This window comes from Microchirus variegatus (genome assembly GCF_963457635.1).
Source record: "Microchirus variegatus genome assembly, chromosome: 2".
NCBI classification, from domain to species: domain Eukaryota; kingdom Metazoa; phylum Chordata; class Actinopteri; order Pleuronectiformes; family Soleidae; genus Microchirus; species Microchirus variegatus.
This window is the reverse complement of record NC_139803.1, coordinates 15,055,910-15,127,998: the sequence shown is the minus strand read 5'-3', so window position 1 is coordinate 15,127,998 and position 72,089 is coordinate 15,055,910. Positions and strand designations below refer to the sequence as shown.

Here is a 72,089-nt window from a genome sequence, read left to right as displayed (position 1 = left end):
GCAGTATGTATCCGCCACCACGACGGAGAAGTATGAAGGCTCGAGGGGTCTCCGTGGTTACGCAGTCAGATAACCCATTATGCAGTCGGAGAAGTATAATGTGGCCTTGACATTCTGATACTCCAAGGGAAGGGCACCAAAAAATGGAACGGTTGGGGCCGGTTATGTTAGTAATATTCCTAATGGGAAACGTGGAAAGTACGTACCGCACTGTACTGAACCGAACTGTTTCACTCGTTGGAAACACAGCAACAGAAGGGGTACACAGAGTTAATTAACACAACCATGCAAAACTGGTCAGTGACAGCACTTCAGCTAAGAAAATACTTTCTAACTTGTAGTTACAATATGATTAAGAATAACCTAATGAAGATGTGTTTTCTGATAAAATAAAAAGGCTTGGTTCCGCAGAAAATCCGTTAAATTGTGGACATGATGATGAGATTAATCATATAAATGTGTTTCACCCTGTGCTGTCATTCAGGGAAATTAATCAATGCTACATTAAAGTTAGGGAGATTAAACATTCACTTAAATAAAGTGAGAAAAAGAAGCAGCAAGCTTGCAACTGGAAACAGTGTCATTTCTTTGCCAATGGCACTTGTATAATGAGATTTATACTCGAGTAGCGAGACTCAGGCAAAGAGCAAGTCTAAGCAATGTCTATGTCTGTAAACTGACCAATCCATTTAATTGGAAAGGGGATTATACATTGTTAACTAAGGTCAGGATTATATTTTTTTGAGTGAAAAAAACTAGAAAGAAGAGTTTAATAGAGCTGTAGTAAATGTGTCATGGAATCTGTAAATAGTTTTCGCAGTAATTTCCCTCAACAGTAGATACAATCAACCTCTTGCTGTTTACATCTGTTCGAGGGTCCTGGCAGCTGTTTCATGTTCTCGTATGCAAGTGTAGCTTATTAGCATTTAAACCTTAACCTGAGACCTGGATTAGTTGAAGAGCATAAAGCATCAGGGGAGGGTTAATGAGCATGTGAGTGAAGTTTGTGACCGGCTGTTGGTGGCCACGAGCAATTTACCGCTCAGATCTCCAGCTAAGAACAACAGAGAACATTCCCAGGGCTGGAAATGGAGAGACAAGTTCGTCTGGCCATGTGTTAATTACCCCGCTGCTAGTTAGCTAGCTAGAATACAAGTGCACAGTCAGCAGGCACTAATTAGGGTTTCTTTTATTCAAACTACTGCTTTCATTGAACAAGGTTTAAGCAGCAGGGGGCAGCGGCTCATGCTGCTATAAACGGCAATTTTCACATGAGAGCAGGAAATTAGGTCTGAAGCTTCAGTGTCAGATTAGACATGACAATGTGGCTCCTTTCGTGAAGAAACCGCCTCACATTTTTGGGCAGATTTTTTGGAACAGAGCATCCCATGCTGCTAGACTGACACTGCAAGACCTTTGGAAAAAATACAAGGAGAGAAAGAAGAGATGGTTGCTATTGATCTCAGTGGGAACTCAGATGTGAAAATCAGCCAAGTGGTCCAGCTGTACTCACTATTTGTTCTGCCTGTAAGAAGTGAGGACCAAGGGCCACTTCCCGCTACTTGAGTCATCCTGCCTAAAGGATGAGCAGTTTTCTTTGTGACCCCGCCGTCTCCGAGTGTACCCGCTCTACTCTAACAGCCTTTACTTTTCACAGCCATCGTCTGTTCACAGTCACTCCCCGATGATAAATAGAGCAGCTGCTCTGGCCTTGTCTCTGACAGCAACCTGCAAGCTCGTAACTGTAAATGATGCTGCTGCACACAGACTCGTCCACAGGACAGGATAGAGGTCAAGGATGAGGAAAAAAGGAATTCAAATGGAAGCTTATTGTGTTAACTCGTCATCTCTCCAGCACGACTAGAGAGTATGGAGGACAGACTCAACATTTCTTGGAAAACAAGTCTCAGAATTCCACTAAAAAGCAGTCAAGAACACCTCTTTTGGTGTAAAACTGCAGTGCATAACTGTTAAATATAAACAAATGTCTGTCACATTCAAACCACTGTCAAATAAGTTCACACAATGTTGGTTAAGCCTATCGGCTCCACACAACTAGCTCTAGTTTCTCAGTATAGTGGAGGTCATTTTTTATGCTTCTTATCCAAGCGATTTTTATTTTTTTATTTTTTATGTTTTCTAGGGCTGCAACAATTATTTTCTCTATTAATCGAGTTGTTTTGTCCATAAAATGTCACAAAATGTTGATCGATCTGGGGTCATACCTATGTTCCCCGGGTCCTATGTTCCCTGATTGGGGAGCATCAGATCTTTTTCTTTTTTTTAAAGACCCAGGGAACATAGGATCTTTTTTGAGAAAGGGTCCTATGTTCCCCTGTTAAATGAACCTTTTTTGGGAAAAACAGGGAACATAGGACCCTTTCCCAAAAAAGATCCTATGTTCCCCGGGTCCTTTTGGGTGAACAGCGGGGAACATGTTCCCCGAAAGATCTGTTCCCCAGTCACATACAAAGCAGGGAACATAGGACCCAAGGAACATGGGTACGGCCCCATCGATCTTTCCAAAACCTCAAAAAGATGAAGTCTCATTTTGTTCACAAATACAAATGATTATGTTAGTTAATATATGGAGCAAAGAAACCAGAAAGTATCGAAGCTGAATAAGCTTAATCAATTATTAATAGATTACTAAATGAATCGTCTGCTATTTTGATAGTCAATTAATCAGTTTAAGTGTTTTTTTTTAAAATTGATAATCAAAATAAGTGATGATTAATTTAGTAATCGATTAATAATAACTAATAATTGCAGGCCTTGTGTTTTCCCTTTATTATATTGATATTAGTGGTGACCTGATTACTCTACCATGTCATATTGCTAATATATTTTATCTGCATTATCTATTAATGTGCTATCCATGTTGGATGTTTTCTCATCTTGCTGCACATCTACCTACAGGTAACCTGAGCCTTAACATTGTGCGTCGTAAAGTGAGATGGCTGCGAACAGGTTGGAGGTGGACTGAAAACACAAAAAAACGTTCTCACAAAAACTTCCAGGGCAGAATTCTACAGCTGAAAGAAACTGCTCATTCAGTAGTTTGACGGGATAAATGTGACCTGTCCCCAGCTGCCCCTGCTGCGCAGCTGTATACATGCAAACGTCCCTCAGTCAGGTCTGACAGCACAGTTTGACAGAGCCCATTTTCTGTTGAAGGAAGTGACAGAAACAGAAGAAAAGTCGTCATGCACTGCAGCTTTTAACTGTTAAATTATTTTACATGCTGGATAAACAATGAGGTTTGTGGCGAGACAATGACTCCTGCAGACAGCCAGAACCGAGACGGCAGTGTTAACGGAGGTGCTGAAGCCTGGTTCTAGCTGTGTAATAGGCGCACAGGCGACTAATGCCTGAAAACATGACAGCTGCACAACCTGCAAACATGCAAGAAATTATCTACAGGAGCTGCCGGATACTTTCAGGTAGCAGGGAGCAGGAACCTGAGGGTGTGCAGACTTTTTAACAAGGTACTGTGATAGAAATTATTATTTTTTTTCTAAATAAAACACAGATCTGGGGGCTTTTGATGTAACACCATGTCTAGTAATTGTACTTTGAAGAGTAGATGAAAAGGAAAGACATAAAAAGCATGACAAGGACCAGAAAAAAACAGGGTTGAAATTATCCTTCTTAGCCCGGAACTGCACTTTTCCATCACCAAAATGGATTTACAGTGTCGGGCACTCTCCAGTTGTGCTTTGTGGTCTATGTGGTGTTTTAGTGTGTCATATAAAGGAAGAGCAAAGATACAGTTCTAACTGAAGGCTGCACCATGTCACAAGCTCACCCAAGTGAGGCAACAGACGCTGGCACTTAACAGACTCCCTCACACTCACTGATCTCCTGGGGGTTGGCTGATTACTGTGATTCTGAAATTACAGTCCTGATGAGCTGGAGCGGTTTACCAAAAAAAAAAAAAAAAAAAAAGCTGCATAAATGGTTCAGGCTGGTGCCGAGTTACTACTCAGAGACAAAAAAATGTAGAATGTAGAAGCAGATTTTTCATGATTGAACAGGGCAAAGATAAAGAGAGTGCAATCAAAATGTGGGTAAAAAAGCTTTGCAAGAACAATACGGAAAGTACTGTCGTGTGCAGGCGTCACAGGAACCTCACTGTACTGTTAACGCGGATAATTATTACAGAAATTAGGACAGACTGTGGCATGAAAGATGAAGAGAGAGGAGATGAATGGTCCACAGGCTGGATGTGAATCTGCAGCTGCTGCATACGTCTGAGCCTGTTCTACCAGGAGCTGCCACACACTAGTATACAGTATTTGTTGTGATTAAAAATAAATCCTAATCTGAACCACTCACTCATTTTCTACCACAGGGGAAACACACAGAGAGAAACAATCATTCAGTCACACAGTTACACAGTCAATCTAGAGTGACTGTGAGAGGAAACCTTAGTACCCGGAAAAACAAACTAGTACACTTCCAGTTAATGAATACTACTGGGGCTGCAACTGACAATTCTTTGATAATTGATTAATCTATTGGTTAGTTTCTCGATTAATCGATGAGTCGTTTGGTCCGTAAAATGTAAAATTCTGAAAAATGGTGATCGGTGTTTCCCCAAACCTCAAAATGATGATGTTTTCAAATGTTTTGTTTTGTCCACCAACCAAAATGATGCAAGCTGAAAAATCTGAGGAATAATTATTTAAAAAAAATGTGATGATTTATTTAGTAATTGATCAAGTAATTGTTGCAGCCTTAAATATTACCTACTTTTATTTGATTCCTGATGTGTTTGTTTTGTTTATATGAACATGGTTAAGAAAGTTTAAAGCTTCAAAATGACTGTTTAATGTAAATGTATAAAGGCAAAATGTAAAGAAGGGGTAGGGCTGGATAAGTTCACACTTATTTTCCTGTTATTTTTCTTCTGTTTTAGTTTTTGTTGGGAATTATCATGTTGTTGTGATGCTAAACTCTTGGCTTTAATTTCGTTTTGCTTTTTCTGCAAACCTACATATAAACACATGACAGATACCAACAACAACAACCTCCTTGTTAATGAACACATACATTTACATTTGACTGTATTTCCATATCATTTGGACTTTTAAAAAAACTGCAAAATGTCAATTTCAATGTGTTTAGGCTGAAATAACAGGTACAACAGAGATTCTTTGTTAGCTTTCATTAATGTCCTTCACAGCCATTTGGTCTCAGCCCTCACTGCTGATTGCTAATTTTTACTCTTCACTTGTTCTGCTGCCACTTACACAGTAAAGTCTCCAAGTTTGTCTGGAATTAAAAAAAATGAAATGAAACACACTGAATTGACTTTGGCCGGCGTCGACTTAAGTTGCTGCCGTTAAAACCAAGAGCAGCAGATTGGATCTTAAACTCGCTCACATTACAAGATCATCGGGGCTAAACCGCTCAGCCTCAATCTGTCAGCGAGTCTGACAGCGAGCGTCTCTATCCCGACGGTTGAAAAGTGATGCTTGGATCTAACACACGAGTATGGCAACAGTGGAACACACTTGTGGCAGACGGATCTTTAGGGGGTGGGGGTATAGTGGGCGAGCGAGTTCACTGTTCATCAGCAAATTAATGGTGCAGTTCATCCTAATTTCAAGACAGACAGACACAGACAGATAGAGAGATATATGGTCCTAGAGGACAGAAATACTCTGTGTTGCACAAGAGGCCGGGGGCTGGCATGGGGATATGATGTGTGGGAGCAGCAGGATTGTAACAGCTCAGTTTATTGTGCTTTGGTATTTGTTAATAGTTTTTTTATGCGCATGTGTGCGTGCATGCGTGTGTGTGTGTTAAAACCAGTACTTACATTTCTGAAGTCCAGTGTTCATCTGCGTGTGGGGGAGAAGCTGAAGGGGGAGGTCACCTGGCACCGGCAGACAGGCCAGCATTTCACACGGACACTAATGCAACATGGGACATACACTTCGCCTCACACTGCAGAAACGGAGAGAGAGAGAGAGAGAGAGAGGGAGGGAGGTTGTGAGTAGTCAGACATAACTGTCTGCAAGGCAGCAAGCACATGATGCGTGGTGATACGGACGCTGGGTCCGCACTAATAGAACTCTGAGGACGATCCCCAGAGGCGCAGGGCCGAGGGAGACACAGTTACGTTTCAATTAGAAACCGATTCACACCTGGAGCATCAGGTAAGGTGACATTTGATGCCAATAACAACTTCAATTAAACATCAAACAGCTGAAGTAAAACGAGCAGACTGGGCCTGAGGGGCTAGCAGCTTTAAATCGACTCAGTCCCTCTTCTTCCTCCCTCCCTCCTCACCCTCGCGTGCTAGTCAGCTACCTGGGCCCTGCTACCTGCGCTTTACTTCTCCGTCTCCACCGGAGCATGGCAGAGGAAATTAATGACTCCTGTTCACTCGAAAAAGAACACACTCAAGATGCCTGGAGCTGACAAGTTAGTGGGGCTCCGATCAATACAGCAGTCCTCTAGACCTCAACGAGGCCTTTTTTTTTTATTTTGGGGGACATTACACAATAGAACCGGTGGCTGGATGTGGAGAAAAGAGATGAATAAATGGGGGTTACAGCTCCAATAAACGCCTGCCACTACTGTGCAATAACCTGATGTAATAGCGAGGGAGAAAACGTTAGCCATGCTCCACTTGGCTTACTGCTGTATTCAAAACACCACAGATGCTTGCTTCATCAGCACTGAAGAACAGTCAGGGAGCAAATTAAGTCTACAGAGTCCGTGCCCTCCCCCTTTTTTTTTTTTTTTTTGCTGTGTGGCATCAGAAGAGGGCGGCAAGTGTGTGCAGACAAACCAGCGTCTATGAGGGAGGCAATTACCCACAAAACAACCTTGGCATGCCTGTCTGCCGCAGGCTGATGTCTTAAAAGTGTCTTCCCCCCTGCAGGGGGAAGAGACAAGTGGAGGGAAGAGTGACAAAGCGAGAGGGAAAGGTGGAGAGAAAGAAGGATGGGTGGCAGGTTTGGGGTGGTGGGGTGCCTGAACTTGCTTTAAAAAGCAGGAGCTCAAAAAGGTCAGGATGACAGCTCATTTAAATCCTCCCAGCGAGAGGAGAAAAAACAAGCCTTAATGAAGCTGCCAGTTCTACACAGATACCTGTGGGGGCTGCACCTCGGGGTGCTGCAGGGGAAGGAAGGGAGGAACGGCGAGAGAGGGAGAGGGAGGGGAGGCTGGAGGCTGGAGGCTGGTGGGGCTGCAGACTTGATACTGATCTGTGGATTTTTGGAGCAGTGGATGCTGCGTCACCTTTTCTGTTGCCCAGCCTCCCACCCCTCTCATCCTTCCCCCTTTCCCCTGCTTTCTGATTTACAGCCTGGGCGGCCATATGGCAGCAATCCCTGCCCTCAATTCAGCTTGTCACCATGCATTAACTTTAATTGGCCTGATATGTTATTCTTTTCCCTCGGCCTTGGAAGGATTTTAGGTACATAACGCCTTGATGTCAGCAGGCAAGATTTCCAGCCCTCTCTCATTTATCAGGTTGCCAAGATTTCAAACAAAGATAACAGCAATCTCTTTGACAACGAGCAGGTTTGGGGTGGAGGAAAAGGGAAATATCAAATGCAGCGGTGTCTTTGCTGTGGATTTCAAAAGGAAAACAGTGGCAGAAAAATAGAAAATGCTGTGGGAACAACAACAACAAAAAAAGAACTGCATAAACTGTCAGTTCATTTGTTATGAGAACACACACATCAACACACACAACAGGCAAAAAAACAGCCAACAGGCCTTCAGCCCACCCCCTCCGTGCCTCCCCCACAGCGCCCCTGAATGTCAGAAAACTGTGCAGTGGGGAGTGTAGCAGCAAAGGTCAGCCTATGGTAATGCCCCAGCTGACACTCTGCTTTACAGCGGCGAGCAGGAGGAGACGAAGCCCCAACAGACAGAAGCCTGACGTCTACTGACTCGCCCCATCAGCACCACTGCCACGGCAACTTCAAATACACATCACATGCCAAACACTGGCACTTTCTACAAAGGCATACACTCCCACACTGGCTTTTTTTTCAACACATTACACTGTTTGAATCAGACACAGGAGGACTGCACCTGACAGAGACTGAGGCTACATCCAACACTACTGTGTTTTTGCTTTTAATAAAAAAAAGCATAGATTCTGCTCCGGTTATGCCTGTCTGACGTCCACACTACCAGCGGTGATTCAGAGTCCCCGAAAAATCTGAAATTTTAAAAAGCTGCTACTTCTGTTATTATTTGGGAGAAACTCTGGGGCTACGTTTCGGTAATTGAGACCTTTGGAAATGACGAGGCAGCAGCTACCTACGTTCACTTATCGATTGGCTCCTTTAAAGCACTTGCTTTCACTTTCACTTTCACCTTTTCATCAGTCTAATGAAACATCCTTGATCTACTTTTCACTATTGTTGTTTCTCATCGGTTATACTCAGAGACCGCAGAAGAGATAATCACATTCCTGTATACCGAAATGGTCATGTGTGTAATGGTAAATTAAATTTCTCTGACTCAGAGCTAAAACTGCCCATCACCCTATACCTGCCCAGTACAGAATACCAGGTCATGTGTGTATAGCGTATTGTGTATTGTGTCTAGCCTGAACTGACACCTTCCTACAACATCCTCAGGGTAGTCGGCTCCCAGATACCTACAGTAGACAAAGCGGTGAGAAAACACCGCCTTGAATGGCAGACTCTTTGCCTATTGGAGGAATGCACAAGGGGAGTTGCTCAGGTATAAACGTGGACTATGCTCTGGGTCTTTCTCCAGCTAGGATCACTCCTGTGAAGATTGACCTTTTCCTTGCAACGTAAATAAATAACTTGTCGGCCGGCAGAAGTTTCTCTTTTTCATTCTTCACCAGCAGCAGAGAATTTCCACAACATGTGATATACATTTTAAGGGCATATTAGTGTGGAAACAGTGGTGAGATAAAATGCCAAGCTTATCTGCTGCCTTCTAATTACCCTTTGACCACCACACAGTAGCTATGTCTGGATAGGGGTTTGACCAACTCCTCCATCCCTCCATCCATGTAGGTGTCTCGCCCAGTGGCTTAGTGGCCTTTGTGATACAGAGACACAGCCCCTCCTGTCCAGAGTGGAAACAAAGTTGTGTCTGTGGCAGCGCAGCTCAGCCAGCTGGGCAGGCTTGTGATGCAGGGGATTGGCCTGGTGGAGTTTAGCCAGGCGTCTCACACTATCAGTCCCATGCAGACAGACACCACGGGGTTCTCAGAGCATTAGCCGGGCCCCTGTGACTCGGCAAGTCTCCATCAGCTACTTATAGAACCCTAATAAAAGTGCACAAATTACTGTGTGGGCTTTCACGATGGACAAATGAAGGCGGGCGGACAAAGCAGGACTTGAGGAAGTGATGCGCATGGCTTGTGTCAACTGCTCCCATAAAAAGCCAACCTATATTTCCTTAAAAAGAGCCATCTGAAAGCTCAAGAAAGAAGTAACACGATGAATCAATTTATGAAATTAGACCAGATGATTGCATTTATGTGCCCAATGCTTTAATCAATGTCTACTCCATCAAATGCAAGTTAGAACTTTAGGAGTAAGTGCATGGGAAATCATCTATTTAAATATCCACCAGCAGTAATGCATGTAGAATAGAGAGAACTGTGCAGTAAACATAAGCTCATTAGGAGAAGCTATACTGCAATATTAGTGGGAAAAACTATAAATGGAAAAAAAACAAGGTGGGCAACTATATTTGCTTGTTGCCTAAATATTAGAAGCTTTTCTATACCAATTAAAGGGAAAAAGCAATTAGGAGAACCAAGTCACCATGTTGTACATGGCTTGTGCTAAAGGCTGAAGGAAAGGAGAGTGGAGAGGAGAAAGCAGGCTGCTGTTATTTTAATTGCATGTTTACCCCCAGGTTATGGGTCTGAAATAGAGCCAGGAAAAAATGTTGCAGTGAAAATTCAATGCAACATCACTGTGTTGATTCTCTGAGGGACACGGAGAGTGAAATTACTTTTCTTTGCAAGCAGAGTTTCTGAATGGGAGGTAAAGAAAGGAAAAAGCAGGAAGTAGAGAATAGCTTTTTACCCTTGAATACCAAGCCAGAGCATTCTGTCAAAAGAAAGGGGGGGGAAGCCTTGCTTCTTGAGCAAGAAAGAAATAACACTTTGGCATGGCTTTCATTAGTCCATCACGCTTTACCAACAGCAGCGGTAGAAAAGGATTTCTGCTGCTAACAGAGGGACACCATCATGTAAGGCCATGACAGGCTGATTCACAGTCTCACACAATGGATCCTGATGATTCCAGCACATCCCAAGGCGTTCTAGGACAGGCCGTTTGCTTTTCTCAGTCAGCTGAGACCTGCTCAGAAGCCCAGAGTGTTATCTCACACATAAAGAGAAGGGGCGATAGAGAGTGGGAGATGGCCATGATAGTGTGCAGGGCTGGAAATGGAAAAAAAAAAAAAAAAGAAAGAAAGAGAAGACAACCAACCCAAGCCCAGCTCGCACACAAACCGAGTGTGTGTAAAAATCGTGGTTTCCAAGTTGCGAGACAGAGTGTGTCAGGGATAAAACTGTCAAACAAGGAAACTGCTGCAAAAGTGTGGGAGAGAGGGAAGACAGCTACTTCAAACTACTGTTCTTTGGAGAGGGAGAGGCAGAGAGAGAGAGAGAGAGACGGAGAGAGAGAGAGGTCTGCTGTATGAACACTCAGTAACTAACTGATAAAAAAGTGACAGTTCCCCAAGGTGAGATGGTTGATATGGAGTGAAGAGAGATGGCATGCCCTGAGAATAATGCATAGCCCAAAGCTGGATTGGAAAAATCTTTGCAAAATTGTCAGATACAGTATAGTGTCTTTCACATATGAGGTTTAAGATACATCCATACCACCGCATTTTCAAACAAATTTCATCAGCGTTCAGACGAGCGTTTCTGCTGTAATCTGCCTCCATACTCCATGCACCTGAAACAGACACGCATCACTTGAGCACTCATGCTCACTGGGCATGCATGTGCTACCGTAAATAGGAAGTTGATTTACCTCCTCTGCAGTTGTTCGCTTAGTTTCAGAAGAATCAACAACGGAAAAAGGTCAGAGCAAGGATTTATATTAATATTATGAAACCGATGACAAAATGAAATGGAAACTAAGTTCATAGCCGAGTCATGGCTGATCAGAACCAATCAAGAACTGAAAGCAGACGCTCCGTTTCTTCTCAACTAGACTTAAAGCAGCTTTTCCTACTTTCTCAGATTTCAGGGCAAGTAAACACCAGGGTAGTGTCGATGTAGCCTTAAGCCGTGTTTCCAACAAATACCATATGTCTTTTTTTGCGTTTCCATTAGGAATAGTACCAAAACAACCAGCCCCAACTGTTCCATTCTTTGGCACCTTTCCCTTGGGGTACCAGAGTGAAACGGTACGGTATGGTTAAAGTGAAGCTCCACCTACAACAGCTTAGGCAACAGAAAAACGTTGTTCCCGGGCAATCGGTGTAAATATCCTAGGAAAGTCGCAGCCTATACTCAAACCAAGCTTGACGTCTTGTTGAGACAAACAGCCACAATCTGAGCAGAAAAAAGAGTTGCTGGACGTCCTCCATTGTTGTCTGTTGTGTCGTGTCGTCGCACGGGTACCACCACGTCACGATATGTATCCCACTGAAGCGGCACAACCTGCCTACCAAGTACAGGTACCGATCTCAGTCAAAACACAAACCTACCATTCTGTATCATACCATACTGTAACAAACTGAACCATGTCATAATGGAAACACACCTTCAGAGAGGATATTTACCAAAATAAAACAAAGAAATGGAAGCAGAAAGTCCTGCACTCTGGGCAAACTGCCAGGCAAACCGCAGTATTAAAAGGTCAGAACTACTAAAATGTTCTGTTGTACTGTGCCTAAGGTATGAGCTGCTTTTTAATGACTTATTGTGCAAGAATCAATCAGGTTGTGTGTGGCATTGGGTAACATGACTCCTCCCCTTCCGGGTTGGTGTCAGTACTTAGTCAACGGTGTTTTCGATGGTATGATGGCTCAAGTTAGTGACATTTTAGAGCTGTAATTGCAATACTGTTAAGGTTACCATACTGGCAGACTCTCATACCGTCCCACACCTACTCCACTTTTAACATCAGAGGTTTGTAGGCCTGTGGTCCAGCCTCTACGATGACAAGAGGACAGAAAAGGTGGCACGAGGAGAGGATGATGAGATATGAGGCCGTGCACTTTCCTGGCCTGGAAAGGCTATCTTTGCCAGAGCTTTGTCATGCTCATTACTTGTCCACCATGTCAGAGCTGTGAGGACATCCAGCCAAGGACCATTCTTCAACTCGGGGTCAGTTTCACTAACAGCCACTTAAGCCCACTGGGCTTCCCAAAGAGCCCTACAAATGTGTAAGGTAGAACTAAGTGTGCTCAGTCATGTAAAGCCAGGCCAAGGTCAGGCGGGCAGACAGAAAGTGCTGGCAGCACTGCATGCATGGTGTCATGAATGCCAAAATGCCAGGGCCTCTGGCTGTGCCATTTGACAGACATGTTTACACCTGATAGAAAATGCAGGGTGGATGGCCTGCCAAAACAGAGGGGATCCAAAGTGAAGGGCGCCAGACTAGTTATTTATTTATCTGCTGAAAATGCATCCAGTGTGCAGCCAGAAACTGGGCATGCCTGAGTGAGGAAAAAGCCAGTTTACTCTCAGATATGACACTCACGTTATACCACTCGAGAAAGACGGAGAAAAAAAAAAAAAGATCTGACGTGTGGTGAAATGAGAGGACAAAGATCTCAGGAAGGAGCCATACAGATGGAATTGGATTTAATTGCCCTCTTAGAACATCTCGCACTCATTTATCATTAGCACATGAAATAAGTCAAATTAATCAGAGGCTGCTCTGAAATTATCGTGACGATGTTCAGTGGCGGGGGCCTGTTCTTGGCAAAACAAGTTGGCTGAACATGGAAGGAAATGCCGCACGGCTTCTGAAAAATTATTCCTACAGGTTTGCCTTGTATTTGGATGCACGCTCAACCAATATACACTATGCATGTATGTGTTATGGCTGTTTTTGTGTTTATCTTGAGTCCTGCGGTCGAAAAGTGCTTTTAAAATGTGTGAAGCATTTCATAACTGTAGGTTTTAATGATAAAGAATCATGATTATTGGTTAATAATACTGCTTTTGATGCTGGAGCTCAACTACACTGTAAAAAATAATTTCAAGGCAATTTGCTGCAATACATTTTTGAGTTTACAGCCCAACAAAAGATCTCGAGTTCCATCAACTAATATTATTTTACTTGTAAGTTAGAATTCTGCCAACTCAAAATTCTAAATTTTATTATTTAATAATTTTTTACATTATCTGAACAAGTTAGTTAGTTAGCCAAACTGTTTGAAAAGAGAATTTTGACTTGGCACAACTCTAACTTACAAGTTTGTCTAACAAAATAATATTAGTTGATATAACTTTTGTTGGGCTGTAAACTCAAAATTTGATTGCAGCAAGTTTCCTTGAAATTTTGAGTTTTCCCAACTTTTTTTTTTACAGTGTACATACTGACAGCACAAGCTACCATGAAGACATTAGCAATGCTAACATGCAAATAGGGCTCCCCATGATTGCCTTGTTAGTTTTACTTTTTGCAATATTATCACCAGAATACTAAATATTCCTATTTTTCATGCGAATGATCTGGTCATTGATATGTAAACTAGTGTTGCTAAATAATATTAAGTCCTACAATCACCAGACTCATTAATATCCATCCTGTGGGGACCATGAATGTCATGGTTGACATATTTCAGTCTGGACCTAAGTGGCCATTAGTCAAACCAAAAGACTAACATTACCTCCCTCTACCCTCACAACACAAGCTTGGTGCTTTTGCTATAGCAGATGACAACAGTAGATAAATGCTGAGAAGCACAGGAATGCAGGTAAGCGCCACAGAAAAGGCCCTTTATCTTCAGCAGAAACTTGAGCCACTGCAGAAACGGCGCTCGCACATACGAGCTCAACACCGCTCCTTTCATCTCCTCAATGGTGCCACCACCTCTGGTTTTTATCTCTACATATCCCCTTATATCACACCAGACAACAATGTGCTGAGTCACATGCTGCCATGTCAAAATGCCAGACTCTGGAGTTTGTTTTACAGGACCAAAAAACAGCACAGTTAAAACAACACATTTTAGTCGAAAGAAAGATCCTGGACTGATACTGTAAACTTTGAGTGTCCATCTGCTGTAGAGCAGCTGGTTTTTCGAGTTGCCTCGCTTGTGTGAAAGCTCGGTTATAAAATTGCATAGGTGTGGTGCAGCCAGGATGAAGAATCCTGAACAAACAGCTGAGCCTATGCTGAGCCGAGATGTTTATTGTACAAAGAAATATGTCAAGATTACTCCTGAACTATATTTCCCCCTGTAAAGCTGTGCACTTCTGACAGCCAATTTGTTTCCATCCTCACATTTCCCCCCAAACACTGCAAAATTATGCACCTGAAAATACAATTAGCCAACTAATGCATGCATAATTACCTTCAGGTCTGAAATTTAAAAATGAAAGCGTAAATCTGTTCAAACTTAAAATGTTGATCTCTGAGCTCTTTCTCGTTATTTGACTGTAAGTCAGCCAGGCCGTCTGCTTGGTTAGTGGGAAATAACTCAATGTGCTGAGAGCTAAAGCACAGCAGCATTGTTCCAGCTGGCATAAAAAGGGGAAATGAAGATGGAGTGGTTTGATTTCATTTGTTAGCAGGTGCATCCATTTTGTGTTCTTCTCCACACCCACCTCGCCTCTCTCAGTCAAAGCGCTTATCAGAAATTGGACACCCCAGTGACAAATTGAGCCTGCGATTAAAGGGAGAAAGAGGAAAGCTTTGTTAAGTGCTGCTGATTGGGATCCCAGGCTACCCTCACACACACCAGAGAGCAGTGTGTGTATATGTGTGTGTGTATGTGTGTATGTGTGTGTTTATGTGTATGCTTGGTACAGAGCCAATAGCAGAGCTGACACCACCACCACTTCTCCCATTTTCCCCTCTCTCCAGGTGTTCCCACGGCTTACATTTCTGTTCTGTACCAAAAGAGTACTCGGCAAACAAAATCCAATCAATGCAGCTGTTCCCACCTCTATCTCCAACAAATACACCTGTACACACACACAGACATGTATTACATACATTTTGCATATCTACATGAGCAAATAGACCAGTTATTCTCCCTTGCAGTAATAGCGAATTCCTCTTGTCTGTCCAGTGCCTTCTTACATTCATACATATAGAACAATTCTATGCGTTTGTCCAACGCATGTATGTGTATATATGTATGTATATGTTTATATATGTATATATGTGTGTGTGTATATATATATATATATGTATATATATACACACATATATACATATACATATATTATATAGACACACACATATATACACACATATATAAACATACATATACATAAATATATACACACACATACCGACACATACATATATATACATATACATGCCATGCATATATATATGTATACACAAACATACATATATATACACACACATATACATATACTGTATACACCCTATAAGCACCGAATGTGTGTATTTTAAAGACTAATTTCACTGACCTGGCATTATGAACCTGGCCTGGCCTATTTGCGAGCGTTGCAGTGCTGCTTTAGGGGAGTGGCTCTGTTAAGCAGAACTGTGTGCAAGCGCTGACACTCACAAATCATCCTAAAAGGGCTTAACACACAAAACCAGCTTCCAGAGTTGCACAGGCTCGCTTTTAGAGATTTATCTGCCGTGCCATTATACTAACTGCCCTCTCTTCTATAAGAGCTGCACTGCGTGTGTATATATATATATACCAATACAAACACAAGAGACCTTAAATAGACTTATATCTGGGTCCAACTCTGCAGGGCAACCAAGCAATCTTTTAAAAAATTCCACAATGAAAATGCAATTCTGCAACTGTTGTCATATCATATCAGAATTGGTTCATTTCTAGTCTAAATCACTGGATTGGTTATTAGAAAAGGGAAAAACTCAGTGCAATCAAAAATCCTAAACAGCCCATGAATGATTCAATAAGCACAGGCACTAATACATTTTAATAAAAAGCACCAATTGTTTTTAAATGAGTCATCTTGTAGGCTGTATATTTCTCCTTTACGGGAATAGAATACTTGTTACGGTTTAAATGACTGTATCAGTAACAGTGTATTGTAAAAGTATCGCACATGAAAAAGAGGGATCTAGCCATGCCTAGAAAACATGCAAATTAAAAAAAAACCTATAATAACTCAGCTACTCAATTATTCATGAACAATTGTCCCCAAAAGATCTTTAGTCAACCACAGGTTCATTTCCTCAGTTTAATTTCTTTCTTCTTTTTTGCTTTATAAAGGTTATGCATTGTCGGCCGATGACAAAGCTCTCACCATGATTCCACTGAGGCACACCGTTTCAGCTAAAAGTGTGGATTATGAATACATGTCTTTGGGATTTGATGCACTGAACTGGGGAAAGTACTCTGCTGCATTGAGACGTGCAGATATACAAGTGGAAAAACAAACCCCACATGCCCTCTCCAAACCCTGCTGTGGATGTGTTCAATAAAAGCTCATCTGTCTCCTCCCTCTGCCTATGGAAGTCTGGTAAGGTCAGCCACCCTCGTAGCAGCTCTGACATTCAGTCTCGCCTCCAGCGAGAAACCGAAACCTCCAGCAAGTCCCCTTCGCACCTACAGACCAGCCAAGGAATACAAGAGATCTTTCTCCAGTGGACATGCTTGTGTGAGATTTGTTCCTTTTGCCCCTGGCGACACATAAGACATTTGTGGTCTCCTCTTCATCTCCTGTGTATACGTGATTAACCCTCCTCCGCCAGCTCTTTCCTCAGCAGACACCAGCTCGGGGGCAACGGGCAGCCAGCCTGCGACTCTGTGGAGAGCCAGGCAAACACAGGCCTGGCGTGGCAAACATCTCACGTCCGTGGCTGCATGGGAACATCTGGCCCTCCCAGGCTCACAGGACCCTCCATCTGTCTACCTGTCTGCCTGTCTGCCTGTCTGTCTGTCTGTCTGTCTGTCTGTCTGTCAGCCTACACACACCAACAGTGTGTGTTGTCATGGCACTAGAGTTTCTTCTTTTTTTTTACTCCTACACATTTACTGGTTCGCTAAACAAAAGCAAGCACTCCACCACCTATACCAGTGCAAAAATGCCAAATGTCAACAAAACAAACAGAGCCAATTCTTGTGATAACTAAATTGCACTTTTTAACAGCACGAAATGCTGTGATAATTCGGTACATGAAAAAAACAACTGTCAAGTACTGAAATATGTAAAATGTCTGGTCAGATTTCTTGTCTTGATCAGTTTTTCTTTTGGTCAAGAGCTCGATGATTTAAATAAAATATTCAAGTCAAATCAAAGGTTTTTTTTTTTTTTTACCTACTTCATATATATATATATATATATATATATATACACATATACATACAGGCATATAGGTTACTACTACTACCTACTTTATGTGTGTGTATATATGTATAATATCATATATATATATATGTATAATATATAATAAAACATATACTGTATATAAACATAGATACACACATATATATACATATACACATATATATATATATAGACATATATATACATATACACATAAGTACATATATACACATATATACATATACACACATATATATATACACATGTACACATATATACATATATACATATATATATATATATATATATACACATATACACCCTATACGCACTGAATGTGTGTATTTTAAAGTTGAGTCTCTGGGCTAGCTACTGTGCTACTGGATTCAATAAAGTTACGGTATCAAAACTGCTAAATACTTTCTTGTCATAATACCTAAAGTATGACCTGTTTTTAATGAATAAAAAAAAAACGAGCGCAGGAACCAGTCAGTAACATCTCTTCGCACAGGTTGGTGCGAGCACAAGTTTTTGAGATGCTATGCTATGCTATGCTATGACAAAGGAGGTGACAGTTCAGATCTGTAGTCGCAACATTGTGATATTTCTGTGCCATTCCGTGCCTAATTGAGACTGGTATATAGAAAAAGCATGTTTGTTTATACAGTGAAGGCTGCATATATTTTTTATCGTATTGCATTTTTATATCTGCATTTCTGCAGATCTAAGCTTATTTAGAATCAACACCATACTGAATCTTTAACAGAAAGTTCACGGTGGCAAACGTATTGTGTGGATAGCCCTGAATATATAAAGCTTAAATGAAAATATTCAATCTCCTCGTGTTGTTTGTACCAGTGAGATATAGTCATATGAGTAATAAAGTTAAGCCCGGTTGATAAAAGCTCTTCGCGTCTCTCTTTCACACACACATTTTCTTGCATCACGCCTGCTAATACAGATCTCCCTCCTGCTGCCGTCCGATGATTAAAGACTGATGAGGCATGCTCAAAGGTCTGTGTCACTGAACACTGCATTAATGCATCCAGCAGCAAATTTTTTGCAATCGACCCCCGTTCTTTCAGTAAGGACAGAGCTATCAATCAGGCGTAGATAGCCATCACCAGACACAAGCTGATAAAGCGGAGAACTATGGAGCTAATGATGAATGGAGCTTACCAATGCGGTCACATGATACTATGACAGTCTGCACTTGACCTTTAAGCAAAATCCTGAGCAACTTTTTTGCCAGTACCGTGCAATGTAAAAATGGAGAATATGCAAACTGCTGTTGCTGGTTATTGTGTGAAAACTTGTATGTGCTTTTTTTTAACATCAAAGCTGTGAGAGTGACCTTCCGCAGGCCTGCTAGTCCTGCTAATTGGAGTCTCGACAAAGAACAGCAGCCACCTCCCCTAAATACTGCACCGTAGAGATGGACTGTGAGGCAGAGGGAGGAGGGGATAACAGTGGTTGCAGTTCAGGAAAGGTGAAATTTGGGTTTGAAAACTGAAGTTCTAAACACAAAATGAAACTTGGACTGCAGCGAGAGGGAGACAAATGAGTCCTTGGTAAACACAGATGGCGAAAAAGCATCAAGAAGACACTGTTTTGATATTAAAATTTATCATGGGATCTCCGTAATAATGAAAAATAACATGTCAAGCCGCGGGAATGATAGAAAGTATAAATGGAGTAATGGCTTTTTAGATTTCTCTCCGGATTAAAAGTGAAGCGTGACATCATTATTAATACACAACATAATATTAACATCACTGTGTGATGGATATCATGAGATAAATGCTTGATATTTAACACACCATAGTTACAACTAGGGCTTAAATCATCCAGTTCTTTCTTTGTTATTATTATGAAAGGTATTTTTAAAAAGTTGATGATATGCCCAGATGGTTTCTTTATTTGATACTCAGTTTATTATCAAATAATAATAAAAAAAATCCACAATTAAGAAGTCTTTTTTTGTTGTTTGATAACTTATTCGAACAAAAAATCAGTTAATAATCAAAATAAATAATGTATTCCCCTCCTCGCCTGAGGCGGCGCTGCATCAAGAATTACTCATTTAACAGAATTACCCATTGTTGCAGCGTATATGTCTCGTATGTTCACATAAAACAATGTTTTGCTCTTCTGCGGAGGAAATAAGTTGCCCCGCATTAACCAACAGACAAGCGAGTTTTCTTGTTCATTGAGTTGATGCAGCGCCTCCTCAGGCGAGGAGGGGAATACCTTATTCAAATGTTCATCTACTGGACTATTAGGTGTGAAAATAACCTTACCACAAACAAATTAAATGTCAAAAAAAAGAGCAGGTGGTAGATCATTAAAAAAAATGCAACCCCTCATATATTCTTCTATTTTAGTAACTTAACTCATAAAAACGGATAAATTAAACAATTAAAATTCATGCTGGCATTTAAAAGGGAATGTGGGTCAGGCTTTGGGTCCAGGTTTATGGACTGCTGTCCACATTACCTGCCATTTTATAGACCCCAAAATGGAAGAGTTATGAAAAACACTGCACATCCGGGCGACTCATTTTAGTCTCGACAGGCAGAAACAGAAACCTTTAGAAATGATGACGCAAAGTTACCGCATTCCCTATCCGACTGGCTCTTATTGACTCTGATTCTATATCAGCTGTCAACACAAAGCTTCATGAAGATTTTTATGTTTTTTTTTTGGTTTCACCTCATTGCCAATCTCATAAAAGAAATCCCTGCTCTGACTTTTCACCATAATTGTTTCTAATTTTTAGTCCAAATTATGCAAAACAACTGCTTTCTGTTTACACTGGTGAACGCATGGCCATGTCTACCTGAATGGTGTATAGGTTTAAGCTTTTTTCATGATTAAAACAAGATTTCTGATTGTTTTAGCTTCTTAAATGTGAATATTTTCTTCATTTCCTTGCACAAAAAAAAGAAATCATTTTGGTTTGTGGACAAAACACAACATTGATTCAATAACATGGTCATTTCCAGGTTTGACAAACACTGATTTTAAACCTTTTCTGACATGTTATGGACCGAACAATTAATCGAGAAAATAATCAACAGTTTTATCGATTACGAACATAATCGTTAGATGCAGCTTTAGTGTGGACAGAGGTTAAATATACTGAAAATGCCATACTGAAATGACACTTTGTCATCCGTGTGCCAACACAAGGCCACTTCCTAGCAATGCGATTGGCAGAAGTAATTCTGTAAAAAACAAGATACTGAGAATGTGTTTAAGGTGCAATGCACACTACTCTGAGAGCGTTACAAGACATACAGTGAAACTGGTAACCATTTTAAACTGGGCGTGCGATGAATCCAGTGAATGAGACTTTGAGAGCAGGGTGGCCATGAATAGATGGGTCTGCATTTAATTTTCTAATCCATCATTCCAATTGTACTCTGTAACAAAGGGAGAGGAGAGTGGTGGGGCATTCAGAGGCAACGGAGCATGTTGAGGGCTGCGTGTATGGTTCTCCATGGAGCCGGAGAGGCTGTGGCCCTTGGCCTTAAAAGCCCAGGCAGCAAAGAGGAGAAAGGGTCTGTGATGAGCTCAATACAGGCAGGACTAATCCCTTCATGGCCAAAGAATTGTTTAACTGTGTTTGACTGATTAACCCCAAACCCCTCGATTCCACTTACGATCTATTTGTTCGGTTAACGCTCCTTGCGCTCGTCGGGCTACAGCGCAAGGATGTGCTGAAGTGCTGGTGAGAAAGAAATAAAAAGGAGAAGGAATGAGTGTGACTGAAACAAAAGGGGTGGATCCAAAGCAATCCATTTGGAGGAAGCAGAGAGCAGTCAAAGTGGACGGCTCCAAATGGACACAGCACATGAGTTCCTGCAAATCAGCTGTTGCTAACATTCAAAGGTCAGAGAACTCTTGCTTCCAGAGCTTTCTAGTAGAAGGTCTGCAGCACGGTTTTTGCGTGTAGTGGTTCTTACCACTTCATGGGAAATGGAAATTTAAAGGCACTCTCCCTGTGTGGAAAAAAAAGAGGTTGCCAGGAAGATTAACCCAGCTTCCTTTTATAGCCTCTGACAAGAGGTTAAATCACACATTAAACCGCCTGAAATGTCTCCTAGTAATTAGATCAAGAATATTACTCTCCCTTCTTCTCCTTGCAGACTGCAGCTGATCAAAGCCTAATGATGGTGTCAGTGCCATAGGCAGTGCTGGCTGGGTAAATCTCCCCATCGGGATAGCAATCTGTCAGGGCCGCAAGCCCTGCTAAGCAGCGCAGGACACGAGTATAATGGTGCTTGACACAAAGTAGACTAAATGGACCACATCTTTTACCAACAAGCTATCCATCAGCAGTGGATCATTAAAATTCAGAGTAATGATTAAACATCTCTTTGTTTTGGGTCGAGAGCGGCGTGTTTATATGTACACAGTCGGATGTGAGACGATCAAAGTGACATCTGGGAGTTTTAGCCCCGACACACCGGTGAAACCCACCACCAGCTCGTCTGCCGTCCTCCCATGCCAGAGCAGATCTCGGCGCGTAATCGGCACCTGGTCCCACGGTGGGGTGAGGGGCCTACCGGCTATTAATTACAGAAAAGCCTACATGCAGAGCAGGCAAACCCTCGCAGACCGTGGGATGTCGGATACGCAGCACGACGAATGCTTCTCTGTCACACAGCAACATGACCTGCCTCAGGACTCTTTACACACGAGTACTTTCAAGTATGCCTTTCAATTTGCGGCCCACCCCTCTTCCCTCTGCCCCCACCCCGTCTCCCTCTCTATCTCAATCTCATTCTGCAGATGTTACACTACTTCAGGGGATATTTTTTTCCCGACTAATGCAAAACGGTTGTGCAGCAACGTGATAAAAGTTGACATTTTCCTTTGCTGATTCAATGCTTCCTTTGTAAATAACGTCACCTTTTTAAGTATGCGCATGGAAAGGCTGCGTTCGCGTCACACATAATGGTCAGTCTCACCGTTTTTGCTCTTGGACTCGATGGCTGCAAACAAAAGGGGGAAATGGCAGGAGATATGGCAATCATTAATTGTTGAAAGACGTCTGACAAAAGAGGCCTTAAAAAAAACTAGCAGGTTTTCTTTTCCAACAGCAAAACCAGGTCTTTAAAAAAAAAGGGGATGGGGGGCTTAACAACAGACTCCAGGAAGGGATCTGACCCCATTTTTAACCCCATACAGGTGGGACAGAGCTAACACAGGAAGCTTAAGTGCTATTCACAGCACACAGCTCTCAGGGATCATTTGAAAGGGCACAAAGAAAGCTCAATGCCAGTTAAGTGTATTCTTATGTGCGGAAAAAGCAGATCCTCTTGAACACATTAATGGGAAAGAGTCAATGTGGATTAAAAGTACCTGGTGAAGGGGCTTTTCAGAGTCACCGTGTAAAGCAAATGTGTAACAACATTGTATTATGCTGTGAAGGCTTATAATTTAGTAGTGGTTCAAAGTTACTGAAGGAAAAAAAAAGAGGACACATCTATTGTGCAACCAACAATCTACATGATGAAAATCCAAAAGGTTATCTCGATGAAACGCAGAGTGTCGAGTGCGGTCGCCCAGTTCAAGAGAATAATGTGCAACTCCTGTCTGATCGTCGCTCGGCCGAGTCCGACTACAGAGTTGAACTATGAACTGCGATTACAGCCAAACATGCTCCCCCACAGAGCGACAACTGCATCTCTGCACATTCCGGGAAGCGCAGCCAGCTGAAAGACGGCAAATACGCCAGCGGAGGAGGAGGAGACATAAACAACATAAGCTCGTTTGAGAACCGCACCAATGTTTACTGTCACACTAATTCATCCCCTCTGCTTTAACAGCAGTGGTAGTATATCAGCATGCAGTACAGAGGGGCTGCTGATGCCACAGGTCTGTGTACAAAGGGCTCAGTCACAGGCTGGAGAGATTGTTTGGACAATGTAGGTGTCAGACATACTGCCTGTTTGGAATAATGATTCAGTGCAGCCTCCTTTATCGTGGACATTCAATGAAAATACTAACTTGTTTTTTTGTTTTTTGTTTTTTGTGGAATGTTCCCCTTGAGAAAAACCTTAAAGAAAAGTCTGCCTTGTTTGACTTTGTGCATCGCTATCAGACAGAAAGGTCTGCATTTGCTTCAAACAGGCATGTGAATGACATGCCAGAGATTAGCCTCCGAAGGTCATGGTCTTAGCCCATCCTTTCATCCGCTTTTCACAACATAACCCTGGGCCCTTTTGAACAACAGGAAGAATGTCATCTGGTTACTTTTCAAGGCACGGAGATACCATTCACTGTGGCCAACAATGGCGGCAAACAGGACCAGAGGGTGCGGAGGTTACAAAGGGCCCCATTCGCTCTGTGGTGCAGTGGATGCTCACAGAAGGAATATAAAAATATATATATAAAAAAATACACCCACACACCGAGGCCTGGAGAAGTGCTGCAACTGATGATAAACTGAGGAGGGTCATGACAAAGTACCCGGCACTGACCAGTCACCTCAGCTCTCTCAGTTCAGCCTTCGTCCTGCCTCATAGCTCTTAGCTCCCAAGCGTTCAGATACATTCACTGCTTGCTTTATCATTTGGGAGAAAGTAAAGCATATGATAACATAAACTCCATCCTTCAGGTTACTGTGTCCTGTGAAAGATTACAAAGTCCAGAAAAAAACTGAGATTTTATTACCAATTTTCACACAGCTTCTCGCACTGACGGTGCATAAATCGCATTGCACTCTTATTGCGCGAGAAAAATGTACAATTGTGTTCAATGACAAAGCTTTTAAAACAAAAAATATCTGCTATTAATTCACGTTGTAAGGCTCAGCACAAAAAAGGCTCCCCGACTTCAACCATAGCTGAAATCCTTCACCAATTTAGTCTCTAATGAAGCCTCTGAAATATTAAAAATAAGGCCCAATTAGCCGCCAGCCCTTTACATCTCCTTCCTCTCTAATCCTGTGGTAGCACAGTCCTATCTTACATCTGCACCAACTATGACACTTTGAGTTCACTCTATCTCTATCACCTCCACTTGATATCCCTCCACAGCTTTGCTGATACTTTGTTGTGGCATTCTCTCTGACCCCCACAGACCGGGTCAGACTCTGAGCCTCTCTGGTGCTGGCTAATGATGCCCTGATATGTACAGTTGGCATGGGTGTCGGAAAACTGCAGCAGTAGCTGCGGACATGCTAATGGCATCTATTAGGATTACTTAAGAGTGATATGGGACTCGCCTGGCAACCGCTGACTACAGAAGGCTTGGTACCGGTGGGGTGGAGATCGTCTGTGGATGGACAGTGATCCAATTGAGAGACAGCCTTATCTTGTGTCATAAACAGATAACTGCATCTGCCCTGCTCTTCTGCTGTTCCTGTGAGATGGAGGCTGATAAATAACCTCGCCACCGCCTTCCGACAAGCTTGATCAGACAGATGCGGCCCGAAACTAAGCCCTGTTCCTCCTGCTGCGTTTGTCATGGATATCACCAGGAGGCTCAGATTCCTCCCTGATTACCCTCAAGCTGAAGACACAACAATTTCAGGAGGTCCTTTGGTCTTCGGGTTGCAGCACTCCCTGACTTAAGGTTTTTTCTGATTACGCAAACTACCCAAGGGAGAGGCTTTTTACCCTAATTGGATCTGCTGGCTCAAATACAAATCCATGCAAAAAAAAAAGCCATGAATAACAGTGACATGTAGCAAACGCAGACACAATGTGTATCATGAATAGAGCTGGTTGAGTCCTGACTCAATCGGATCTTTCACCCGTGTCTTTGAATTAACCCATGAGTGGCGAGTCTCTAGCATCATTAACCCGGATCAGTTGAGTCCAATTACAATTTAATTTGAAATGATAAACAGCGCCACACACAAACATCTTGCAACATTAGCTACTAGTCCTAGCCATCTTAGCTGCCAAAAGTTGTATAACTTACAATTACATAGGCAACCACAACTCCAGTGAACAAGTCATAGGAACTTCTTGCAGAGCCAGAAACAGAGCTCTTAAGTCAGTCGAGTCGCGAGAATTTGCCGGCTATGTTGTCATGAGTGGATCTGTAGCCGAATCAGCCGGCTATGTCATGAGTGGATCTGTAGTGTAAGTGTGTCTCTCCGAGATAGAAACTTCCTGCAGTGCCGGAAACAGAGCTCTCGAGTCAGTCGAGTCGCGCGAATCAGCCGGCTACGTTGTCATGAGTGGATCAGTAGCCGAATCAGCTGGTTACTTTGTCATGGTTAGAGACAATGGGGCTAGGACTGAGTTTTCTTGGCGATTTAGCAATACTGACTCAAGTGACCCGCATAACCCAGATCAGTTGAGTGAGTGACTCATTAATAACCCGAATCCTTAAAAAGAATCGAGTTTGCCAGGCCTAATCATGAAACCAGTCCTATCGCCTGCAGTTATTTGGCGCAGCATAACCCATGTGAAGCAAATTAAGCACCGCATAACAGCTGACCACGATGCGAGCCCTGCAGGTCAGTCCCTTGTTTTCAGAGGTAACCAGAAGTTGCCCATGGTTTCCTAAAACACCTGATCTGGATATATCATGTGGCCACAGCTCTGACCTGCGCTTGACCCTCACACTGTCTCCTGACTTTGCACACTCACACAAAGGCTATCAAACATCTGCTCCGTGTCTGTAACCAGAGTCATACAGCTGAGAGGGCATTGGGTGGCCTCAGAGACCGTCTCTCTGAAAGCTGGGCGGATGAGTGGGTGAGTGCGGGCAGACGGCTGCACTGGTGACTGGAGGAGTGAAAGGTGCAGACAGCTGGCAGATCATTATATGTACCTGGCAAAAGCCTGACCTGCTGTCCAGGGTAAAGAAAAAAGGTGAGGTGGTCAGCCTCATGCCTCGCTGTCTGATATTCAGCAAATGCAGCTCGTCTCAACTGACCGGGGAGAGGAAAATACAAATGTGCGATGCAGATAAACACAGAGAACACCTGCAAGACATTTAGCATGCACATTGCTCCTGCTGGAATATGAAAGGAACTAATGTCTTGCATTGGGAGAATGCATGCACATTTTCCCCAATTCGAGTACCATCCCTGAAATGCTACATCAAATGACTGGCTTTGAATAAGCCCAAAATAAGCATCAGCCAAGAGGTTCATTGCAGTGCAAAAAAAAGAATCACTGCATGAAAAATGTGCTGGTTAGCCGAGCCATTTCACAGTCAACAATCACAGAATCAGGACTGTCTCTAATCAATGTATTTTAATGAGCTCCCTGTGAATCCCGACAACAGCTGAAACATAAAAGCTGCTCAAGTTCCCTGGTTCATTCTTTGTACCTTGTAATCTGTTATTCATACTCTTGCTCTGAAGTATCCAAGAAATAAAGCAGAGCTTTGATGTTATCCTCCCACTACTTCTGTCTGAAACGAGGCATCAGACGGCGTGGCTGTGTCCTTCTGAAACGCGAAAAAACATCTGGGCTTTGGTGTGCGGTGCTCGGCCTGATTGATTTGGCTCTGTGAAACCCACTGTCACTCGTCGCCATTTGATCACAGGGAGAAAGTTTTGTAGAGTAAAGCTGCATTCACACACTCGTCCATTTTCATATCAATATTGTTATATTTCATTTAACTCTGCTGTGGATACTCTGTCTGCATTACCCTGGCATGATTTTACAAGCACAGACCTTAGAAAACTATGAAGCAACTGAACACAACTCCATAAAAACCTGCTTTTAATTTCACCTCATTATTGGTGTCACTAATTGTTCATTTAATTTAACAGTTTCAAATAACTGGTATCTAAAAGTCTACATGGGTAAGCATTTCATCCATCCATTTTCTACAGCTTTATCCTCAACATAGGGGTCTTGGGGGGGAGCTAGAGCAAAAGGCAGGGTACATCCTAGATAGGATTATTAAATGTTATAAACATTCATTGTGTCAATGTGCCTTTTCCACAACACTTAAACCACAGGACTAAAGCAGCGACACCAGCCAAGATGCTGCAAGAATATTTTAGTGGAAATGACTCTCCCATGTTCCCAGTATAAATCAATAGGATATAGATTAATATATTAGCAGTGAATGGCACAAAAAGAGGAGGAAAAAAAACAGGACAAAGTTGCTTTCCTGTCAGTTTGCCTTCAGCAAAGACTCTTGAGTTTACAGTGACAGGTCAAAGGGTCAACAGGACGTGACTCACGGGCTGACGCATCGAAAAGCCGTGCAGAGATCTAATTAACACATCCACTCAAGTGGTATTTCAATTCAGTGAAAACGGTGTCATTTTCTTCGATGTCGACCCACATGACGCGAACAAATGGAGCAGGTGATCCTGACATCTGGGCTAAATCTACAGCCTTTATAAGAAGGAATAATACACACACACACACACACACACACACACACACACACACACACACACACACACACACCAGAGGCTGAAACAAGACCGAGCACAAACAAAAATCTATCAGCCCCTTGTGCCCGTATCACATTTTCCCTTACATCACTAAGCTTTAACTACACTTACATTCATCTTACATTGTAGGTAATTGAAGACTTTATTACCCTTTGCTATTACAATATCTGCGAAGCATTTCACTTGCATTTTTCTAGGTGTCTGTGTGATTGCTGTCATTAGAGACAAACTGCATTTTACAGATGGGGAGAGGCCTTACAGTCATTTGCTTCTAAGACCTAATTAATCTTCATTGTGCTGGGAAACATAGCACCTCGATGCAAAAAGGATTCCTTCTACGGGGTAATTGCGCATCGAGTCTGGGGGCTAGAGTTTCCCAGACAACATGGTCTCAAATCCGATTATATACTTTAAATACTATAAATCTTGAAGAAAAAAATCTATATTGCAAAAAACTAATGTCTTGTTCGTCTGGAGTAGAGCACATCTCACGCGCTGACATTAACCTTGCAATCTCACATTTGTTATTAACGTTATTTATATGGCACTTTGCAGTACAAACAGAGTAATAATTTAATAAATTAATTACAAAGACAGTAAAAATAGTTTTAAAAAAACAACAACTGAGACCCAAAAAAAGCTCATACATTTTTAAAGGGGATTTAAAAAGATGGGTAAGAGCTTGTCAGTCTGATAACCTGAGGCAGGTTGTTCCAGAAAGTGAATGTCAGCCTTTGAATGTGGACCTGAAGATTAGGAATGAGTTGATGATACAATAATACTGTGAATTGTTATCACTATAGGTCTGATATTAATCAAAACCACTGGATAGGCTACAGGAGAAGAAGAAAAAAGCGCTATCCTATATAATCCAGAAAGCTTAAATATATAACTGAGCACAGGCAACATAGAGAGATGTGCCACCCCCATCATGTGACCAGGATGCAAGTCAGGGCTTCACGTCTTCTACGTTAATAGATCATTGTGGGTTTTTTTAAATGGCTGTTTAAAGAAGCTGAAAAAATCTGCAAACTTTAATTGTTTAGAAAACACTCAAACTGATTTATCCATTATCAAAACAGAAGACGATTCATTTAGAAATCAATTAATAATGGATTACTTGAGTAATTGTTTCAGCCCAAAATATGTTAGTACAAATGTGTTATTAATAGTGAAAAGACTGTGTCAGACTGATATCAGTTTCAGCATTTAAGACAAAAACGTATCGAGCCATCCGTAATACGTCACATTTATGTCAAAAGTCATGAGAGCAGTAAAACACGCTCACAAGCAAATAATATTACTGCACAAAAAAAGCTTTCAGAGGAAGAATAACAATGTGATATGTATAAAACTGTGTGCGAGGGTCAAATGGTTGAAATGGCCTGCTGCTAACTAGTGGTCGGAGGCTTAACTACAACACAAAACATCTATGTCAATACAGTGCTTTAAAGAACAGTATCACACCATTAACCACTGTGATGTCTTAACCCTTTAAGGTACGCACCAAGAAAAAAGCAAAGGAAAAATTATTAATTTGCATTTTTTATTATTTTATTTTATTTACTTATGATAACAATTACAACCATCAATATATTTTTTTTTTCTTTTTAAATTAGACCCTACAGTATTTCAGATACAGGCCTCTCCCAAAGAGACGTCTGTTCATAATAAACCTGGTTTGCATAATTCATAAAGTACAACATTCAAAACAAGTGACATTAAGTCTTAGTGAGTTTTTTCAATGAGATACAGTGACTTAAAGTGAGGTCGACCAAATGGTTAATATATACATTTTTTCCATTTGTACCACTGTTTTAAAAACAAGTTAAAAAAAAAAAAAAGTGATTAAACTGGTTTAGTTGTTTAATTCAAGTTTGGTATCAGTACACTTCGTGCATCAATTTGAATAAAGTGCAATTTAATACTAGGCCACTTTTGTGACTTAACTACTGTATAAGTAAAAAAAATAACACAAAAAACTAAATGATACTAAATTATGAATAATGCAATTTATAGTGTTACATTTATATCAATAATAGTCAAGCACTGGCTACTTAGAAGTGGAGAGAAGGGCCCCTCCATCTGCTTAGGGCCCCATAAATGCTTGGGCCGGCCCTGTCAGCTACTTCAATGAAGGGAAGCAAACACTTGTTTCAGTCTTGCTGCTACATTTTGTGACATACATGATCAAAGGGTGTCACATCTTAGTCTCCAGGAGTAGAGACATCATTCAAAACTACACAGATTAGGGTTCTTGCTCTGGTCTACAACATTCCAGTTTGATCATCTTACCATGAGCAGCAGAGTTAAGCCGATCACGTCCATAGTCAGAGATCGGTCACAGAAGTCATATCCGTCCGGCTTCCATGTCATTAAACAGCGACCTGCACAGCAATAAAGCCAGAGCCGGAGCAGCCAAACACAACACGGACACGCTGTGGCAACATTAACATTCCGCCGTGTCCACATCAGACTTGGAGGGGGAGAAACATCGATAGGATCCCATTAGTTAAGTGCGCCCTTAGGATACCCGAAATTTGATCAGAGAAAGACCCTCTTCTCCTCCCAGACACCAACCACCAGACGTTACGCTGAAAGAGAAGCCAGAGCTCTCATCCTCTGAAACTACTCCTCCTCCTTCACCTCCTCAGTGGTGGTCGAGGTTGTGCGGCAGGATCAGTAGGACGAGCCCGGTGACGTCAACCCTTTTGTTATCACCTTTAACACTTGCCTCTGCAGGTGCGAGAGGCGCGGCCACAACATCTGGCTGACACTAAATGTGGAATCACGCACGCACACGCACGCACATTCACGCCGGTCCCGATGCGTGCGTGAGTGATGGTGGTACTAGCAGAACTTAGTGACAGCTACACTGTGAAAAGCCAGGAATAGACTGAGATAACCAACTTCAGCCACAGTCACTGTTGGAGCTCAGTGTTTCTCACTAGCACCACTATCATTAACAAAATACATTATGATGACGAGGAGGATTTCAGTCGTCAGGCTAACGCAGACTCACACACACAATCATTGCTAGTTTGTTGTCACGTTGTAATAAACTACTAGCTAAAGCAGCACAGCGACACAAGAGCAGTTTCATTCAGTAAACAGCAGCTCGTAACAGGAACATTCAGCTCATTCAGTGGCCCGAATTAACACGCGTGACTCCCGAGAGGCAGCGGAACACTCACAGCAGGTCCACGGACACTTGGAGAGGAGCGGTGAACCTGCGTGTCCCCACGGAGCAGCAGCTGACTGACTGACTGACTGACTGACCAGGCTCCTGGCTACAGCTAACCTAACCTAGCCAAGCCAGTCTGAAACATACACAGTCCCATTGTTGCCTTCTCAACCTTTCCTGACATTTTGCGCCTCACTTTCAGTGGATGTCACACAGTAGTGGGCGACGGGCGGCTTGTAAACATGCAGCTACTTACTCTCCGGTTCACCTCTGCGAAAAGCATCGTTTAGTGCGTCGCCATGGTTTTTTTTTTTTTTTTTTTTTTAAACGGACAGATTTTCCTCCCGTTGCCCTGCGCTGCCGAATCACTGCTGCTGCTGTCTGCGGCAGCAACTTTCGGCGCATGCGCAATACCCGTAACTGGTCCAGACTGCGCTGTGTGCTGCACAGAGCAGACGAGGGATTTAAAGGTACAGTCAGCGCGAAATCTGATTGGACAATTACATCTGTGGGCGGGGATATTAACCAAATAATAATAATACTAATAATTATTATTATTATAGTATTATTATTGCTGTTTTTGCTACTACTCATAATAATAATATTTTTTAAGCAGAGGTTCTCATTTTTTGTTTTAATATCAGCCTTGGTCCCCCTATGACAGGGGCGTCTCACTCAAATGACCTGGGGGCCATTTATTGTAGTCAGGAGGGGGCCAGTCAAGTGAAACATAGTCCATTTTTTTGTGAAAAAGCAACTATTCAAGGCATTATGAGCTTAAAATCAAATATACAACAATATGCAATACTAGAGCTGAAACGATGAATCGATTATTAATCCTAAAAATACTAAATTAATCGCCAACTATTTTGATATTAGATTAATCGGTTTGAAGCTTTTTTCATGATTAAAACAAGATTTCTGATTGTTTCAGCTTCTTAAATGTGAATATTTTCTTAGTCTTTGCTCCACATAAAGAAATCATTAAAACAAATCATTTTGGTTGTTGGACAAAACAAGACATTCAAGAACATCGTCATTTCCAGGTTTGACAAACACTGATCAATGTTTTTTTAACATTTTCTGACATTTTATGGACCAACCGATTCATCAATTAATCGAGAAAATTATCGACAGATTAATCGATTACGAAAATAATAGTTAGTTGCAGCTCTATGCAATACCATTTCAGAGAATTTCAAAATAAAATGCTTGTTTTGACATGACAATGTATTGTGAATGTATTTATTTATCAAGCAAAAGGGTCAAATAAAATTGAGTGGATGCCCTAAGATAAATATTCAAATTTTACTTTAAAGACCCTTGCACATATAAGGGGATTTAAAGCTAAACCCTCTGTCAGATTTGATTGTATGACTATTAATGATGTGAAAAAAGTGGATAACAACATTCATATGATTGTAGCAGTGCATGCTAATAAACATCAGTAATAAAGAAAATACATTAAATCCCAGCATATATAAAGTAAGAATGCTAGTTTACATCTGTAGTTTTGAGCCAGCATGTACACAATGCATGTACACAAAAATAGTGAAATCCAAAAATACATAAACTAAAATGTCCTATAATGCTCTGGTTTGCCTGCAGCCACGATTTCAGATGAGTCCCAAAAGTGCATTTACATCAATTTATTGATTTCTTGTCCAAAATGTGGTTTGGCTATGTGGCACCTCACAGTCTGCTGTGCTCTGGTGTTATTTTAAGGAATGAAAATTAATATGAAATGACTTTCTACTTTCTGTACTGATTTATAGCCACACCGTGACAAAGTGCTTTACAATGGACATAAAATACACCATCAACGTACATATAAAACTGTCATTTGGTTCGACAAGGTCCAGGGAAGCTATTAAAAAGGATGAATTTGGCACGTGAGATAATAATAATAATAATAATGATGATAATAATTTATGACGTGATGGTGATTCAGCTGGATTTGATAATTTGTGGGGAAACTAAACCCCAAGGACCTAAATTGAGCATCTACATTTACTGCAGTGCTTATTATTGTTCAGTACTAACGGTATACAGTTAACGAATGGTACGCATTTATGATATTGGTGATGATGTTAAATCACGGAGAGGTGCAGAGCTTCATCATGATCGGCCGCAAAAAAAAATGCGTGGCAATGACGTCGCGGTTCTCCGACACACTCCATTTGTCATTTGATAATGAAAGCATTTGACATCTTCCATTTATCTCTGGGGAAAAAAACTGCTTTGTGTGATACTCATTTGATGCACTGGCTAAAGATTCGCCTTCTTTCGTTGTTCTACACTTAGATTTTGTGTCATTGAGCTGAGCTGTTTTATGCATCTTGCGGGGAAGATTAAATCCAGTGTGAAGACTCCACGGTCAATAGTGTCACATGCTTTGTGATTTGATAAAAAGCTTCTATTTGTGCAGCCTGATGTGTGTGTGTGTGTGTAGCCCTCTAATCAAAGACTTATATTTCTGTGACAACTGAAATAAATTACTCCATTACAATCGCCCACCTGCCCTACTCTCCACAGTATTGATATTGTTTTATTGCCAGCGAGAGACAGATGGATGACATCGGAGACGGTGGCGACTTTTGAAAGATGCTTGAGAATGTGTGGACCTGTAATGTCATGTCATGTCAGGTTAGAATACTCACAAAAGATAATTTTGGGGGGGAGTAAATGACACGAGTTAACTCTGCAAACACTTGTGAGACACAGCGCTGCGAAGGATAAGTCCACAGTCTGGGTTGCAGTGTGGACCTGGGGCCTATTGTAATATACTCTAGCCAATTTAAGGCTGCAAGCTTCACTTCCCCTATCAGCAAGTGAAAGAGCAGAGAATTTGCTCTGAAAGCCCAATCACACACAACGCTCCGAGTTCAGCAGGTGGGGAAGTAGCAGCAGCAGGCTCCATCAGGCAATAATACAAAGTTAATGATGCAGAATGGTGTCTTTCTCCATACCAAAGAAGACATCAATACAGGATGTTTGAGAACGCTGTTCCTAATTACGCTTTTTAAATTCACCACTGACGTGATTGATGATTTCAAAGGGAGGCATTATTGATCCACTTCACAGACAAGTCCCATCGATTGCAAGTCTAGAATGAATAAAGTTTTTTTTTTCGTCTCCCTTTATCTCCCCCAGTGAGAGAAAGATTGTACAATCAGAGCATCAGTGTGACCTATATGGGTAGTTTGGGAGCTAAATCACCTCCTTTAAAAAGCGGTCTGAACGAGAACTGAGAAGTGATTGCGGAATTGAGGGACCTTGGGGGGACCTTCAAAACATCAAACCTCAAACCCTGAGTCATTTATCAGATGTGGAAATTTCATCCGTCCCTTCGTTACAAATAAGCTACCTGTGTTGAGACTCCTCAGCGTGACAAGAAAAAGAAAAAGAAAGAAAGTTGATGCAGTTTTATTGACAGCCAGCCAGCTGTGCAGGCATCACGCCTCTCACTGCAATCAGCGGTGAAGGAGTGATGGATGCTCTGACGCGCTGACAGATTGTTTTTCCCCCACCTCTGCTCCCTGTTGACATGCCCCCTCATTGCTCGCGCTTCTTATTGCACGGACCGTGTTGTTCCTCATGAGCAGTGAGGTCGTCTTATTAGTGCAGAAGCTGTCAATAATTGCATGTCTGACTCCTGGTCGCGTTAATCAACAAATCAACAACGGGGCGGAAACTCTGACATCAACTGCAGAAAGTAATCCATTTGCATATTACGGTATATTCAGGGGGATTTGACTTTTTTTTACCCCACTATTAATGCTCTGTTTGACTCACACAAAACAAGACTGATTATGAAACAGCAGCACACAGTGACAGGTCTTCCATGACACCACACTGAATCTCATCGACAAGTGCTCTTCAAATGGCAAAGTGGGCACCGGTTTTTGTCTTTTTCTCCGGCAGAGCGAGATCGTGAGTGAGTGAGAGCTCTTTCTGAAGGCCAAAGTTAATGCAGTCGCCGGAAAAAAAAACTCTGATACACTCCCACGTGAAATGGCCATGTGAGGAAAGCCCGCAGGGAGAAAGGGCCTTGAATGAATTTGAGATGGAGCGAGTGGGAGGGAGGCAGATAAAGAGAAAGTTCAAACATTACTGATCCTAAAATATCCTTTTGCTTTCTGGTTCAATTAGAATTCGGCAGTAAGTGTCTGCTGAAAGCTCCATTTTTTGTTGCTCCCATTTTCCACCGCTGCGAAGCTTTTAGAGTTAGATGATGACAGATTGTGAGCTACCTGATATCCTTCATCATCCTCCCCAGTGGAGGTGTTTGTTCCGCCCTGAGCAGGTCCTCGAGGACTAACAAACAGCCGGTGCGTTTGATGGACTACAGGGAGACATCTGCTCTGCCCGGCTTTGCCACGCAGAATGAAAACAACACGTTAGCGTAAATCAATCAATATGCAAAATATGTGTCCTTTTGGTCTGAAGATTAACCTGACTGACTTTGCGCTCATCGAGTCATACAAATATGTGACTGTGCCACTCGGTGCCAAACAGTTATAGGGTGTGACTGTGAGAGAATGTGATGGTTTCTGTGGCTTCAGGATGTTCAGTATATCCTGAACACCATTGTCACAACAGTGTTTCAAGCACCCTCAGGGATGAGCTCTGTTTGTGTGTACTCGAGGGACAAGAGGGGAGGACAAAAAAGTCTCTCGGTGCAATCTGATTTGTGGTTATTGGTGGACCATCTCACACACAATAATCCGGAGAACATCGCTCCGGCCAAAAGATCCTTTGAGTGCTTTCATTTATTTCAAACTGTTGGCAGGTGTGTTTGTGCTTTGTGGTGAGCTGATGAATTGTGACTGACTGATTTATACGTGTGAGCGTCCCCATACCTGCTGTACGCAGGTGATTCCCCAAACTGGCAAAACCAGTAGTTTTGAAGTGATTACAGAGGGGTTTTGCAGCGAAATGATGCACGGCTGCAATTTCACCGTCGCTATTTTATAAATGGACATCATTATCCCTGACATTATTTCACAAAATGCTTTCACAACCTGAAGTGCAGCCTTTGTCACTCAAGTGATTTCCCTCTCCCTGCAAGTGTCCTTTAAACTGAATTATCTTCTTTCTCTCGCTCCCTCTCTGTAGCTTTTATTTTGTTCCTCTGTGCTTTGGTCTCATGAAATCCTTTTGTCTGATAGTGTGAGTGAGGCTGAATCTTGTTTAAAACTGTGTTGAAGTGTATAATATACAGTATGTGACAGAACAAATATGGCAATTAGCAATAATGACAACACTCAAAAAGTGTTGGTGGGTAAAAATAAACAAGGTGTTATGGGAAAAAAAACAAGATAAAACACTTGTTCTCAACCAATTAAATGTTTTGTGCTAAATGTTTCACAGCATTCGTCTTCTCCATTAATCTAATAGATATGAAATTATAGTTCCTTATGAAATATGTGGACATTCAGTCCAGGTTTTAGGAATCAGTTCTTATACAAAAATGAATAATGCAAGATTTAAAAACAGACATGGGTATCATTTACTAAACGAAAAAAATGAAAAATTCTATTTTCATAATAGGTAAGTTGTTAATGACAAAATACCAATTGGTGCATTGGCAAATATATATTAAGAAATAAAATGTTCTGTTGTTTCAGGCTGTCTCAAAAGGCTTTTGTAGTCTGCAAAAGACTTTTCACAGGAGGCAGATTTATTCCAAATAAAAGATAATTTGCTATAATTTAATTTACTCTTCTCCTTCCTCACATACTTCAGTCACTGGTATCACAAAATTACATTAAGATGGAGCACAAGATAAGGTGACTTTAATTATTAATATTTAATTATTATTATCTTTTTTGGTTTGTTATTTGTTTAATTTACTATGCACTCTGGTCAAAATTCCTCAGCTCCACTATAATAACATTAGTATTTCCGATTTTTCACCAAAGGAAGCTCACGTACAACTGGTGGTAAACATACCAGTTTGAGAACCATGAATTTAGGCCTCTAGCAGCAACACATCTTAAATATAAACATCATACACCCCACCTGAACTATACCTTTAAGTGTAAAACAGTGAAGCTAAATCTACTGGTGCTGAATTATCACTCCAAGCAGGAGCAGGGAATTCAAGTCATGTAATACATCTCGACCTCTGCTCCTATGGACGCTAGGGGGCGGTGTGGTTCCCACAGATACCCGTGACTATGAGGAAGTACTCTCTACAGAGCAGAAGTCCTCACTTCTTGATTAAAGCAAGATGGCGTCGCCCTGTAAGCAATGTGAGCGTAAACCATGGATGTAAACAGGGAGCCTCATCTTTAAAAACACGAGTTAAACACAGTACCAGTGACAGAAGGTGAACAGATAAACGCCATGGCTCTCAGAGTGTGCGCTCGCTTTGTCACAGAAGCCTCGGTCCTCTGTAAACACACCGGCGGCTCTGCGCGACATGGAAGTGCGTCATGGGTCCTCACAGCGGGTCAGTGTCTATATCATGTTATTATTGAAGACATTAAACGAGAAAAAAACTATATAATTGACTCTGCTCCTCTGACGCTTCTTCTTAAAATGTCACTTTTGTTTTGACAATTGTCTTCTATGTGTTAGTACCGGATATAAGCCAGTGTTACCGTGTGTTTTGGCCCAAATCCGGATCTGAAGCATGAATAACAAATGCTTTTAATAACCAAACCATAAAATGCTGCTTTTAGTGCTTTTTAAAGTTGAAGAATTGTGATTGTTACAGAACACTTGTTAAACAGACAATTACTTTTGTGCAATGTTTTGTATATTGCAATCGAAGAAAGTGATATCACAGTGTATATTGTGAGTGAATTACTGCTCGGCCCTTCTTTCCAATTGGATTTTACAACCTCTCAAGCCATAGATTTAAAACAACAACAACTCTCATTCCTTCACCATGATGATGCTGTGATGATGTGTTTGAGGGTCATTGATACTGTGGGAAACTGAGTTGTCGGCTCAACCTCGCTTGTAATAGCCTTGAATGTGAAAAGTCACAAGAGTGACAGGGCACCACACCAGTAAGAACATACTAATGGGACAAAACTATACACGTGGCTTAGTAGTTAGGACTGTTGCCACACAGCAAGAAGATGCAGGGACCTTTTGTGTGGAGGCATGTTCTACCCCAGTTTCCTCCCACCATCAGAAAGAAATTATGACTCCTTATTTTGGCAGTTAATTAATCATCTCATACCTGCTTGCTTGTCAGTGTTTAGTGGATGTTTTGATTGTATCCTTCACTTTTCTTGCTGCTAATATTGTCTTTAATAAATATTTGTTTTGTGTCGATAAAAGAGCTGCAATGTTGTCCAAGTAGATCGGTTCTGTTTTTCTTGTATTACCTCACGTCAGTGCAGCTGAATGACTGGAGAGACCCAAAAATACTGTGTCTTATACTCCCGTCTTACATATGTCTGTTAGAGCTGCAACAGTTAGTAAAATAATCGATTACTAAATTAATCGTCAACTATTTTGATAATTAATCAACCGGAGTCTTTTGAAATATTCATAATAGTTAACAAGTTTTCACCTTTTTGGATTTCCTAATTGGAATGTTTATTTACTCCATCACTTTTTAGAACATAATTTTTCAAGGTTTGGGCAACATCAATCAACATTTTATGGACCAAACAAGCAATTAATTAATCGAGAAAATAATCGGCAGATTAATTGATTATGAAAATAATCATTAGTCGCAGCCCTAATGTCTATACACTGTGGCCAACTCGCTAATGTCTCGCTAATGTCATCTCACTGAGTTTAACTGAGCTGTCCTCAAGTGATAAAATCCTTGTTCACGTTTTCAAAACTCCACTGGGTAAAATCATCATAGGTTTTGTGTGATTTCTTTATGGTGACTCAGCAGACACAAATCTGCTCTGATCAGTCAGGACTTCACTGTGGTACTGCCAAGATCTGCAACACTTGAATAGCCAGTGATTTTACTGTGATTAGTTTTATGACATGATATAGTAAATGTTTTGACAACGGGATGATATGAAGGATCGATGAATACCATGTCAGTTTAACATTCAGGTTAGCATTATCAATCAGTTATGTTGGAGCCGTGCGGGCAGTGAAGTGATGGATATGCTGATGTCTTTGCAGGAAACGCTGCCTGCAGCAGAGGAGGGTGGACGAATGGATTTATCTTCACTCCTGCCTGTTTCATTACATCAGAGGTGTTTCTCAACAGACTGAAGAAAGGCAAAGCAGCAGAGGCAGATGGCAGCTTTTATCGTCTCCCAGCCTCAGTCCCGCCGGACAGCGGTAACCAGACCACTCACTACCTCAGAGATTTACATCCTTCAGCTCATCTCATCATTGCAGTCCAGGGCTGCAGACTTCTTTTTAAATACTGCTGATATCATCCTTCTGACAATCTTGTGTTCTTGTTTTACTGCGGTCATATTCACTTTTACTGCCTGTCCAATAATTAATTGCACTTGTTTCTTTCAGGCGAGCATGTGTCTTTGTTGCTGAGACATCCAGATCAGCCTGACAAGCCAAAGCTTTTGAAAGTGGCCATAATTGGTGCCCCAAATGCTGGGAAGTCAACATTGTCCAACCAGCTTCTTGGCAGAAAGGTGTTTGTCTTTATTGCCTTCATATATTCTAAAATGATTTGTGTTACCAAAGATGGGGTGTGGCTTTGTTAAAGATCAGTTCTCATTTCTTTAAGGTGTTTGCTGTGTCCAAGAAAGTACACACTACACGGTCGCGTGCACTTGGTGTCCTCACGGAAGACGATACACAGATTGTAAGAGTTTTTCTTCTTTTTTCATCTGCTGTTATCAAAAGACAAATGCTTAAATCAGTTAATATGTTTGTATTTATGACAGATTTTGCTTGACACCCCTGGTCTCATTCCTCCATCAAAAGTTAAAAGGTACCTTTCTTTTTTATGTTTTTGAATTTATACCATCTGAAATATCTATACGCTATAATCATGGTATAATATATAAATAAACCCTGTGTGTACACAGGCACCAGCTAGAGAAGTCTTTACTTGTGGATCCCTGGAACACAGTCAAAGAAGCTGACCTAAGTATGATATATCAATACTCTAAGCCATTTATTTGTCGAGTTGCTGTTTATGGTGCTTTTGTGTCATAGATAAAAACATTAAGTGCAATATAGTGCTTGGTTTAAAGGTCTTATAATTGGAACTTTTCCAGTTGTGGTGGTGGTGGACGTAGCTGACAGATGGACGTGTAGCAGGCTCGACTTTGAGGCACTCAAGTGTTTGGCGCAGCATCCAGACATCCCAGCAGTCCTGGTCCTCAATAAGGTATTCTTTCCTTGAATAATTTACACAAACTACACCCTCATTAACAGCCTTCACGCAGACAGAAATTTACTATTTACTATTTATACTATTAACCTTAGATGTTATTTATTTTGTAAATATTGTATTAGATCTGATGAAAGGATGAAACTACCAGTATTCACAATATTTCCTACAAATATCAATATAATAGTCCATGTCACAGTACTGTGTGGCTTCCCCTATGTGGCCTAGAGCTTATGAGAAGCATAAATAAAAAAGGACTGAGTAGGATGGAGTTTTATGGGGATGTGGGGAATTGTTGGGAATTATGATTGAGGATTAAAAAAAGAAATCGGCTGATAATTTTGCAAAATAGTGCAGTGTATTAACACTTTTAGAAACTGAGTGGCTTTGGCAGAGGTCTGAGCTCTCTCAGTGCTTACTCTAGTTCTATTTTTAATTGTTCTATGGCCTATGTTAATTAAAATGTAAAAATACATATTGGAACCAGTTCATCGCTTTAAATTCTCATCCTTGCATTAAAGTATAGAAGTTAATATTTTGATGATCACATAGTTTGTTTCATTCTTCATTAATGACGATTTAACACTACATTACACTGAGGTGCTTCATAGATGTCTTTACTAATGCAGCTGTGTCTCTTCAGGTGGACCTAGTGAAGGATAAGAACAAGTTGCTGGATGTCACAGCGCAGCTGACATGCGGTGTGGTGAACGGACACAGAATCCAGGTCAGGCCAGTGATCAAACCGCCGTGGGCTGGAAAGAGGCCAGTGAGGGACTCGGAGTCGTCGCTTGATAGGGACAATGCTGATCCTGAGGGAAGCGCTGATCCAAACTCCAAGCTGAACAAAGAGCAGTTTAAGGTGCTCAGGGACCAGCAGGGCTGGGCTCACTTCAAAGATGTCTTCATGCTCTCCTCTGTGGATGGCGAGGATGTGGAGCCGCTGAAGGTATATTTTAGATTTCTCTAATTCTATTTCACATTTTGTAACATCCTTCATGGTGACTGGCTGGGGCTGGGAGGTTACTGCATTTTTTTTTGCATTATCCTGCTCTATTTTCAAATGCAGTCTAACATTTATGCTGTTGCTGAAAAAGCTGTGTTGTGTTTGCATCTTTTCAGCTTTTTGTCCATTATCACCCAGCCCTATGACCAGCAATGCTTCTCTTAGGCTAATGCGTCTGATGTCAGATGATAGTGACGATGCTCGTGATGCTACTTGCGGTTGGTTTAGCCAGTTTAGGACTGTCAGCCTGAAGCTTAAATGAGTTTTAATAATGTTTTTTAACTGAGATGCAAACATTAGTGCATGTTTTTTTCAGAATGGGAAATGTGTTATTATACATATATATATAAAAAAAATGACTATTGGACTAATATTGTTAGAAACTAATATCTGTATCAGGCATTCAAAAATGGCATTGAATGTGCCATATACTGTACATCCCACAGGCTGTAGGGTTCACCACTCTGCTAGTTTTTCTTGCTATGGACATCTGATGCAAACACACAAAGTAAATGTTTAAAGCTATCATTGTAAATTTCAAAAAATTGCACAACCTGCTTTTTATGTCATCCCTGTAGGACTACATTATGGTTGCTGCGAGGCCGGGACCATGGCAGTACCACAGTGAAGTCCTGACTGATCAGAGTCCAGATGCAGTCTGCACTAACATCATCAGAGAGAAGCTTCTGGAGAATCTGCCGGAGGAAGTGCCTTACGCAATGACACAGGTGACGAGTGACACAAGCCTATGACATCACAGTGCACTGACACATAGGCCCGTTTAAAGCTCTTAAATAACTACGTAAATACTTATTAAAGCTTAAATAAGCCTAGTTTCCATCAAGTGCAGGATGGAAAGGTACACTGTTGTCTGACTTGCGTTTCCATAGCAGGGTATTTGAATTTTATAGAGCTCCAGTAGCTGACATCACATAAGCAAGGTAACGCCCTCTGGCAGGAGACTACGCTTTTTTCATCATAAAAATGAAGATGGTGGGTAGATGTGCCAAAAGAGTCAGAGACAGGCTAACGGGAGCGAGCAGAATAAGATCATTTTGTGGTTAACTTATGCTAAAGCTAAAACACTTACCCTTCTTCAGCCCGTAGACTCCAGAGTGGAATGTTAGTCACAAAGCCAGATTCCATCCATTTGTTTCCCTCCAGGCTCTTGTAAACTTCCAGCGATGAAGGGAAGTTGATCAGGAAGTTGAAGATGTCAGGATACTGCAGGTCCGGAATAGTGTTGACTCTGGCTGTTTCCAAACTCCTGAAAAGCACACAGGGGCATTATATGGATTGGATATATTCAATCTGTCAAGTTTTTCGACGTATCAGTCGATTTCTGTAGATTTGAAGTGACTAAAGTACAGTCACAGGTTAAATCTTATGGTGTAGTTTCTATAGGCCACAGCAAACACAGGTGACACAGGTGTTACTAATAACATTAACGATGGCTCTGTTCTGTTCATTTAGGTCAGACGAAGCTACTCATTAAATTAATTATTTACACCTGTGCGTTCCCTTCTGTGACCTTTTCTGTCAAAAACTAGTTTCAGATGGAAAAATTTAAAGCTTGAATCCACAATTTCGTCTCTCTGAAACACCTTTTCATACTGACTCTGTTGAAATCCTCCGTCTGAAATTTGCTAGCATACTTGTTTTGCACTTGTTAACATTTCGTTTAACATTGTCTTTATTTTCAGGCTGTTGAACTCTGGCACGAGGGAGAAAACGATGAGCTCGTCATTTCGGTGAAACTGTACGCCAAAAAAGAAGCTCACGTGGTGAGTGATCTCTGCTCACTTAACCCTTCTGCCACCTTCCACTATGACTTGAAATAGTTTGTGTGTTCACTGGTATGTTGGAGCGCTTGGTATTAATCTGATGTTCCACCTTGAGGCTCCTCATTCTTTGGGTTTTTTCCCCTTGTAAACATTTGAGCAGCTTTTCTAAACCATACATGTTTGATGACTAAGAGTATTTGAAGCTACATATATTCTGCACCGCTAAAATGTTTCAAGGGTCAGCGACCTCAGACCAACACCGTTTAGCTCATCCGTGTCAACACATGGACAAGCGGTATATGAATAGTTCCAGGCATGTATCATTACATAGCTTTTCCGCGCAGGGACCTTTTGTTAAATTTACATTTATGTCCTTAATTAAATGTCTTTATTTCTGTAGCGGATGGCGATCGGCAAAGCCGGACAGATGGTAGCGCGGATCGCTCGAGAAGCCGGCGAGGACCTGAGCCACGTCTATCTGAGGGATGTGAAGCTGAAGCTCGCAGTCAAGCTGAGGAAGTGAAGAGGGTTGCAGAGGACTTTAATGGCTCAATCCCGAAGAGATAGAGACTTAAAGGAAGGAAGAGTACCAATCATGAGTCTGAGGTGGCATCACCTATATCCACAGTCACAGGGACTGTAGGTATATGATAGGTGGATATATGTGCTCTCACTGAGCTTGTACTTCTATTTATTTACCTGTTTAAAGAAGTCTATGTAATCATGAGGCTGTCATTACATCAATAGAAATGTGTATATATATATAGGGCTGCAACAATTATTGGATTAATCAATTACTAGATTAATCGTCAACTATTTCAGTGTTTTTTCAATAAATAAAACAAGCTTCCTGATGTGAATATTTTCTTGTTTCTTTGCTCCATATATATAAATGAATCATTCAAACTAATTCATCTTGATTTGTGGACAAAATAGGACATTTGAGAACATCGTCATTTCCAGGTTTTGGGAACTTTTCTGACATTTTACAGAACAAACAAGAACTCCAATTAATCCAGAAAATAATCAACGGATTAATTAATGATGAAAGAAATCGTTAGTTGCAGCCCTAGATGGAGTAGAGGACGACGGAAGCAGAAAAATTGTCCTTACCGGAGACATTGTGGTGTCATTGTCAGGCCTTTAACTCAATCCTTGTGTAAAAATATAATGCATCTCTAACAGTGAAATGGAGTAATCAAGATGTGATGGATTCTAGATATTTATTTAGCACTGATATTTCAGGTAACCGAACACACTGACGAACTCATCAAATGGATGTTTTGACACAAATTTGAATGTGTGTGTATGTGTGGCTGAGCAGATTTGGCGAGGTGTGAAAAAGCTGCTGGTTTATCTTTGGCTCTCAGAGCTTCTTTTTTGCTTTGCGGGCACATACACGTGCAAACACAGGGCTAGCAGATAAAGTGAAGTGAGACCTGCACAGTTCATGTTCACTCACAAGTCCCTGATGTATCATCCGCCCTGTGTTCCCTGCACTCCCACATCACTTTAGCCTTCTCTGCTGCCTTTGAAGTGTGGCCATCCATCCCCCTGACTATCACTTTGTGTTGCACTGCTTCTTTCCTTTTCCTCCCCCAGCCTCTGACATTTTTTTTTTTGGGGGGGGGGGGGTTGTCTTTTATAAAGCCTAGCTCTGCCCCTGAGGGCTGAATTGTCTCCCTAATGGAAGGCAAAATGGAGCACTAACCTGATGGTAAAATGGGTCAGATAATGGTGATTAGATTCATTCCTGGTGCCTGTGAGTTAACTCGACAGTTACTCTATCCGGAGCATCTTGATGAATAACTAGCCAGTGGCCTAAAGCAAGGGCAACGGGAGGGGATGAGAGAAAGAAGGGGGGGGGGAGGCCTTGAATGTCTCACTGGAGCTGTGTCAACCCCCTCCGGCTCTTTCTGCAATGGCTGCTCGTCAGTGATTAGACAAGCTGCGTGCACAGCAAGAGATCGGCACTTAGACAACGCAACTGCTGCTCGAAAATGACTATAACTGATGTGCGTCAGGCGGCAGACTTTAAATCAACGTTTTAAACAAGTGTGATGATTAGAATGCCGATAACCTGGCTTCACATAACAGTAACACTTGAGGTAATTACAGCACAGTGGCGACATGCTATACTGTAGTATGAAAAGTATAAGTATGTAGTAAAAAAAAGCGATTTCAGTGATTAGTTAGTTTGAATAATATGTTTTAGCTCAGTAATAAGAGTTACTGTTAGTTATCATTGGTATAATGTATGTTTGGGAATCAGAATTGATAATTACGCTATAATGAAATTTAAATGCGTTTCTCCTTATGTCCCACACATGTTAGCAGAGGTAAATCTAATCTAACAGGTTTGGTGGCAAATTACTGAACAAATGTCTACTTCAATATAAACTTAAGTGAATGGCATAGGTGGAAAGTAAAAGTAATAGTATTTTTTAATGAAATTTTGCTCAAGTACAAGTAAAAGTACTGGTTTAAAAATGTAAGTTTTTTAAAAAGTAGCTTGTTTAAAATGTACTCAGACTAAATTTTTTTTTAACATGGTTGGGGTTCTTGTGTCGCGCAAAAAGGACCAAAAAAAAGTTTTTAATTTACGGCAAACCTTTACAAATTAAAATATGTAATGGATCAGTCAAAAAGGGTCAAAGGTTAATTAACACCAAAGTTTCAAATACAGCCCAATGTAGTGAAATACAGTACTCCCAAAAAAACATACTTAAGTTGAAAAATGACTTTAAAAAATACACAAAAAAACCTACTCAATTACAGTAACACAAGTTAATCTAATTCATCACTACCCACCTCTGCATATTACCGAGCTATTACTTCCCTATTACTATATAATAACCGCCAACAACTATAAACCATATTCTTTATTTTTCATGCATTGATAAAATAATATGAATATCATAAATATCAGGCATCTCTTCATCGTTCTGCTCCAGATGACATTGAGAAAGGGCCATATAACCCTTACCATTACTAAAAACTCAGTAATGGTAACGGTTTGACGGCCCTCCTCTACAGTGACGGCAGCGCCGCCCGTCGTCAGTTGGTCCCTGAGTGTGTCCTGATAGGGTCTGCATGCGCGGGAATGACACCCTGGATAGTACATCATCTATACTGTAGTGTCTCAATAATGAACTTACAGTATAAGATGATATCCTGTCCAGGGCACAACACGTGAACATTTAAGCAGCATACAAGCATGTTATTGTTGTCATCTGCAAAGGAGAGAAATGGACATCATTAAATGATGACAATTACAATTACAATTAATACTGAGACTATAATCATGTTGTCTGTCAAAGTCTCTCACCTTATTTCCACGCATCTGTCGTCGCAGCGTCTGTGTCCACGACTCCCAACGACGGTGCCAGGCGCTGACACTTAAAGGGCTTTCTGGCTCATTAGCATATTGTGATGACATCTGGGCTGGACCAGACACCAACAACTTTTTTTTTTTTCCTTATCTGGTGCTGACCTGCCTGACCATCTCTGTCCAATGTTGGTCCACACCCTTACTACACCCAGCCAGACATGCACATGCCCCACACCAATCCCATTTTCTCAATTTTTGTATTAAATTTAAGGCTGCAATCGATTATTAAATTTAAAAAAAGTATTAATTAAAACAAGATTTATGGTTTTTCAGCTTCTTAAATGTGAATATTGTGTGGTTTCTTTGCTCCATATAACAAAGAAATCATTAAAACGGAATCATTTTGGTTTGTGGACAAAACAAGACATTGGAGAACATCATCATTTCCAGGTTTGGTCAACAATGATCAACATTTTTAAACATTTTCTGACTAAACAAGTATTCAATAAACAAATTAATAACATGAAAATATATGTGTATATATATATAAATACATGCATACATATATATATATAGACACATATATACAGACATATATATGTGTATATATATATATGTATGTATAAAGCTCTGAGCTTTTACATCACCGCAAATCAAATGATCTCCATCTCATAGTGTTTGAAATTTTATACCCTTTCAGATTGATGCATTCATGCACTGGAATTTAATACTGTGATATGTCAGATGATGACATGTTACCTGCCCAATTAAATTATGATGGGTGTTTTTTTCATTTCAAGGATATGCAGAGGTGAGATTTCCTTACATTCTGGATCTGGATTCATTGAATTTAAACCTGCACATGCTCTTTATTGGTCCACTGTGTCACTTTTATGAGGGTTTATTGGCAGTAATTGCATGTACTGTACATAGCTTTTGCTTGTTTAATGTTTTTTTATAGCATTAGAATAAGCCTTTTATATTAACTTTAGGCAAGAGCCTTGCTTAGTAGGCCGCCATTTTGTGCCACCATATTTCTACCACAGCCTGAATGTGTGTCAAACGAAGAAGGACTACATTCTTTTTGGTATGTGAAGGCCACCGTAGTTCCCTGACGCTCCAGTTACGATCTGCACTCTCGCTGTTAGAAGCACTTTGTAACTGATTTTCAAAGTTTTAATGTTGAGGAAGATTCAAGATTTGTTTATTTGTCACACAAGAAATTAGCTTTGTGACGCAATAGCCCATATTGTGCTGCAAACAAGATAAAACATTTAAATGTAAATAAATATAGAAATAAAGGTAAACTAGAAAAGCACTCGGACAGCACAGACCTCCGCCAAGGCAGATCAGTGCCTACACAATAGCGTTAAAAATAGTGATAGCATCTACGGATCACGCCCAAAATGTAATCACTTGTTCTTGGTCCCATTGACGATCATCCTAATCCGTCCGTGACTTTTTGAGTTATGTTGCTAACTAACAGACAGACAGACAAACAAACTCCGGCGAAAACATAACCTCCTTGGTGGAAGTAATAAAATAAAAAGTTAAGTTGATTAGAATATAAAGAAAACTGTTCCCAAAAATGAAAAAAAGAATAAAACTGTACACAAATTATCCAGAAAGCACAGACTAGAACCATGGTTCTAAAACTGTGGTACGTGTTCCGCCAGTGGTACGTGAGACAGAATCAACTCATAAATATCAACAAATTTTAATATTAACAATTTGAAATCGGGAAGACTCTTAGGTGTCAGATAGCGTTAAAATCATCGCGCGTTAATCCCTCACGCTACAGGATAATTTGGCCAGATAATCTGTTCAAATCAGCCTAAAATCCAAAAGGCGCCCGCGACTGTCGGACGGGAACAAAACTCTGGCCAATTTTCCTCTAGTGTGGGGCAGGTTTTCCTCACTGGACCTTTAAAAGCTTATTGAAAAGGCCAGAGTCACCTGAGTGCAGGATGTACACATGGATGCATACAATAATAAGAGCTTCTCTAGTAACACTGCAACACCGAGGTGATAAAGAATTACAATCAGGTTTAATTTATTGTTCATTTGCAGTTTCATATGTATAATGTTGACTATTTAACAGTCATTTCCTTATGCCATATAAATGTATAATTATTATTGGATGCTCTTCAGGGAGGTCTGGGTTAGTTGGGGTGTGGTAGTTGCCGTGGCAACACTCCCTGGTTCAGGGTGTGTTTGCCCCGCCTGTAGGCGCAGATAAAGATGGAGGTACGGCTATCTGGGTGGTTTGGTTTCCCTCCAACTCTTTATCTGCAGCACAAACACTTCAGCTTTCTCTGCTCATTTCCATTTGCATTCAAAGATAAACTTTTTTCTTCTTTTTTTTTTAAAGTGTGCGCTGCCAGTGAGGTAGAAGCGAGGACAGGGTCATCGTGCAAGAAGGCAGTTTTATCGAAGGTAATCAGAGGAACTTGTTGCGGTTTGATTAAACTGTTTTTGTAGTTAGTAGAAGGCAGGACATTATGTTCAGTATCATCTGAACAACATGACATCACTCACCACTTCTCCACCTCACTGAGAGCAAACACAAAGTTTGTCACAAGCAGAATAATTAAGAGACGCCATCATCATCATTTTTCATTTTTGTGCCTTCTATGTGTACTTTATATATGTGCCATTAACTAATGTTCAGACATATGAAACATCTGGCAGTTAATATGAGCCACATCATTTACTTTTACGAGGAGGGAGAGCGTGTGTGTGTGTGTGTGTCCTGTGGGAGAGCCACAAACAAGGCTGCACACGAGTTTTGCTTTAACTGCAACAACAGCTGCCTTGTTTTCAGAGGTTGTTAACGAAGCTTCTTCGCCAGGATGTTAAAGACTGCGCGACACGAGGAAAGTGCAGCGTCGCAGCTGCACTTTCATTATATGCTTGTTCACATAATCACAATTAAGTTCTCATCTTATCTTGCTTGCACTTATTTAACACTTGTTTCTACCACTGTTGGAATACAAGGAAGTGTAAATACTTTGTTACTGTACTTAGGTACAACATTTATTTATGTTTCCAGCCATTTTTACTTTTGCTCCACTTCATTTCCTGTTAACTATCTATGTTACTACCAAATGAAATCAGAAGAAGAGTTGGTAAATGGTCTATATTCATTTAGTGCTTTTCTAAACTCTTAGAAATAAGGGTTCCAAAAGGGTTCTTCTACAAGGGCTGAGGTTCTACCTGGAACCATTTGCTTCTGAAAAACCCTTTCCCAAAGAAAGGGTTTTTGGTAACACTTATGGTTCCAGTAAGAACCATTTTGATCCAGAGAACCCCAAAGAACCTTATATGGTTCTACTTAGCACTTTTATTTCTAAGAGTGTAGTCATGAGGACCACTCAAAGTTGTTTTTCTTTATAGTTTTGCCATTTATTTATTTTATATAACCATTTAAAAATCCATTGAGATGGAAACCTCTTTTCCAAGGGTGACCTGGCCATGAGGTCAGCAGCACATGTCATAATAAATATTAGATTAGGTATAGGAGACAGGTGATAAAGAATGATTTTGATGATGTTGGCATGACATTTAAAGTGCAGGAGTTGAGGTCACAGTAATAAAATTGAGAATTCTGTGGCAAAATGTTGATCGTGCCTGCTTCTTGCTGCCGATTTGGGTGGACCTCTAAAAACTTTAAGTATTTAGACAAAGCAGTATTTTTGTTGAATCGGACTCTTGCAGTTGGTTGCACAATCTCACTCACTTTACCACTGGGCAACCATCGCTCAATTTTATCTCCTCACTTTTACTACTAAAACTTGCACAGTGTACATTTTATATCAGAAATGTATTTTTGATACTTAAGTTCAGTAAATGTCATGTACTTTTACTCAACTAATGTTGGAAAAGCTGACTTCAACTTCTACAAAAGTACTGGTATGGTACTTTTTTTTAACTTTTACTCTACTATCCCTTTTAGGTACTTTATACAAGACTGGTAAAGTGGAAAACCAGCATGTCAAAATATATTATGCCATGTACATTTACTCGAATATCAAAGAGTAGTTTTATAATGATATACCTTTTGCTTCACACAATAATAATCTGACAAATATGATTACTTCACAGGTTAATGGCAAAACTGTAGTGTGAAGCAGCCTTGAGTGGGTCATCAAGACGAGAAAAGTGCTCTACAGGCCATATACATTATCTTATTGAATACAGTGAGTGTTACAGATAAAGACCCCCAACTAAGGGAAACTAAATGAGTGGCCAAAAGTTAGAGCTTTTATCAAAACACCAGCATCACGTGACCGAAGCACTAAGCATTTCATTGCTTCAAAATATTTCGAAGCGTTTCATTGGCTCACAGTGCGTTTCATTGGCTTGTAGTGTTTATGCGTTGTGAGCCTACACACTAGAAAATCAAAGTACGAGAATGTACCTTTTGCTGTCGCTTCAGTTGTACCCTATCAGGGTACAAGCACTGTACAGGTGTGTGGACAGGTTAGTTTTTGTCACTAGGGGTGCAGAAATGTTTCTTTAGAGGTACAAACAAGCAGGTACAGTGCTTGTACCCTGATAGGGTACAACTGGAGCAACAAAGCATTTGTACCTTTTTAGGTACAGTCTCGTACTTTGGTTTCTTAGTGTGTATGGCAAACACTGGACACTGGTGTAAAACACTTTTAAATATATATATAAACGATCTTTCTGAGTTCACACACCATGATCAATTAAACCCTTAACCAACTTTTAACCCTTCATATCATTTAGATATATTCTTTGGCTTAATCTGGGATGTTTTACAGTATGGGCGAGTATGAATGAGCAAAACAGTCTCAGTCTTTTGAACCTTTATTGCTGACATGGGATTGAAACAGTGTCAATGCTTCAGTCGGGCTCTCGAGAGGTTGCTATGGCTTCAGTTGTCCACCAGATGTCACCGTCACTGAAGCGTTGAAGCTTTGAATCTTTTTCAACACAATAATTGTGTTGGAAAAGATGGAAAAAAAAGTGCTTCATAAGGCTTCACTTGCCCGCCACTACCAAAAGTAGAAACAAGCCCCCAACATACACAGGACTAGATTTCCACCCAACACAGAAACGCAAGCAAAGAATAACTGAGCAGGGGAAACTCTAGACCTGCCTATATAACCTCCCAGCCATGTGATCACCATGTGATAATTTGAAATTTAGTATACCTCATAGCACATGAACTTCAGGTAACATTGTTAAATGACAGTGAATTGATAAGCAGTTTACTGCCCACGCCTCAGGCGCAGGACAAGATGGAGGATGGATTCTTCCTGGATGTTGTAATCTGAGGGGATGCGGCCGTCTTCCAGCTGTTTGTCGGCAAAGATGAGCCTCTGCTGATCTGGTGGAATGCCTTCCTTGTCCTGGATTTTGGCTTTCACATTCTCAATTGTGTCACTTGGCTCAACCATGAGAAATATAAAAAAACATATATGTACATAAATATACATATAAAATATTAATACTATATTTGAATTTTTAACCCTTTAAAGGCCAGTTTTCACAACTCCATTTATTGGAAAAAAAACAAAAACTACAATAACTTCCATAAAATACATTTCAAGGGGAATTTGATTATACTTACTATTGGGCCTTGAGATGGGTCAATGATTAGCAGAAACATTTATTTTGAAGCACTGTTATTTTTTTTGAGGAGCCAGATTTTTTCAAAAAATCCCTAATTTGTTCCTCGTGGCAGAAAACAGAACCTTGCCATAAACTGCTGTAAAAATGTTATGTGTTAATGCTTTTTTCCACTTTAAATTAGTTAGTCTTTTAAAGCTACTTCAGCCTGAAATATACATATCAAATATTAATAATACTTTAGAAATTTTAACGCTTTAAAGGCCATAATGTTTACAGAACATTTTTAATCAACAAAAATGGCACAGCCTCCTGTCCTCACATTTACTCATAAGAAAAGGACTTGCAGCAGCAGCACCCTGCAGATATGCAACCATTCCTGCAGCAGCTGATGAGCAGGGAAGCCGTCCTCTCCTCTCGATGTATGGGGGGTCACCAGCATATCTCCCACGACAGGATAAAGGTGTTGTACAGTGAAACATAATCCACCTCCACTTCACTCTCATCTTCAGCTCAGTCTTCAGATAAGTTGGAGTTGGACTACTGCTTCAGAGGCCTCATCCATGTCAGCCTCCAAGTCCTCAGAGTTCATTATCATTTCCAAAGCCTCCTGTGTGGTGTAAAGTATTTCCATTTCCAAAATGACTACTCAATGTAGTGCTCATTGTACTGCACTACTGCTCATACTTGTATCAAGTACTAGAACTACCTCAGCAAGACTCAAAACAAATTCCAACTTTAGTTGGACTTTGTAGTTCCTGCTGTAGTTCCGTAGTTCCTGCTGCTGAGCTATCTTTGAAGTGCTGAAAGGCTACTCATTGTTTTTATTATTGAATGATATTATAACACTGACTGTGGTCTTCTCAGAAAAAAGTTTTATGAAGTTGGACATAAAATACACACTCACACATATACCCATTAGTGTATATATTAGTTATATATATTAGTTATCTCCGTCAGCTGCATTAGCTCCTTTTAGCGGCGTTAGCGCACCTACAGTCGAACTGGAGCGGTCTGTTGTTTGTAAAATTGTGTAAAACAGTGGAGTTGGGAAAACAAACTGGCCTTTAAAGGGTTAAAATTTCAAAAATATTACTAATATTTGATATGTATATTTCAGGCTGAAGTAGCTTTAAAAGACTGACAATTTAAAGTGAAAAAAGAAATTAATATATAATGTTTTATAGCAGTTTTTGGGAAGGTGGTTGTTTTCTGCCATGGGGAACAAATTAGTAAGTTCTTGCGCAGCTTAGCCATTTTAGGCTAATTTAAGAAACTGAGATTGCAGTTCTAAAGTTTACCAAAAATGAAGATCCTTTGGAAAATCTGAGCTATATTCATTCAACACAGACAAAATGGCTTACCAATTAAAAAACAGAAAGCCACGAAATAGGCCAAGGAACTCCTGAGGGTTAAAAGAGCTTGATAAATAATCCACATTGATATTCTTAAAAACTCTAAACATACTAGAAAACATATTAAGATTTACTTACGATGAAAGGACGAAGCACTTCATTCGTCGAAGTGTCGTTTCTTCCTCTATTGGTTAAAATTCTACCACAGGCCCTTGTTTATTGTTTAAGAGTCTGCGCACGTCATCTCTCAATATCCGTCCACAGTCAAAAGTAGTTCCCCATGGCTTCAATTGCGACTGTAACATAAATAAAGGTTTTAATAGTATCATGTTTATACACAAACACACTTAATAACAAAACAAACCAATAATTATTCACATGTATCACGTTTCAAAATGACGTTTTAAAATCGTTGCGGCGGAATAATTCTCTACAGGACTGCGGTCAAAATAAAGAATTCATCCGTGACTTACAGCCAACCACATCAGCAGTGCCCAATATGTAATTTAGTAAGAACACATTTCTTATATGGATATCTGGCAGGCGCTAAGTGAATGTCATGACTATAAACTGCAAGGTCATGACTTTTGTATTTGGAAGAAGGGATCTGAGATCTATAATGTGTCAAAACAGTATGGTAAACGATATGTTTAAATGTGAGCATCTCGACTAATAACATGCACATATGGTGGAATGATTGTCAAGTTACTGCAGAGTCAAAGCTGCGAGCAGCTCTGGAGAACGGTTAATTCTGCCTCTGATGCGTGTACAGAACAGAGAGCAGGCTGTCAAGTCACGAGTCCTGTGAGGTGTTATTCGCCAATGATGAATGCAGCTCTCACACTCACTTAAAGCCTCTGAGCCACACTGTTTCCTCACGGCTCACCGAATGTGATAAGATTAATCTGAGCCCTGTTGGCGTTTTATTATCTTTATGGTTTAAGACGGCTTCATTTTACCTTCCCTGTGAAGCATTTCACAGAAGAAGGAGTGGTATTTGTGTCGCTGAAGGTCCAGGAAAATTCTGGAAAGCCTGACGTCAGGGCCCAGGTTATTCTAGGAAATAGAAAACAAATGTGAGGAATGAGTTGCCAAACATCCAGAAACCCTCCATCTTGTCCTGCGTCTGATGGGAGGCATGCAGATCTTCGTCCAAGACACTCACTGGCAAAACCATCACCCTTGAGGTTGAGCCAAGTGACACAATTGAGAATGTGAAGGCCAAAATCCAGGACAAGGAAGGCATTCCACCAGATCAGCAGAGGCTCATCTTTGCCGGCAAACAGCTGGAAGACGGCCGCACCCTCTCAGATTACAACATCCAGAAAGAATCCACCCTTCATCTTGTCCTGCGCCTGAGGGGTGGGCAGTAAACTGCTTATCAATTAAATGCCACTTAACAATGTTACCCAAAGTTCATATGCGATATGGTATACTATATTTCAAATTATCAAATTATTGAAATTTTACCTGATGACCAAATGTTTGCACAGTACTGAAATAAAGAGTTAAACTTACTTTCCTGGTGTTCATTCTTGATGCAAATCTTAATCTTAGTATTAATTATTAATATTATTATAATATTAGTATTGATGGTTATATTATAACTGCAAAATATTGTTTCTAGATATCTTGTTATAGAAATAAATATACATTTTTAATTGGAGAAATCTGAACTACATGCACTCTTTCAAATATAGTGCTGAATCAAATAAACTTGAATCTAAATGCATTAGTTGTGTGTGTGTGTGTACACCTATGAGCCTACATTTGCAGATACATGCTATGAGGAAACCTGTACTGTCTGGTCTTAAAACATTGATATTCTGAAAAAACTAAACATACGACAAAACATATTAAGGTTTACTTACGATGAAAGGACGAAGCAATTCACTCGTCGAAGTGTTGTTTCTTCCTCAATTGGTTAAGATTCTACCGCAGACGACGCAACCACTTGTTTATATATCTCGTGCACACGAGATACTATCTTGTATTGAGGTCACAAAAAAAAAATGTAACGTTTCTCGTGCGCACATTTAAAGTGTTGCCATGGGAGATCAGGGAGTGTTGCCATGGTCCCATGTGTGTGTCCCTTCTGTAGGCACAGATAAAGATGGAGGTATGACTATCCAGGTGGTTTGGTTTCCCTCCAACTCTTTATCTGCAGCATAAACACATCAGCTAATTTCCATTTGCATTCAAAGATAAACTTTGTTTTTTTCTTCTTCCTTACTAACAAATAAAATCAGAAGAAGAGTTAAGGTAAATGGTTGACCTTGGCCAAGAGGTCAGCAGCACACGTCATAATAAATATAGGATTATTGATGATGTTGGCATGACATTTAAAGTGCAGGAGTTGAGGTCAAAGTAATAAACTAGAGAGTTGTGCTGTGAAATTTTGATCGTGCCTGCTTCTTGCTGCCGATTTGGGTGGATTGAAACTTTAGAAACTTGAAGTATTCAGAGAAAGTAGTATTTCTGTGGAATCAGCCTTTAAAACTTAAAGAGAGAGAGAGAGAGAGAGAGAGAGAGAGAGAGAGACTGACTCTTACAGCTGGTTGCACAATCTCAATTTACCACTGAGCTACCATCACTCAATTCTCACTTTTACTGCTACAACTTGCACAATGTACATTTTATACCACCAAATATCAAAGAGTAGTTTTATTATTATAACAATAATAATAATAATATACTTTTTGCTTCAGGAATCTGACAAATATGATTACCAGGAGTGGGTCATCAAGACGAGAAAAGTGCTCTATAAATACAGACCATATACATTATCTTATTGAATCTTATTGAATACAGTGCAGTGTTACAGAAAAAAAGCATTGGTTTGACAAAGGTCAAAGCAAAAACTGGGTTATTTTTTTTAAGAAAAAGGTGGCAGTGGGAATAAAAATCCCCACAGCCTCCCACTGATTCTATCAAAAATGATAAATAGACAAAGTACAGAGCTGGACCCCAAACCAGAGGAGAAACAGGAGTCACTGGACAGCAGGGAAACTAAATGAGTGGCCAAAAGTAGAAACAAGCCCCCAAAATACACATGGACTCAGATTTCCACTCAACACAGAAACTCAACCAAAGAATAACTGAGCAGAAGTAAACTCTTGACCTGCCTATACCACCCTAACCCAGCCGGGCTGATTAACCTCAGCTGTTTCTGATTAGCTCCCCAAGAGACAGCAACTCTAACATATCGTTCGGTGGCAAATGAATGAACAAATGTCTACTTGAGTAATAAACATAAGTGAATGGCAGTGGTGGAAAGAGTACTGAAATATTCAACTCAAGTAAAATGACCACTATTAAACTAGAGTTTACTCCACGAGAGTAAAAGTTACTTGGTTAAATTTTTAACAAGGTTGGGGTTCTTTTTTGTGTAGTGCAAAAAGTTCAAGGAGATACAAATGCCACTTTAATTGTTTTTAATTACTCGTGTAGTGTAGACTACACCAGTGTTTTGCAACCTTTTTTGAGCCAAGGTACATTTTTTTCATTGAAAAAATCACAAGGCACACCGCCAAACAAAAATGTTTAAAAAATGATACTCTGTAGCCTATATTAACAATTTAGTAATTCTTATCAAAGTGTCTTAAAGGTACAATATGTAGTATTTATGGGTTTATATAACCCAAAATCCACTTTTGTATACATATTATGTGCTCCTGCATTGTCTAGTCGCTGTATAATAGTTTTTGTTTCATTTTCGTAGTGTTTCAAAAAGTCATGTTAAATAACATGACCGCAGACCGCGGTTGCATAGCCACTGTTAGCAGCGAGACGCCATGTTTCTACCGGAGCCTGTAAGGACAAACGCGAGAGAACAAAACAAGCGTCTCTTTACTTGTAGCGGAAGTCCCGCCTCCTCTCTCTCCGCTTCGTCTGCTACGGCCGCGGTAGCTCGCCCTCTCCCTCGCCTCACGAACCTCATCTGCTGACACGGAGAAAGACGACGAGGACGACATTTGACCAGCTGCGGATACCGTAGCGCTCAGGGAAGGGAGGGGGTGAGCAGAGGAGCAGGTCTTTGTTGTAAATTTCAGCCTCTCCTCTAGATGGCACTATAAACTACTTATTTCCCCTTTAAATATTTATATCCATATTATTTGCAGATAATTAATTATTTGTTTTCAAAAATGTTTTTAGACCAATCAGGTGAAATTGGATAATTTCCCACAGCACACCTGACGATCTCTCATGGCACACTAGTGTGCCACAGCACGCTGGTTGAAAAACACTCGACTACACGATACTATACTATACTGCACTAGACTATACTATACTACACTCTACCATACTACACTGCACTACATTCTACTATACTACACTACACTACACGGCACCATACTATACTACACTACACTACACTCTACTATACTGTACTACACTATATTGCACTACACTACACTATACTACACTACACTCTACTATGCTATATTATACTATACTACATTACACTCTGCTATACTACAATACACTACACTACTCTATACTACAATACACTCTACCATACTATACTCTGCTATACTATATTATACTATACTACACTCTGCTATACTATACTACGCTACACTACACTCTACTATACTATACTACACTACACTCTACTATACTACACTACACTACACTGTGCTATACTATATTACACTATACTATACACTATGGAAAAAAACAGGAACAAGTAGACTGAGGGGCATTTTGAGTTATTTACATAGCTTTCCATCAATGTCTAACACATGGAAATCTGAAAATATGTTTAAGATGTAGCCAATTGAATGTAGGCACTCCTCAAAGTGCTTTAGGGAGAAGTTTAGCCTCAGGAGAGTTGCTAAATCATTAGCATCACAGTCAATACTTCATACGCAAAGGTGTGTCATTCACACATTAATTGAGCACACCAAGCTGGTTTGTTATTCATATTAATAGCAGATGCTCACATGCTGCCGTTACAGCTTATAATACTATTATATGAATTTGGTGTGGGTAACATTTGCATTTTAAAACAACAATACTGAGCTAGCTAATAACAATGTAGCCACATAACGTTCTGAAACGCACAATGGATTATTACAAGACAGGTCTAGCATGGAAAAAAACATTTTATAATCCCTGTATGTGACTTTGAATGAACACTAACGTAACATAGATTAATGACGTTAATGAAAACTCACCACATAAGAAGATAGAATGTCAAAAAGAGGTTCGGGGTGCTTTATTTTCATCGCTGGCGTCATGTCGTCATCTCAGAAGTAACTCCCGTCAAACTCCAAATGCTAATGCATTAGCATAAAGTCCGCGGTAGCATGAAGTCAGCTAGCATAGCAGACATGAGATAGGCGTTGGTATGACCAGAGGCCTCTGTCTTTGTTAAGAAGTACAGCTAAATATTTAAGCTGTAACAGCCACCATTTAGTCCTGCAATGCGTTTTTCCTGGTCCATTTAGGTGAACCCACACATAGCTTCTTGAAGCATAGCAGTGAGGCAACAGCTGCTGTAGCTGCATATTAATTAGCCATGTGTTTCCTCCGTGAGCAGCTGTGACCAGAAAATTAAAAGTACATTTTACTTTGGATAATATTTAGAACTATGAGGTCATTACTGTTTTTTTTTTTTTTTTTAATGTTAAAATATGTATAAAGAAGAGAAGTATGAGTTTGTTGCAGCAGGGTCTCTCCTCTCAGTGTTGGTGTGCGTGACTGCCCTCTACAGGCTGAATATGAACTGACTCTGGGGTACATGCAGTACAAGTACATGCCCAGGATCTGTAGTGAGGACATTCATAGACATAAAGCCCCCTACCCTAACCTTAACCATCACAACTAACCTAACCCTAAAGTCTTAATCAGTGTTTTTTCCCCACCATGTTTTCACTGAGCTTCTCAGCACAGGATGTGTGCAGAGATCACTGACTCATCATACAAACACATTTCATTTACCGTAAACAAAATCTCAAGTGTTAAGTGTATATTTCCTCCTAGGATCTCCTCCTAAGCTACGATGCTTGGGAACACACACACACACACACACACTGAGGCCAACAGGAAGTGGTATAGCATTTATTACATGACTTATGACTAGGTACAGTACAACACAGAATAACACATGAACACATGCTGAAAAGGTCATGCCGGGGTCAGTTTTACAAAGTTTCACATGGTGAGCCACACGATAATGACACAATACGAGATTACACAGCGTTTGTCAATGATGGGAGACGTAGACTAAAGGAGGCTGGAGTTACGATGAAGATCTGGAGTGCATGGACTTTTTTTTTTTTTTACTTTACCTCGCTCTCAAATGCTACTAGGACTAACAGGAAGTTGCCACTATTGTGATTAGACAATTAAGAAAAAGTAGTTTTTGGCACATACTATACTGGCCATAAAATGTATAACCCAAGAATTAATGATTTGAGGGCTCCACATTCTGCAGAGGGAAGCTGTTAAAGGTTATATCTCTATACTCGTCATCTATGTACTGTATATAAATATATATATATGTGAATGCGTTTCCTTGTACATCTGTAGTACTGAATGTCACAGAGCACATAAACGACACACAGAAGAGGGAAACTTACATTTAAAGTACTACGTAAGTATAAAGTTCACATATTCTACAATTCTACGTCCTGCAGTAAATTCATCATGGGACGTCACTATTTCCACATGTATCATTTATAATTAAACATTAAAGTATTAGTGATTTTCTTTCACACCACACAACAAAGGCACCGTGTATACAAATTAAAAAAAAAAGAGACAAAAATGCTTTTCTCTATTAAAGTAACGTTGCAAAAATTGAGGTTCTTCCACGCATGTTTTTTTAAGTGTTAACATGGGACCGCGAGACAATGGTGAAGCCATTAAGGTGTATGTGTGTGTGTGTTTTCATGTTGATGTTTGAGTGAAGCAGAGATATGTAACTCATCTACTGTGCAGTGTCTCTCTCACACACAAAGCCTCAGCAGAGAAGTGTGTAGTGAAGTGTAGAAATCTGCCAGGCTGCACTGAGTCGTCACAGTGTGAGGAGACAGGGGACGTGAATCCACGGTCAGGTGTCAGGTTTGAGTCACGAATGATTTTTAGATGATAACTCCTCATAAAGTGTTTGAAAAATACTGGCCATATCAAGTCACGGGTAAAAACAGTTGCAGCACAAACACACACACAAGAACGTGAACTGTAAAACAAACATCAGACATACAATGAGATTTGACTCGGACCAAAGAAGCCACAAGCCTGGATGTTTATTTCACAGATAAAAATGGAAAAATGGTGTGATTATGATCGCTAAAAATGGTCAGTCACAATAAAACTTTTTTTAAAAGGTCACAGGCTCCGACAAGTGGTTTATGAACATTCACACATGGGATTTAACAAAAGTAAAATAAAAATAAAGGGCAGCCAAACATGCTGGGTAGTTTGGCAAAACAATAAAAACATGACATGAAATATGAAGTATTTGTAACAGCCAGCATCAAAAGGCTCATTCGTCATCCTCCTGAGACACTGCCATCTAGAGGCTGAAACTGTGGTCATCCCACATTGACCATTTAATTTTTACTGGCATTTAGTTCACTTAAATCTGATTTATAACTGTAATGATACTGACGAGGTAATACTACTAATAATAATAAAACAAAGATTAGAGTTAATTCTTCACTTGTGTGGAGCAGTAGTCACTTGTTTCACCTGTTTCTCCCAAATTAAAAAAACATTCACATTACATTTCGCCAAACTGAGAACCACACGAGCATGTACGCTCTGTGTGGCGCAAGCAACCTGAACACATGCTGATTTTCCCTCTTCTCGCTGAATACAGCTCCTGGACGTGATGTGGTCAGACATCCCAAAACACAGCGGCAACTTTCTGCCATAAAATGACTTTAGTGTGGGTGTTATTCTTCAAAATGACAACATATGTACACAATCGGCTCTGACTGACTCAGGGAGGAAAGTAATAGAGGAGTAACCAGTGGATTAAAGCTCAGACCCTGCATCTACCATGTGCTGCTTGAGGTAATAGGGAAATGTTCAGTTAGCCTGGCAGGCTTCCTGTGTGTCTCTGTTAAGGCTAATCTTTTAAAAGTATGGCTTTGTGTTTTTATGTTTTTTGTCTGCCTTTGTGTCCGAATGTGACAAAAGTAAAGAGTATAACGCGTGTTAGTAAAAAGCAGATGTTAAAGAGAACAAAAACATTTAAAAACACCTGTCTATAACACAGTGGAGAATTCACACACTGATAGAAATCCAACTAAAGCCAAACCACTGTCCTAAAGGTTTGGGCACTTGAGTGATGAACAGGCACTGCACATCAGAAGGAGAACACAGGCAACGCGACCGTGAACGTCCAAACCACTCAAAACTCTGACGCTGTAAGGTCTCTCTGAGTTAGAGGTAAGTCTAAAGATAGAAGACTATTTTAAAAGCAAACTGATAATAAAATTCACCCAATTTCACCGTGTGCTCAGTCTGTACCGAGCCACTTCACTCGGAGCATTAGATGAATCACTCTTTAATGAAGAGGCAGGGGCTGGCACACTTTAGTCTAACTCTACTCTAATGTAATGAAAAGTCATGTTAACTGACCGGGAAGCCGAGCGTCCAAACTCCAGACAGAAATTTGGACCACTCTGGAGCAGAATACAGTATTCTGATTTGTCCTTAATACCCACCAGCTATTGTCCCCCCCCACCCCACTGTAACAGAAACCACCACAGAGGTGTTTTTCGCGTACTTTGGCAAGGTTTTTAACGGACGTATGTGGAAAGATTGATTAGAAAGTAATAACATAGTAATAGCTACTGATTGTTCCTAGGTCTGAACACTAACTTTGTTGGCAGGACTTACAGCTGGTGTGATCCCACTTCCAATTAAAGACTGCGGTGTTTTTTTTCCTTCTCTAAATGACATTCAACACTACAGCAATCAGAAGAGCCAATGTCCAAACCCTGCTTTGGATTACTTGTCAGACTGAACAGGATTGCAGCATTTAATTCTGTTTAACTAGAACAGTGTGATAAAAAAAAAAATCAATATGTCTTCGACTAGAACTAAAACAACATGAGATACATAAAGTCTGGTCCTTTAGAAGCTAGGCTCCAGCTCGTTTTCATTTAGAAAATTAAAAATCTCTGAAAAACACAAAAACTGTCTGAGTTGATGTCTCAAGTACTCATGGTCAAAGGCAGTTGCATAAGGGGGCCAGAGACTTATAAAACTGTTTTCATGCTTGAGGCAGATATATGTTGGATTCAGAGTAATGAGTCTCTGGCTTAATTCATCACATGGCTGCTTGGCACTGTGGGTTGGTCATCTTCTGGAGCAGAGGGATCTGTGGGACGAGAGGAAAGACTGATAAAGCCCTAGTGTTCAGCGCTGGCTGGAGACGAAATGACTCAGTTACAGACTTTCTCCATATCTTTCTAAATAAAATGTGAGTTAAACATACAATTCAATTACATATCACTGGGTTCACTAGGAAAAATAATCTTTGAAGCGTCAGCACCATCTAAAGGCCCTGGTATACTTCCTCACACGTCGCATGCGCTGAGGACCCTGGTGTACTCGCTTGTCAGGGTCCTGTAGTATCTCACTTCACCACCGGGTGGCGGTACAAGTCTGGACACAGGGAATAGGATGCATTCCTACCAAATAAGACAAGAATTATGCTACAGCTCTCCACATGTCGGGTTTGAGTCGGGGTGTCAGCTGGTTCGAGGGTTGCCAGGTCGAGGCTCGGGTGACTATCCTGTGGGACTACTTCTTCTGTTGTCAAAATGTTATTTCTGCTTTCTGCAGGGCTTATACCCAATGTGATCTTTGTGCATGCTTCCAAAAACTGGGCTGGGCATTGATACAGCAATTTGCGTCACGTGAAAGGTCCGTGTTGGGTGCACGGAATTATACCAGGGCCTTAAAGGAGTCAGTATGACCCCGTTTATACCTCATATTAACATCTGTCCTGGGAGAAACTCATAAGTGGACGCTGTTGAGTTGGATGAGTCTCTTGTGATCAATTCTCACTTCTTTGTGCTGTGTGCACATGGCTGTCTTTTTTCCCTTGTTTTTAACAAGTTTGGCTGTACAGATGTGTCTCTTGTCAGTGGGGCTGTCTGTGCACGTCTGTGTCTGAACAAACGGCAGCTAGAGAGAGGAATAAGAGTCGAGAAGAGTAAATCAAAGCACTCACTCCTGCTGCTCTTGCATTGAATACGATCTTAACCATTAAGGGTTAGAGGACATCACCTGAGCAGCCGTCCTGGTGATGGATTTTCACTCACAAATATTCACTCACAATATAACAGAATGCGGCCACATTCGTCCCCAAAATGCATTTGAAGATGCATTGTACATATCATTAAGCCGCTATGGTTACATATGTTAGCAAACCGTTGCCTTTTTCAATTATCTGCACTAATGTTGAAAGTCTTGTTAGGAAATTCCCTGATGAGGTGAATAAAAGCCAACAAAATGGGGTTGTGGTTTGGCAAGATGGAAAATTGTTGGACACCAGAGGGGATTTTTGATCTACAAATTGAAGCACTCATAGCTCGATGTGGGGTCAGTGAAAGCTTTAGAAGGGGAGGTTAATGGAAGACATGGAATATTAGCATTTTCTCTCACCTTAGTCAGATCCACTCCAGTGAGGGCGTTGACAGAGACGGGGAGCTCAGCTAACAAACGGGTCACCTCTCCAGTCACGCGGCTGGAATCTCCACTCAAAATGACAATCTCGTTGGTCTTGGCCAGAGGTGCAGCCACCTTACCAGCAATCTGATATAAACACACAAAAAACAGTAAGCATCCGTTCAAATCCAACAAATCTAACTTTCAAGATAATGCTAATGTGTCTTAAAACTTGTGTGCATGTGTGACACAGACCTTGGGCAGAGCCTCCAGGACCAGAGCTGTCTTGGCAGCCTCTCCATACTGTTGGTAGGCCTCAGCTTTCAGCCTCATTTTCTCAGCCTCTGCCTTTCCCACCGCTTCGATGGAGGAGGCCTCGGCCTCACCGACACAGCGGATCTTCTCGGCCTCTGCCTGCGCCGTGAGCACCTTCTTTGTCCTGGTGTTGATTTAGAGAAGCATCAAAAGGAATTGTTAATGTTTACATGTAAAAGCAGGAGATCGTCATAAGTACTACACTACGTGAAATTAGCCAGCTTTTTAAAGTAATTTCCGAACAGAACCATTACACATAAATGACTAGCGGAACTCTGCGGTGCAAACCCGAGGGGAGAAAACTGTGGGATCCACTCACTTCTGTCCCTCAGCCAGCTGCTGCATCTTGTAGGCTTCAGCCTCAGCAGGTCTCTTCACAGTAGCAATGAGCTCCTTGTCAGTACGATCGATCTCCTTCTCCTCAATGGTGATCAGCTTCTTCCTCTGCACCACCTCGATTTCGATCTCCTCCAGACGGATCTTCTGCTGCTCTTTGGCCGCCTGCAGCTCGTATGCCAGCTGAGCCTCTGCTTTCTAGTGGAGGCAGGACAGGATTTTATCGTTTCACTGCTCTCATGTTTGATAATGGAATACAGTACATATTCAGGATTCTATCTATTATACCTTTGTGTTCACTTCCTGGTTGAATGCAGCTTTCTGCATTTCCAGCTCTCGTTTTGAGTCTGCCATTTTTGTGTCAGCCAAGAACTTAATATCCATCATTTCTTTCTTACACTCGGCTTCCTGTAAGAGACACAGTAATGACAGGTGGATGGGTTAGGAAATGTTGTTGGTTTCCTAATGCAATGGCGAGAGAAATGTTGTGCTTTAATTGCTCATGTTTTTAGATTTGATTTCCTCTTGAAGCTCCTCTTACCCTGATGCCGGCATCTCTCTCTGCCTCTGCCACTCCAATGTCTGCATCCCTCTTCACTGCAGCCGTCTGAGTTTTACCCAGTGAGCTCAGGTACTCCACTTTATCGTAGACATCCTATCAAACATACCAATGTGGGCATACAGTACAGTCCAATCATTAGGTGATAACTGCAACAGGAAGTAGATATTGCAATAATAAACGCATAATGATGTCAGGTTTTCATTTCTCATACCTTGATGGTGAAGCTGAGGATCTCAATGCCCATGCGACCAACATCAGGTGAGGCCACCTCTCTCACCAGGGCAGCAAATTTGTCTCTGTCTTGGTAAATCTGCTCCACAGTTAGGGTACCTAACAGATAGAAACTGTGGTTAGTGCCTTCAAATCAAAACAACTACTTGTACAATCATCTTTCTCATGACTTAACCAGGATATACACAGACGTTTACACAAGACAGAATGCTTACCTCTGTTAGGGGAAAAAAAAAAACCTTTAACAAAAACAACAATCACATGAACAGGGAGACACTGACCGAGGATGGCACGCAGGTGACCCTCGAGAGTCTGCAGGATGACGCTTTTGATCTCCACGACGGACTTTCCCAGGAACTGTTCGCAAGCATAGCCCAGCAGTTCATTCTCGGTCATCACCTTCACCTGGTGCCAACATGGACAAAGATTGGTCAGCTGAACACACAAAGACAAACAACAGGCACAAAACAAGCACAAATACAGGTCCACACAGGTGTGGCACACATCAAATCATGATGTATGATGTATACTAATCAGTTATTATACAGTGAACTTAATGTTAGCATTATTTTTTGTCCTTGTCTGAAATAAATCATCACAGTGGCTGTAGTCACACACTTAGAGTGGACAACAGAATCAATATTAGCAGACGCAGACACAAATTAGACTTCAAACCTTTTTGGTGAAAATAAGCAAGGCATGTATATACATGCAAACCATTTGAATTTAACATGGCTCAAATACAAGGATATAGAAAAAGAGAGCTCAATACAACATCTAAAATCTGTTTAAATGTAAAAGAATTAAACAAGACAATTTCAGAGGCAACATCATCATATCAATAAAATAAATTGTTATTAAAAGGCAATGTAATCACAAGATACACACAGGGGCATTCAGTGACAGTACACAAGCTCACTTAAACAAGAAATCAAAACTGTAAGACAGAAGGTCTTGAGATATGTACTCCACAGGAGCTGTAAGAAGAAAGAGAATGAGCTGGGTCCTTAGGTGAGTGGTCTGCACATGGTTTTACATTTGCAACATGCACTCAACAACACAATGTCAAAAGGAAATGGCCATCATTCCACAGACATGTTTACAAACAGAAAAGGCTGCAAACCAGCCACACGACCTCACACAGGCCAGCAGGGGGAGCCATACTGTGGCTGAGAATGTGTGCAATGGTGGTGTTTGGCCCTTTACTGTGATCTGCTATTCCAACCCCCACCCATTCTACTTAAGGCACCACCACTGCAATACTGATAAAGCAAACAATAAAAAAAATATGACAGAAAAGAACATCAGCAGTAGTGTTTAGTTACAAATGTTAATGTAACTCATGCTGTTCCTAAAAGGCCAGAACATTATTAGAGGTGTGACTGAACATATGCACCTTATTAACAGTTGATTCATTGGCAGGAGTAACTTATACAACAATAATCTACATTCTTCGGCTTGATGCCTTGCTCTGAACCTGAATAATTGTGTGTTCTTAACTTAAGTAGGAAGTGCAACCCCTGTTGCCATGGGACACACACACCATAATGGCTGCGGCTTAGGTTGGACCAATCAAACAGTGGCATGATGAGCCGTTCTGTGAAGTGAACTGTGTGAGACTGAGGGGCTGTTTGGCTCCAAACAGTAGGCTCATTGTCAGCATGCATGTAGGGAAAACTCAGGGTAAAGGAACATTGGCACGTCTGCGGCTAAAATACAGAAGTGATCATGAAGAATGTTTGAAGTGCAAAAAAGACAATTCTAGCATGCTGACCTAAAAGGGAACTGAATAACAACAGGATATCATTTAAAATGGAAATACAAAAAAATTTACAAATTGTTGAAGAGAAAATCCACCAGAATGTTTTTCCCCACTCATCTAGTCAGTATTTGTACAGGATATCCACTGTGAAAGTGACACAGTTTGCTGTTCAACTGCTATTTGTAGCCGTTTGTGTTGATTATCTTTGACCATCTTTGTTATCGCTCACCAAAAGAATGGTTTACTGTGTCTCTAACATAGAAGGAGACTGTTCCCAAACACCATGTTCTTGTTGTCTTGGTTCACTCACAGTGACGGAGCAACAATCACTTAGAAAGAAAACAGTGGGTGAGTGGAAATTGCAGACATTACTTCTTTAGCTTGCGTGTAATTTCACCCCCACCAATCACTGTTCTTTCAGGCCCCATACCTCCCCTTGGTAACTGTGTAGAGCAAGGCTGTCAGGCAAACATGTAGTTCCAGTTTTGAACAGGAACTAATGGAGCCAACACCCCCCTTTAATCAGTTGGTTCGCAAACCAGGACATGCACCTGCGGTGAGGCCGGATGTTGAGTAACGATGCACATAACACTGCCATGCAGAAATTTGTGTAAGGAATGCCAGGTGAGTGTTAAAAAGACAATTTTTGTCAAATTATTTCTGCTAATATAATGGATAAATTAATAATTTATCCATAATAATTAATTATTGCTGATTTTAAAGCATCATGCTTGCACTATATAGTGCATTTTATTTCAAGGAGGATTTTCTCTTGACAATTTACAGTTGTCACACTTCATTTTGGCCGTGATACAATCTGAAGCTGTACAAATCTGGCTCTTAACAGAATCCTTTTCCTGTCACACCAAGACAACATTTATTCAAAGACAAAAAGGATAACACTGGATCACAAAAAAACATGAAACAACCGTGCAGCTCCTGTATGGTTTCATTGAAATTAATAATGAGGTTGTGTGGCGTTTTCGACACAGTGCTACTCTTCGTCTACAGTTTGGCAAATAATGCTCAACTTGGCAAATTCTGCCCTTGTTAGGAAAAATCATGCAGAATACAATTTGACCCAAAACATGTGTGTTTATCTGCACACTTCTTGACCAAAAATACAGGTGTACGTCTTAACTCGAGCCCTCTGTATGAAATACCGACCTCTGCTGTGATTATGGGGTGATGCCAGAGAAAAGAAGATGGTGAGGGAAAGGGTAAGTGGAGTCTGAACTGGCATTCCCAGAAAAGTGTGGTGATTTACCTGAGCCACCCCAGTGACAGTAAGAGCTACACCCTCCGCTGTCTCTACATCCTCACACTTGGGCTGCAGGGTCATAATCTCAAGCGTTATCCTGTGAAGAATGTGGAAAAATATAAAATAAAAATTGACATGTTCGGAGGGAAAGCAAATGAAGGGAAGGGCCTGAACACAAGGAAAAGAACAGGACAAAGTGAAACCATTCACCCAAGGACTCCAGATCACCAACAACGGAGCAAAATGAAATGCTGCCCACGACCCAATCTCATAAAGTTTCCTTCAAGGTTATTTTCAAATCAAACTTCAATCAAACAATGCGTTGAGTTCCTTAAATCATTTTGCAGCATTCATTAGTGACCCCGTTGCCACTAGTAACTCAGAGTTCAGCTTTATGGCATGTTTGTGGCAGCCGATTGCCTCCTTTTGACTGCAGAAGAAAAAAGCAATGAAGATGAGAAAAAACAAACAAACACAGAGACAGTGTTAGCTTATTAGTTGAACCGTTTTCCTCAGTACTCCTCGGTCTCGAGCACCAGTCACTGCTTTTTTTAAGGGTCTTTTGAAATGCATTACCTGAGCCACCCCTGTCACATCCAGGGGCACGCCCTCCGAGGTTTCGATATTCTCACAGCGACAGAGGATGGTCATAACCTCCAGAGACATTCTATGCAGGCAGGCAGGCAGGCAGCGGGAATAGCGGAGGCAGAACAGTGAGTTGAACAACAGCCGTTAGGAATGTCAGTTACCAGGAAGAAGAAAATGTGAGAGAGAGACGGGGCAAAAGACAAAATCTCACTTAATATTTTACTGGTTTTTAGCCCTTGAGGCTAAATCATGTGTAAACATTAAGCTGCTGAAAGAAAACTAGATCTGTCAGAGCTCCAGAGCTAATCATAACGTTGGTTAAAAGATGTTTTTAAAAAGCATGGACAGCGTAAATCAATAGATAAAAACTCAAGTCTGTGTTGACAAGACTCTTCAGAACCCAGTGACTCTCCAAGATTACATTTGTATGGAGATTAAACAGGAATGTCCTTTACAAACAATCAAATCCTCAGTTTCAATCATGCTTTGGCTGAACTGTTTATGTGAGGTCATGTTTTGGCGCTGATATAACAGCAAGAGCTGTTCCTTTATAATAAACTCTGACTTGTCCTGTGGGCTTCAGAGACAAAGATATGGGAGACGGACGGCTGCAACAGTTGGAGAGAAACCGCCCCAGATGAAAGCTCCGCCTCCCCTTCCTTTCCAGAAGAAAATGGATCAATGACTCACAGGCCTGGACATTAACATGATTACTGCAGCACGAGCGGGAAGCTACACTCCTTCCTCCTGTCTTCATGATGCTGTCCAGCTAGTGGCTCATGCACACAGGGCTTTCAAATGGTTGCTACTCTGAAGAGAAACAAGAACATCTCTGTTTATCATCCAAGAAAGCAAACTACACATGCCCCACATGAATATAGACAAGGATACCTGGTCGAAATGGTCATTAATTAATCTCTTCCTACATCTACTTTATTTTGTTGTCTAGCTCTACACTAACGTTTCCAAGCAACTAAAGACAAGAGAACAGCACTTTATGGAAATTTTTAACAAGAAAGACAAACAGTCGTGCCTAGACAGACCGACAGACAGAGCAAAGCAGGTTAGTAAAGGAGATATCCTTTAAAAACAGGATTTCCAGAGCAGAGACAAGAAATACAAACATGGGTGAGTACATTTCAGTGTACACAAACTTGTTTTTCACAATAGGTTGGGGCATTTCATTAGAGAGGACAGATGAAGCATAAGAGGGGAGCAGGAGAGATGCGAGGCAAAAGGTCGCAAGTAAGAATCAATCCTTGCGACCCCAAACAACTGAGGTGAAAGTGGTTAAATAACTACGCTACAGAAATTAGACATAATTATGAAATATATGAAAAGTTTTACTCTCTAAACGCTGCATCAATACTGGCCCCAAAACCAGTATTGAAGAGGCTCTAACAATTTCACATAATTCCAGACAGTTCAGTCTAAACTTGTGATCACATCATGAAAATTGATTGACAGGCCAACGGTAGACGCACTTTAGAGGTGACCTGAAGCTCCAGTGGGTTAATGGTCAAACAGAGTCAGTTTTTTTCCCCCGTTACAGAACCAGACTTAAAATCACACACAATCTTTTTTTGTTTTCTGCTTTCAAACTTGAAAGGAGAACGATACAAGGACAGTAACTATTCATTATATTTTCGAATGGTATTATACACATTTTATAAATTTTTACCTTTTAAGTTATTTTTGCACAGTCCTTTCAATATTTTGTTTGTTAACTTTCACTGACCTCAGTGGTATGTACTGTATCATGTCTTTATCTTTTCACTTTTTCTGAAGCTGATATAAATCAGCAGAGCAGCCATGTTTACACATCTGCTAAAAGTTAGCTTTTAATATCAATGTTTGAGTCAATTCACCATATTTATCTTATTCTTCAATGGATTATTTAAGAAGGAAAGAAAGAACAATGTACCTCCTTTATTAATGGACTTTATGAGTCCCACTCACTTCTATGTCAGATATTCAACATACAAATAGACAATGAAGAAAACAAGAACAATTCTTATTTTACATTCATTTTAAACCTATACAGTTGTTTATATTACTCTGATTCACATTAAATGTTGGTCTTTTTTCACAAAGAGCTATGTTATGTCCCTCCAACAGGACTTTAGCATGACAGAAATAACTGAAAAATGTCTCTTAAACAGACCACCGAGGGGCACATATTCTCTTCTGTTCAGGTTCGCTACCCTCTCTCTCCCTGTCGGTATCCTCATCGGACGTTTAACTGCCATGGAAAACGAGCGAGACTATACCAAAATGGACCGAGAGGGATAAAATGGATTTCGTCACTTGCAATTTGGCGTCTCTCCGGCTCTCCACTTCAGATGTAAACGAGCGTAATGGTTGATCGAATTCGTCTTTTACCAGCAGGCTAAAGTTGCTAAAGTCAGACCCACAGACTGTAGCCTGTGAGCTGCTGCACTGATGCACGTAAACAGTTGAAATGAAAGCAGCTATTCCCTTTTCACATAGTTTGGAGTGACACATCGTAGAAGAGTAGTTTAATGACAAAATGCGTATCTGCTACACAAAATGCATAGAGGCATATGCATATGTACACTGTAGCGGAGACTGGGAGGGGGTACAACGGACGGGCATCCCATCGACGTAACGACAGTGAGGTAAATGCAGGACGCAGAGCTAACAACATCACTGCAATATAAAATCATTTTGTATTGTTCAAATTGTAGATTTAAATGTTTACTACCTTTTACTGTTTATTGTAAAGGATATTGAATGTGCTCTGCAAATAAAGCTGCCATAACTTGCCTAATGTAAAACATCCACACATACTATGTAGACATGAAACATGAAAAATAGAAGAATAATTTACTCTCAAATTCTTACGAATAAGTTCAACAACATGTAGTTTTCCTCTTTCTCCTTTGTCTGCAGCACTCAGCCAGTTATCTTTAAATAAAAACGAATTCCTCAAATATAAATTGCGAAAGGCATTAAACAGCTACACTGCACTAGCAAGCTT

At 40.7% G+C, this 72,089-nt stretch overlaps 3 protein-coding genes and 1 long non-coding RNA gene across 5 annotated transcripts in view; 1 reads left to right on the top strand and 3 right to left on the bottom strand.

Moving 5' to 3' along the window:
• The window catches only part of fam222ba (family with sequence similarity 222 member Ba), a gene marked incomplete at both ends in the record, with an annotated part of 10,103 nt that extends 4,194 nt beyond the window's left edge, over positions 1 to 5,909 (bottom strand). The window contains one exon of the mRNA XM_083910719.1: positions 5,828 to 5,909. Coding sequence (XP_083766845.1) covers positions 5,828 to 5,909 — 82 coding nt within the window. The remainder of the gene's footprint in view (positions 1 to 5,827) is intronic.
• Positions 5,910 to 37,310: 31,401 nt separating this feature from the next.
• Positions 37,311 to 43,875, top strand: eral1 (Era-like 12S mitochondrial rRNA chaperone 1). Its single transcript, XM_083910710.1, has 11 exons — positions 37,311 to 37,480; positions 39,136 to 39,297; positions 39,487 to 39,614; positions 39,710 to 39,787; positions 39,870 to 39,916; positions 40,014 to 40,075; positions 40,206 to 40,318; positions 40,965 to 41,270; positions 41,906 to 42,055; positions 43,031 to 43,111; positions 43,512 to 43,875. The coding sequence occupies exons 1-11, from the start codon at positions 37,375 to 37,377 to the stop codon at positions 43,632 to 43,634; spliced, it is 1,356 nt and encodes a 451-aa protein (XP_083766836.1). The 5' UTR covers positions 37,311 to 37,374; the 3' UTR covers positions 43,635 to 43,875.
• A 9,437-nt stretch (positions 43,876 to 53,312) lies between these two features.
• LOC310940120 lies at positions 53,313 to 55,306 on the bottom strand. The gene is made up of 5 exons (XR_014593063.1): positions 55,267 to 55,306; positions 54,561 to 54,750; positions 54,355 to 54,451; positions 53,534 to 53,691; positions 53,313 to 53,445 (listed from the first exon to the last, which is right to left on the bottom strand). It is a non-coding gene; the product is annotated as an uncharacterized lncRNA (long non-coding RNA).
• A 4,184-nt stretch (positions 55,307 to 59,490) lies between these two features.
• LOC310944421 (flotillin-2a) overlaps positions 59,491 to 72,089 on the bottom strand; it is a 16,504-nt gene continuing 3,905 nt past the window's right edge. The window contains exons 3-12 of one of the 2 annotated variants that reach the window (XM_083910202.1): positions 68,507 to 68,597; positions 65,759 to 65,882; positions 65,458 to 65,576; positions 65,226 to 65,339; positions 64,973 to 65,092; positions 64,668 to 64,882; positions 64,289 to 64,472; positions 64,031 to 64,180; positions 63,351 to 63,550; positions 59,491 to 62,738 (exon numbers count right to left, since the gene is read on the bottom strand). In XM_083910202.1, the coding sequence (XP_083766328.1) occupies positions 63,380 to 63,550; positions 64,031 to 64,180; positions 64,289 to 64,472; positions 64,668 to 64,882; positions 64,973 to 65,092; positions 65,226 to 65,339; positions 65,458 to 65,576; positions 65,759 to 65,882; positions 68,507 to 68,597 (1,288 nt within the window). In that variant the 3' untranslated portion in view covers positions 59,491 to 62,738; positions 63,351 to 63,379. The remainder of the gene's footprint in view (positions 62,739 to 63,350; positions 63,551 to 64,030; positions 64,181 to 64,288; positions 64,473 to 64,667; positions 64,883 to 64,972; positions 65,093 to 65,225; positions 65,340 to 65,457; positions 65,577 to 65,758; positions 65,883 to 68,506; positions 68,598 to 72,089) is intronic. The other variant, XM_083910203.1, reaches the window with a different exon arrangement.

Bases quoted from the DNA above. Each gene is read 5' to 3' on its own strand.
- eral1 (XM_083910710.1), top strand. From the start codon at position 37,375: ATGGCTCTCAGAGTGTGCGCTCGCTTTGTCACAGAAGCCTCGGTCCTC. The intron at 39,917-40,013 runs GTACCTTTCTTT...GTGTGTACACAG, and splicing joins CCTCCATCAAAAGTTAAAAG to GCACCAGCTAGAGAAGTCTT. The intron at 42,056-43,030 runs GTGACGAGTGAC...CTTTATTTTCAG, and splicing joins TGCCTTACGCAATGACACAG to GCTGTTGAACTCTGGCACGA.